Source organism: Dermacentor albipictus, chromosome 7, assembly GCF_038994185.2.
Source record: "Dermacentor albipictus isolate Rhodes 1998 colony chromosome 7, USDA_Dalb.pri_finalv2, whole genome shotgun sequence".
NCBI classification, from domain to species: domain Eukaryota; kingdom Metazoa; phylum Arthropoda; class Arachnida; order Ixodida; family Ixodidae; genus Dermacentor; species Dermacentor albipictus.
In genome coordinates this window covers 107,642,236-107,714,324 of record NC_091827.1, presented here as the reverse complement: position 1 = coordinate 107,714,324, position 72,089 = coordinate 107,642,236, and the positions used below count along the sequence as shown (strand labels likewise).

Here is a 72,089-nt window from a genome sequence, read left to right as displayed (position 1 = left end):
GAAACAAGTTCTCACCCTGGACATCCCAGTTGAAAAACACAACAGGAAATTTTAACAGTCTGTCGTATTTTGGGACGTTGTTTCTGTAGTTCTGTTGTCTGTAGTTCTGTTGTCTGTAGTTCTGTTGTCTGTAGTTCTGTTGCCTGTAGTTCTGTTGCCTGTAGTTCTGTTGTCTGTAGTGTGACGTCCTGTAGTAGAAAGTTCTGTAGTTCTTGATCAATATTTAATTAAAAATTGACAGAGACGTCCGTAAGGTTATGTAAATTTGTTAGTACAAAAAAGAAACACATAAAAGTAAAAAAAAACGTCTTTGCCTAGGATTCGAACATGCGACCTCACGATTCCGAATCCGGCATCTTACCACTGCACCACCACTGACATGCTTTTCGAGGGTACGTTTTAGCCATGTGAACAGTACGACGTGCTGATGCGCTGCTGTTTACATTTGCATTTTGAGAGCCAAGATCCGCTATCACTCCACCGCGTCAAGTGCCGCATCTCTAGAAGAGCAAGAGTGTTCGTACCATCGACAGGTACATCGTGCAGTGCTAGAACATCGATTTCGATGTACGATATCCATATTAAATAAGAAATTCAGAAATAGACAACGCGTTGACTTTTAGGGTTATTACTGCTAGTTTCGACAGTCGTCTCTCATTCTTTACACTTTTGAGCGCGCATATAATTCGTGTGTTCAATGCAAAATAGCTACATAAACATTCGTGGATGAGAGTTCTTTCTGACAGCATACTGGCTTCTCACGGCAGCGCTGTACCAGATTAATGAGATCCGAGCGAGACAGCTTTTCACGCAACTTTGTGGAACAACCGAAATCTTCTTTTCCGCTTCGCACAAGCTTGTGAAATATTCCTGGGAAATTAACTAATGTGTCAGTGTAACAGCACATGTAAGTCCACAGGCCTGTGTGCCACATCTTACAAAAAAAAATGGATACGCAGCCATTCCCGCAGATGGTATGATTTTGATCAGCGGCCGATTTTGAGGAGGCCGGTAGGGCGTTGCTCGTGCCGCGTCGTCACGGCACAATTATAACTATTCGCCACGTCGACTTTATTACCGGTGTCGGTGCCATCAGCATTGCCGGCTTCAGAGAAGCGCGATTGAATACCGCGCAAGAGAAAAGTACAGTGTACACCACCGATGCGAAAACATACAATTTTAAAGGACCGCGACGGAAAGCGCTTCTGTTGCAACTTCGGAACTCTTGGCCGTCGCGACCGAATGTTTCTGCTGCGACGTCAGAATTGGTGTCGTAACGTCGGAGTCGCTGTCAGGATATAAAGCTGTTGTTCCGACTTCAGAACTCTTGTTGTCGCGACAGAATGCTTCTGTTGCGAAATCAGAATTTCTGTCCTAATGTCAGAAATGTCTCCCAATTAAGAAATGTCAACGACTTCTGTCGTACAACATAATTTCTGTAGTTGCGACAGGAATTCCTTTTGTCTTTTTCAACCGGGCACTACAGAAGCTTGTCGCATCACACAATTTCAGTGCACTTCTGTTGTCATCATTGGGTACATGTTGCGGCGATAGGTTTCCGTTGTGGAACAGTTCTCTGTAGTACAACAGAAGTTTGTCCATTACTTCAGGAACACTTCTGTTATGACAACTGGGGGCCTGTTGCAATGATAGGCTTCTGTCGTACAACAACATTTTTCTGTAGTACAACAGAAGTTGGTCGAATGACTTCAGGAACACTTCTGTTGTGACAATTGGGGGCCTGTTGCCACAACAGGTTTCTGTAGTATTTCAACAGCTCTCTGTAGCACTACAGAAGTTTTTCGGGTTACTTCAGGAACATTTCTGTTGGGACAACAGGGTGCCTGTAGTGATGACAATTTTTTCTGTAGTACTACAAAAATCTGTTGTAGAGCTTCAGCTTTCTGTTGTAACAACAGACATACGACAGACTGTACTTCTGTAGTAGCAACAACAAATGTCTGTTGTACATCAGAAAAGTCTGTCGCTCCATCAGGAATCTGTAGTTACTACAGAAAAATCCTGTTGTACAACAGAAATTTCTGTAGTACTACAAAAATCTGTTGTAGAGCTTCAGCTTTCTGTTGTAACAACAGACATACGACAGACTGTACTTCTGTAGTAGCAACAACAAATGTCTGTTGTACATCAGAAAAGTCTGTCGCTCCATCAGGAATCTGTAGTTACTACAGAAAAATCCTGTTGTACAACAGAAATTTCTGTAGTACTGAACACAACCTCTGTTGTCATTTTCAACTGGGATCCATCAAAAATGTGACGGAGATAAAGGTTAGGCAAAATTATATTTAGAATATATATACAAAGATGGTACAGCCAAGATAGCAGAATAACCGCAAAACGCCACCGCGATCTTTCAACTGCCTTCTTCGTCATCTTACTGAGCCCCTTCACAATGCAAGAATGACGCGTAACAGCATCATGAGCATAGAAAACATAAATATTCCTTATGTTCCACTTTAGCTGCGCCAGCCTAAGGGCTTTTATTGTTCATGAGCATTATGGTTTAGAGCGCAGCTCTCGGAGCTTCCAAGAAGTCGTCACTTCCACTTCATTTAGGGCGTAGTAATATTCATGGCGTATTCTGTAAAAAGCGCTTATGACAAGTTTTAATTTAACAAACCCTGATATTTAAGCAATAATATTTTTTTTTGTGAATAGGCGATTCCATACTTGAAAAATTGCGTCTGTGAAGATACAGTTTCCCAGATCATTAATTAAGGAGACATCCGTATAGCATACACCCTTATCGGATGAAACTATGATTTATGTCTGGAAGGATGCCCGCTATAACAGTTCGCGATAATATTCATGTGGCAACCTCAGTTTTCACTAACACTAAGGAAAGTGGCAGAAAGAATTCCAAATGTCTGACCTTTCTGTAGCAATATATTTAGATAAAGAACCAGCCGAAGTCATAGGGTGAAACTGTTTTTTTGTCCGGTAGGATGTCCTGTATGCTAGACGATAATATTCTGATGGCAACCTCATTTTTCACGAGCACCCAGGAGAATGGCAGGAAGAATCGCGAATGTCTGACTTTTCCCAAGCAATATTCTTTCGATAAAGAACAAGCTGAAGAGTTGCACGAGTGTGCTTTGTTCCATACTGGTTCGACCATACTTTTTACGCAAGTGCAAGAAATAGCAAGTCAGTGCATTCGAAAATGCTCAGCTTTATGCGATATATTTGTTAAGTATGCTTCCACTGAAATTATACTGCTGTCCTACTTTACCACAGATGATTCGTGACATCTTTCACAATGAGAATTTTGAAAACTGGCATACCTCTGCTGTCTACTCACAAGTATGAAACGTACGTTGCTTGATGTTTTCTGGTCTGGTAGGAGTCAGTCTAATGCACGGAGCTCTACGTGTACGTTTGCGTGAGGTACTGCAATAAAGGTTACAGAAATAGCGCGCTCACATTGTTTCTAAATGTATAGAGTGCTTCTTTTTAGGTCCACTAAATTTTTGGAAAATTGATTGTGGCAAAAGGCACAGTTCTAACCCTTGATTTAAATTACTCGATGACACGGCCGTAACTTCCACGAGAAACGAAATTGCTTCATTTAGCGGTTGCCGTAATCGCACTAACTACCTTTCCAGTAATTTACTTTACAGCGTATACTTCAATCTAATAATTATGGATAGTGTGTTTTCAAGGCTTGTGGACTGAAAAAATAATGAGGAAGGCACTCGTTTAAACGGCATCAAATGAGCCGTCAAATTTGCGGAAAGAACACGATGTTGTTATAGTTAGCTTTTTTAGGAACGAGATCTTTCATGCACTCAAGCACAAAAGTAACCGTAACATTTCGTTTACTGGCGCAGTCTTGAGAATTCTTTCCAAGTGGGCAGACCTTGGGAACACAGTGGTTACAATGCGTATATTTAAATCTGTGCCTCAAATAAATTAATAAATAGGGTATTAGCTTGATTATGTTATACGGTCAATTAATTATTTTGAATTGTCTTCGCATTGATCGCCACCTCTTGAGTAATTTAAATGAAGAATTAGAATTGTACTGACACAGGTAATGTTTCAAAAAATGTGCAGCTAAACCAAATAGTCTTGATATTACAACTGTGATGTGCAATGTGGCCCCGTAGGGCAGAATTCAGGCGTCATAATTTCACTCCAATAGGCTTCACCTCATTCCTTATTCACAGGTCGTGGCTGGCACAAACTACCGAATCAAGTTCAAGGTAGCTGAGTCGACTTGCAGAGTGACAGAATCTTACAGCCGGGAGGCCTGCCTTCCAAAGTCTCGAGAGGTAAGTGCATTACAAATATGCATCTAGGTTTGAAAAAGTTAAAACACGAAAGAAGCCCCCTGAATTACTATTGAAACATTTTCAAAGCAAATTTGAAAAGTCAGGAGCTGGTAAATGACAGGCCAGTTACTAACTTGAAACTGTTACTAATTCAACTAAATTCGCGTGTATGTCTCCTGCAAGAGCGTTAAGCAAAACTGCTTGAATAAGTTTAGCCTTCTTTTTTGCGTCTGAGTAACAAGCAGCGCAACCGTCTATATGGTAAGCTATGTTAGTGCAGACAACTATGTGGTACTTCTTTATGCAGATTTGCAAACTTCATATTTGTAGATTTCATGTGCAGACTTCATTGAATTTTGCTACTTGTACATTCGATGTTTCGGCATAATATCGCTTCGTCGATCTGTGCTTTTTCCTAAGATATTCTTTAGAATTCTAAATGCACATTAGTGTCATGACGCCCAATTCAAAGGTGGCAGGTGAGGTGACACCTCTATAGGGCCCTAGAATCACTGTCACCTGATTTCTAGCACATATTCTCGTGCAATACTTCGTGTGTCGCGCAAATATGCTTTGGTGGCTACCTTTTCTTATGCCATTCTATACGTCAGGCATTTCTACAGAGAAGTAAAGGTACTTACGTTTTGTTTAGTGGGACTAAAGGTACAAGGCTCTAGAGCCAGGGAGTGTTTTCTTCCTTTTATACTGGTTTTAATTTACTTTTCCCGCCCCAGAATAAGAACATATCAGTAGAATTATGAAACTTAAAGTCGTGTTTTTCTGTCCAATGTTCTGGACCTAAAATGAATCATAAGTTGAATTGTGCAACCAGTATTTACCCTTTTATTCTTGTTTTGCAGTCGGTGAAGAACGTATGCACCGCGGTCATCTACGACGTGCCATGGCTCAAAGAGCGCTCGGTCACCTCATTCACGTGCGAAGGAACAAACACTTCCAAGTAGAGAATAAAAGGCGTCGGGGATTTTCGACGTTCAACTATACTCAAATATTGTGATTTACATTAAATTGTTTACGTTAAAGCCAGAAATAAAGCTAGTTACCATTCGAAATGATTATACCGCTGTATCTTTTCATGTTACTCTCTATCTGTTTCCAGCGAGTTAGCAGAAAATTTCCCTATTACACTTATTGTATGATGGAACAACTGAAACAAGACTCTGGATGATGCTATTCAAGTCCTTTTTTTCGTAGGTGTTTAGTACAGACACATTAAGGCGATTCGTTTACTTTTCCCCGCACAATTAGTCACCCTAATTATTTTTTTAAACCAGTGCTTCAACTCGCTATGTTCAGGTTGCAGTGGTAATTTGTTTCACTTTGTTCTTTAGGAACAAAAAATATATGTGTAGTCATATCATAAGAAGCCAACAAAAAAGAGACAAAGGACAGCATACGGTAAATAAACTGCACCTAATAATTGAATAAAACAATAAATATTGAAAATGAAATTTCATTATATCTTGTTCATTACATAGCGAGCCTTCGAATCCGTCAGCACTGACGCCTTCAGGTAGCATGCGTGCGTTTATTAACCAGTTGCCGTTACCCTAAAAGACTACGCGCACGTGACTTCTGCGACAAAAAATGATGTTGCACATCCATCATGAAGGCCGTGAGGTGTGGCGCTGGTTAACATTGCCAGGTTTAGTTCTAACACGTAAACATAAATATCGCAGAAAGTGGATGCGAAAACGGCGCTGTGGTAGCTCAAGTTATAAGAGCATCGCACGCGTATGGCGAAGACGTGGGTTCCCGTCACCACTACAGCCACTTGATTTTTCATCCACTTTTATTTTCATTAATTGAGAATTTCTTTACTTAAGTCAATAAATACATGCAATTTAGCCTATACTGTCCATGGTGCATTTGTTGGCTTCTGATGATACGACATGGATTCCCTAGTTCTATGCTATATATATATATATATATATATATATATATATATAACGGGGGCTAACTGATGGGCACACTTTTTATTAGTCATATCATAAGAAGTCAACAAACACTGACACCAAGAACAACATAGGGGAAATTGTGCTTAATAGATGCAATGAAGAAACGATAAATTTAATGGAAATTAAAGTGGATGAAAAAACAACTTGCCGCAGGTGGGAACCGAATGGGTTCCTGGCACAGGTAAACTGCTAAGGCGCAAACGTTTTCCGGATCTGGTTGAACACCGGATGCGTCAACCAGATGTCCCAACACGGTAATCTGAGAGCGCCCGAATCGACGCTTCGTGGAGTTCAGTCGGACGCCGGTGTTTCGGAAGATCACAGGAATGGTAGCGAGTTGGGTAATGTGGCTGCCGAACGTGGGAGAAAAAACAGTAAGGTCGTCAATGTAACGAAGACAAGTGGTCCATTTGTAGCCTTGCAGAAGAGAGCCCATCTTACTTTCAAATCTGGCAGTAGCTTTGCGCAGGCCAAAGGGCATGACTTGAACTGATATAAGCCATCCGGCGTGATGAAGCCGTCTTCTCGCGGTCCATTTCATCAAATGAAATTTGACAGTAGCCGGATTGAAGACCGATGGGCAACCATTATTTAGCTCCATGCAAGCAGTCTAATGCGTCATCGATGTGTGGTAGTGAGTAGACGTCTTTTCGCGTGATCTTGTTTAAGTGGCGATAGTCGACGCAAGAACGCCAGGTACCATCATGGTTTTTCACAAGGAAGACAGGTGAAGCCCAAGGGCTGGCTGATGGCTCGATGACCCTTTTGCGAAGCATTTTGTCCACTTCTGATTGGATGATTAGGCAGTCAGCATGCGATACACGGTAAGGACGCTGACGTATAGGAGTCGTGTCTCGAGTGTTATAGGGTGGTGAACAACAGATGTTTGGCCTAAAGGCCTGCCGCCGAAATCAAGGATGTCACTGTACGATTCAAGCAGGAGAGATGTATCCGTGGCCTGTGCAGAGGTGAAGTCAGGTGCAATCATTTTCGCGAGGTCATCCGTTAAGTAACCAGAGCTGTGAGCTGCAATTCACGCTAAGAAACCACTCTCGGCATTCGTACTCTCTATGTCAAATTCCTAACGACTAGAAACGCTAGCCAAGAAAGTGACGGCGGGAATTACTTGAGGGCACATGCTCAAATTCAGAAACGGTAGAACAACATCGTTATTAGTAACCGTGACCAGCTTTTGCGTAACAGCAACATTCTGGTTCAAAAGCACGTCGACGATGGGGCGAAGCACATATTCACCGGCAGGAACCTGTGGTAGAGCGGTCAAAGTGACCTAAGTAACTGCCTCGGGTGTCAGACGCACATCGCGAAGCGAGCACAAGTGGGGTGGGGTGGTTATCGGAGCATCGGCGTGTTGAGGCAGTTTTAGAGCAGAAGGAGTGGATAAAAAGCCCAATCGAAGGATAACATCATGAGGGCGGTTCTCGATCACAGCAAACAGAACAGATGTAGGGCGGCCGGCTATACTTAAGCGCGTAGTACACATTCCAAGAACAACCAGCACGCCGCCATCGGCCACAAGAAGCACTCGGGCATCTGCTGGTGTGAGGACCTTCTTTAAACATCTACGTAGGCTAGCACTCATCACAGAAACGTGGGTTCTTGTGTCGACGAATGCTTGGACAGCTACGCCGTCTATTTTAACGTCGATTACGCTCTCCCTTGTGGGCACAGAGAGAGGATTTGCTTTCGTAGTAGGCAATGCTGCACCACATCTGAGTGCTTAATTTCTTAGTTTTCCAAAAAGTTGTGGCCAAAACCCACAGGGGACTAAAGGCGACGTGGCTGCGGCGAAAGGGAAGATGGGCGACGTGTTTCTGGTGACTTCGACTGGTGTCCGCGCGGCGATGGTAAGCGACTGTACGACGTGTTCCTAGCAGAGTTGTCGGCGCTGTTGCGCTCGGCATTGAGCGAAACATTGCGGGCATTTCCATTAAAACCTCTCAGGTTGGTCGGCTTGCGAAGTGTTGAGGGCCACGAGTTGCGACAGTATCGGCCGACATGACCAATGCGGCGACAAGTGAAACAAATCGGCTGGTCGTCCGCAGTTCTCCACTCAGTCAGGTGGCGATAACGAGGAGAGAAGCGTCGGGATGGAGGGAAAATAGTAGAAAGGCGTTCGTTAGCTTTGGGATTGGTGACAGTACAGACAGAATGTAATCCAGTGTTTTCAAGTTCCTGGTGAACGATGGCTTGTACGAGTGGAACCGAAAAAGTTCATCAGGGCTACGGGAACAGGAAGCTGAGGGCGCCATCGCATCCCGTTCACGTGGACCGATTTTCACCACGTCGTCTTATGGCGACGCATGCTGCTGTGTGGGCTGTTCTTCACACGTCGACGTTGCGGCAGTATTGGGAAGCCTGGCGAATGGTTGCAAGATGCGCCGGCTTTTTGCGTGCTTGAATTGCTGGCACACTTTAATGATGGCATCAACTGTAGAACAGGTTTTGCACATGAGCAGATTAAAGGCGTTGTCAGCAATGCTTTAAGCTCGTGCCCGACCTTTCAGTTTCGGTCATGTCGCGATCGGCTTTACGACAAATTGCCAGCACATGCTGGATGTACGAGACATAGGACCCCGTGGGTGATTGGGCACCGGAGGCCAGTTCTGTTTTGCGGCAATTTTGCGGCCGGCTGGTTTGCCAAATAACTCTGTCAACTTCTCTTTGCATTGGTCCCAGCTGGCGAGCTCCTCTTCACGGTTTTCGTACCACACATTTGCCGTGCCTCGTAGGTAGAACAACTAACTGGTTGCCTAGGATAAGCGTAGTGTCCCATCTATTGATTCCACTCACGCGTCCATACATAGCCACCCACTCTTGAACGTCGGCACCATCGGTCCCGTAGAAAGTTCCGGGATCCTTGGGTTGCACAACCACAACCGAAGGCGACAGCGATGTAGGTTGCGATGGAGACGTTGGAAGCGGCAACGACGTTGATCCCGCGTGCTCACCGCCATTCATGGTGTGGACGGGGATGCGACGTCCACTGCGGAGCTGGGTTTCCAGCCGTGGTACCCCGTACCATCCACCAATATGTTCCGGGGATGTTAGGCGTATGCAAAGACTGCATTTACAAACTATATACAGGATGAGTCAGCGTAGACAAGATGGCTGACCACCAACAACACGCAGTAGCCAGCGTCTCGCGACCTTCTTCTTGCGTCTTCCTTCATCCTTCCATAATAATATTTCTAGCATACCTGAAGAAATGTCCATTATTTGTGTTCTGCGTACATTTATTAGGTTTGAATGAATAATTGAGTCCAACTAACTCTTTATAACATACAAGGAAGATACGTTATCCCTACTCCTCAAATTACATTGAAAATATCGCTACTATATTTCAGCACGCGGTATCTCTTCGTGGCATTTCTTCCGCAATTAAAAAAGCCCCCGACATTATATCTGCCTATATAAAAAGGGCAAGATACTTCTCAACCGATATTCAATTTTCAGCGAAGCTGTTTTTTTTCATAGTCAATGAGAATTTCATTTTTTCTCTAATTGAATCATATATCTCAAAATGCTGCCTATATATGACTGCTCAATTTTAAACATTTTCGGCGTATAGCTTTTTGGGGCACTTCATAAGGTAATAAATAATGGTGGTCATCAATTCACTTATATTCAACTACTTGAGAACGTAAGACATTATCTTCACTGCATTGTTTTCTTAATTTGATATTGGTAGCGATTAGGGTTCCCCTAGAGCCGAAGGTGAAAAGATGAATCATTTATAAAACGCACCTTTTGTTGCGCATAGCTTGCATACGCAAGTTTTCGCTACATCCGTGATTTGTCGACGCACTTTGAATTTCGCCTACAAGTTAAAGATTAGCCATAACCTGCCCTATTATTTATGAAATGTAAACAAGGTGTCCTGCTTAGTTCACCAACGACAGCGGGTATACGAACATCTGCTGCGAACCTTGCATAACGCAATGAAACATATTGATAAAGGGCCCAGTAATAATTTGCTATGACTTTGTTCAGGTCGGGCACAGTTCAGTTTGGTCAGGCACTGCACTTAAGATGGCCCCCATTTGCACCAATGCTAAACATGGCCATCTTGGCACAGGGGGCAGCATAGCAGATAATGGCGATATGACACTTCCACGTACGTGCTGCATTTTTTTTTTGCAGATCCCGTGATACTTCTAGACAGATTAAACTTCGTTAATCCCCCACCTGTTTTCATTAAATTTGACCTTGGTGCTACTTGTAGTCATGTTAGTGAAATGAGCTAAATTATGCGTACTCGTCAAGCACTCATAACGCTGTGGAGCGCTTGCATACATAATTTATTTCAAGGCCCAGAGTGAAACCACCCAATCTAACTTTGTCTACGTGGTATCTGTGACCTGGCCCTTCCTTTGGCCAAACATTAACAAGGTGCTTTGTGTTTTGCGCCGAGGTGACTCCGTGAACTTCGTACAAGGCACAGATCAACGTTACTAGACTAGGTTCAGCTGTTGAACTCTCCGTAGGCGCCGTACATCGCCGGTGGCCCCGTGTCTTGATTTTGCGCTAGATGGCGGGAGCACCGCAGGTGCTCCTACCCTCTACACGGGCACAGCTCTGCGTTGGTGAAGCGGCTCGGGTCCTCCGATTTCGCAACTTACGTACCCAGCAAGTGTTTTCACCGACGCGTTTTTACATGTTCGTATAGTCTCGCGTTTAGGAGATTGAGTGAAAAACATTACGTAGCTGGGATATTGCTGCAGCGCTGCCCCAGAGTGCGCTGTGGAGTCCTTAGTCCAGGGCCGCAGCAGCCGCGGCCGTCCACTGCGCTCTATTAATCGCTGTTGCTGATAAGTAGCTGTAAGTAGCTGATTAGTAGTTGTAATTAGCTGTTGCGGCTTAGTACTAATTATTTAAGAATGCGAATGCATGGTATGACTCATGAAGCGATGTTAGCACGACCACATGATGGTCCAAAATATGTCACGGCAGCCCAAGCGAACCAATCGAGGCAGTTGACGACGCCACTTAAGGCAGCGTGTATTAAGGCGGAGTGCACAAGGCGAACTTAATTAAGGCACAGTTAATGAAATTAGAGTTAAGGCACTCGAACCTACGACCACTGGGGGAACCTTCCGAACCCGCGACCGTTGGTGTCAGTTAGGGCGACGTTAATTAAGGCCAGTTTCTAAGATATAGTTAAGGCACTCGAACCTACGACCTTTAGTGGGAGTCCAACACATGACTTTGATGTTCATTAAGGCCAAGGTAATCAAGGTAGGGATAATTCAGGCACCCATTTAGTTATGATAGAGTACATTACGCCACTCCAACCCACGAGCTTTGGTAGGAGTCGAACCCACTTACTTTCGTGGTAATTAAGGCGAAGGTAATTAATGTATAGGTAATGAAGGCACTCGAATCCACCGTCGTTAGTGAGAGTTGAAGCCTCGACCTTTGGTAGTGGAAAGGAATTACCTAACTAGGTAAAGTAATTATTTATTTATTAGGTAATTTTTCAAGTGGCTATCTAAAGAACATTTATTAGTCAATTACATTAATATATAAATAAATTATCTAAAAATTAGTTCATTCATTACTTGCGCATTACCTCCCTAGGCGGATTAAACATAATTTGAATATCTCCTCGCGACGGCAAGCAACATTACCTGTGTCCAGCTACGCTGTGTCCAACAGCTGTGTCCAGGTACGTGGCATTCGCATATCTTAAAGCTCTGGCTGAAATTAGCTGGGACACATGGTATATGCACACTCGAAGCACTTCATTTCGGGATGAAAAAAAAAATTCAGCTAGCACTATTTCTTTCATCAGAGCACTACATTCACAAGTGCAATGTTGAAACCTACGTGAGCTTCTCCCGCTTGCGAGCAGTCTTGCCCATTGAAAGTAGGTTCTTGCTGCAGGAACGGAGCATAAATATGCATTCGCGTCACCAAATAAAACTGGATGATACGACCCGTAAACTCTTCAAAACGCACACGGCATTTAAAACGCACAAGAGTATCGCAAAAATGCACCGAGACTGCAGCAAAACATGCACGTATACAACACGCCAAAACAGATAAACAACGGGCAGTGCTTCGTCGCCCCGTCCGCGCCGTGCTGACCGAGCAAAGTGCTACAGCAACGCTACGAGATGCGAGGAACGGTGGTGGGTCGATGCAGTCACGGGAGTTTGAAAACTGAACCTAGTCTAGTAACCTTGGCACAGATATCGTGCAAACAAGTAATCGTTTAATCAACTTTCGCAACGCTTGTAAGTAAGCAAGAAAGGTTAAAATTGCCACAGAAATATGTCTCTCGAATTGTTCTCTGATTTCTAATAAATATAAAATTTAGCTATCGCAATGTTGCCTCGGCACATTGGGAAACATATCAGGTAACGTCGCGCCACACTTTGGAGCACTTGCTTGAGTAATTGTTTCTTATTGGTTGGAAAATTGGAATAAACCAACGCGACCTGCAGCCGCACTTGAAGAACCCAAACGTTTAGCCACAGAATGCAACGCAATAAATAGTTTCGGCTGTGTAGGGTATCAGCGCACTTAGTGCTAAGAAAAAATGAACACAAGCAAAACTGACGCATGCTTTCTTGCTGCGCGAACAGGTCACTTCGCGTAATACCATAACTTATCAAAGAAACCATAAGGTAAATTCAGTATAAGACGCTTTTGACACTAGGTAAGAATTTTTATAGAATGTTTACATTTCAACAACATGCATTTGACTCCGCGCATAGATTTGCTATATTGTTTACTCTCCCTTTCCAATATTTCATGAAGGTGGCATTTGTAATGTGAGGGAGACCGGCTAAATTTTACGCTGTTTGTAAATACACTCATAACGCTCTGGTGCCCTCGTATACACGTAATCGTTTGGAAAAGCTGGTTTCACTCACGCACTTTTGGTTTTCCCTGCACGTAACCCAAACGTGTCCCTTATTTTCGCGACATATAAACGTTTTGTAACGCACAGTTCCCTCGGGTCATCGGGAAACATAGAGTAAGATGGCCACATAGCGCTTTCAAACAGTGGCTAGAGAAAGGTAATACGAGGGCCGTACTTGCCCTACGCGCTTTTAACGTCACACACAATTTTCGCATTGTGTGCTCCCATATTTGATAAATGTGATCTTGTTGGCACGTTCAGTTATTTCAGAGTAGCGCGCAAAATGTTGCACCTCTCATAGAACACTTATAAGGCTCCGGAACAATTCAATACGTAATTTATTCTAGAATACCAAATCTAACGTGCGCACTTGAAACTTTGCCTGTAATATGCTTAATTCTCGCTTTAATTTCTCGTATTCCTTAGTCCACCAAGGACACAAAAGAAACCAACAACGCACATTGCCTGACGCATTTAAAGTAAAAAAAAAATGTGGGTTCAGTGACTATTTGCAGCGCTTGTAATGAGGCAACCGGCATGGAACTTTCACCATGCGTTACGCTGATCGTTTTACTTATTTCCACTAAATGGTAAAAGGTTGTCTAGCACAATTGCTTTAGGAATATAGAAAAAATTTCGTCAATCCGCAGCATGACACACAAGGACGTTTCCATAAATAAGTTTCTACAAAGCTATTATTAACCTTCTCGTATTAAACATTTACATTCGTCATTTGCAACAAGCTTCATATTTAAACAGAGCGTAAACACGGTGTCTAGCATAGTCCACTGAGGAGACCGCAAAGGAACCAACTGCACATCTCGTATACAAGGCATAAAACGTGAGAACAGAAGAATATTCATAATTATGGTCAAAACACATAATTACTAGGCACACTTCGAATGTCCTGTACTGGTGAACCATCAAGTGGTCTCCGTGTTCCCCAAACATGACATCTCTGTCATTTATCCTCCTCTCAGGAATGCGGGGAAACTTTCTAAACAGGCGCAAAACAAGGGCTTAGCAACTTTTTCTGACCATTTGTGGACGCAAGCACTTACATAATTTACCTAATGTTCTCGTAATGTTTCCCACATTTCCTCAAAAATAAACTTTCTCAGTTCACTAGTTGCTTAAGAAAATCCAGAAAACAAGCATATAACGCTCTTGAGCGCTTCTAATCGCATTACGAGTCAGACTGTAATATCCACACCGCCCTACGCTTTAACCCGCTTCTACGGCACATCCGAGCTGTTTTCCATTAGGACGCAAAGGACATATCCCGTGCTCAACCCTAAGTGTAGGATGCAGCGCTCTCACAGGACGTTTATATTAGTGTATTCGTGAAAGTCCCCACAGCAGCAAGCCTCCCATGAGAGCACTCTAGCGGTCGTGAATGCGGTAGGCGCACTTCCACAGCTAAGTTACGAAAAAGGCAACGTAAGCCATAAGGTAGCCATGTAAGAAAAAAGTAAAAAAAAGCATTACACTAGCAGGCAGTTCAGGTAATTTCATACATAATATTTGTGGGTGACAGTGTACATTGCACGGCTGCAATTCGTTCGTGGCGTGTTTGTGAGCTTGGCTGCTGTGGCGTGCAAGAGAAAATTCACATCGGCTTCCTGTTTATGTTTTGCTGGCTTTCTTTTTAATGACATCAAGGAACAACGAAAACTTGCAGTGTCATAAGAAATGGAAATTGATGATTTCGAATGTCTTCTAAAACGTGTTGGTCACATACCTGCTCAAGTGTAATAAATAATAGAAGCGCTATTACAAAATGCTAATTAGCAATATTAGATGAAGATAAAAAAATGCTTCGTCAGTATCTTGGTAGCACCGAACAGTTGCTTTAATTTGGTTAAGAAGTTCGCTTTAAATTGGGTGCGTGATAGGTGGGACACCGCAAATATGAAAAAGCTAGTTCACATGATAGAAGTGCGGTTATCTGGGCCTATCTCAGATTGCGACTTTTAGATAATTTAGGTGTACGTAGACACGGAGCTTTGGAACACGAAATAAGGCGAACATCCATTTCATGATGATGCTTCATAGAAAGCAATGTCGGACTTATGATAGTGATGAGCTGAACATAATGCTTTTATTCATGTGCACACCACGGATGTTTATTGTATTGCGAAACATCAAAACAAACAATTCAAAGTCCTGCTTGCTGTTTCTTTTGATGATTGCCATGTTATAAACATACGTATTCAGGAAATTATTCCAGGATAAGGCTTCGATTTAAAACGCCACAAATAATTATTCAAGAACCATTCAGCATTTCACTGATGAGCATCGATCTGAGAAAATTTTCCCCGCCGTTGCAAACCAAGGAGTAATTTTCTGCATTTACGTGCGTCAGTCTGTGTATTGCATGTAAACAATGAAAATTTTGAAATAATACGAACAGGCACTGACTAACGGGGAAACCAAAATCACACCCTCCGCTGAGAGAGAGAGAGAGGGCTCTTTATTAGAAAAACAGAGAATTTTGCCGGCACGTATATAACCGCTGGCATGCTACTCTGTATAGGGATGGGGAATGGGATTAAAAGATTCCAGAAAAGAGTGGGAGAAAAAAAAAGGATAAAAATAAATATGGAATGTCCGAGTGGACCTGATACTAATTTTTACACGTGACATGGCGGGTCAATTTCGGCTTTTGTATAGGAAGGATGCAATTTTTAAAGTTTGCCTATTTGACCAATTTCTGTCAGGTATTTGAACAATAAATCCAAAACCCGTCGCTGTTTTGAAGGGCCGGGCATTGGACCTAAGATGCTCGGTAACGTTAACGGTTCGTGGCGAATCATGTCCATTTGGGGCTCTAAAAATTGTCTCTCGTCGCGGTACGCGGGGCATTCTAGTAATATGTGCTCAATTGTCTCTAAGTTGCGACAGTTATCACAGTATGGGTTAGTGGTAAGGCCTATGCGGTACAGATAATTGTTCGTATATGTCACGTTCAGTCGAAGACGATGGTACAATGTCTCTAAGTGTCGAGGAAGTGGTTGTGGAATTTTCGGTCTCATTTCTTGGTCAATGTAACGTAGGAAGTTATCTTGGTGAAGCGGCAGATTCAAGATGCGGTCTTTTTCTTGATAGTCATATTTTTTTTTTTGCCATGGTTGAAGCGTCGGCTTTTGTAAAATATGTTCTTCTGTTGCGGTATTGGAGTCCATTTCTGGCAGCTTCGTCCGCTCTTTCATTTCCCAAAATGCCGGCATGGCCAGGCATCCACTGGAACTTTATGCAATGCCCAGCAATCTTAGCCCTGTGGTGAAGATAAGCAATGTCAAATGCTGCTGGTTGATTATTGCAACGCTTGTGCCTGTTCCACATACTTTTTAGGGCTGCTTTTCAGTCTGTGAATATCACCCATGTCTTTGGCGGCTGCTGTCGAAGTATATACACAAGGGCCTCCTTAATGCCATATAGCTCCGCTGAAGTAGATGATGTCGCTCGCTCAAGACGAAACGAGAATCGTTGTCCTGTAGAGGGAACAAAAAGTCCGCATGATGAACGATGTGGAGTTGTAGAGCCATCTGTGAAAATGTGCGTTGCGGCTGCGTATTCTTTGTGCATATATTATAAAGCTGTTTGATAAGTCGCTGCTTGAGGCATTTTCTTTTTCGCACTGATTCCAGGTATGTATGGCACGGTTTCCAGTGGGGACAGCGTCCATGGTGAAATGTTTCGCGGCATAATTTGTGACGCCTGAGCAGGAATCGAAATAGATATGCTTCCGACGGCCTGCCCAAAGCTAGATGTAGCACGGGTTCTGGAAATATCCTTTAAAAAGTGGGTCTTCGTATGAATGACGTGGCGGAGGTGTATCCGAAGTGTCTCCTGCGAACATAGCACTTCCAGAGGCAGGCATCCAGCTTCTGCTACAGTCCCTGAGCGGGGCGACCCCTTCGGAAGGCCACGACATACGCGAAGGCAGTTGTTTCGTGCTGCCTCGAGTTTTCTCTTGCTTGTGGGAGATATTTTGTGCAGGATCGGCAGGTAATATCGTAGTGTTCCATGGACGTAGGCCTTATGGAGGAGCACCATTGATCGACAGGTGCTGCCCCACTGTGATCCGGCTAGAAATCGGAATACGTGCTACGCCGAGGAAATCTTCTCACTCAGTTTTTTTCACTTGGGGCGACCATGTGAGGTTCCTGTCGATCGTCACTCCAAGAAACCTTTGCGTCTTGACGTATGGAAGGGCGCGACCACCCAACACTAGTGGGTATTTTTCCATACACCTCCGCGTGAAAGCCATGGCAGCGCTTTTGTCGGGGGACTATTTCAGACCCCTTGGATTTAGGTAGGCCGATATATTTGCTAGTGCTCTCTGCAGGCGTTGTTCGGTGGTACTGCGGGAACGCGCCGCACTCCAAATGCAGATGTCGTCCGCATACAGTGTGATTTTGACGCCAGGGGGCAGGTTTGTTTTCAGATAGATGAAGATTAAATTAAATTATACCGGGCTTAACACAGCTCCTTGTGGCACTCCCTTCTCGACGGCATAAAGCGCCGTGGGGCCATCCGGGGTACACATGAAAAGTTGGCGTCCTTGAAGATAGTCTGCAATCCATGCGTAGAGCCGTCCTCCAAGAACAAGGGTTTCCAAAGCGTCAAGTATTGCTGTATGATAGACCGAATCGTATGCTGCCTTAATGTCTAAAAATACTGCAGTAGGTATGTTGCCAGAGACCAATTCCTCTTCAATTGATGAAACCAAGGCAATGACATTATCAATTGCGGATCTATTTTGCCGGAAGCCATTCATTTCCTCCGGGTAAACTTTTGCAGTTTCCAGGAACCAATTTAGTCGTTTGTAGATCATTTTTTCGAATAGCTTCCTTACGCAGCTCAGCAGAGATATGTGTCTGAAGGAGGCGTAATTTGTTGGCTGCTTCGATGGTTTCAATATAGGAATGATTTCGCAAGCTTCCATTCCGTAGGAACCTCCCCAGTTATCCATGAGGCGTTGTAGTACTCCATAAGGCGTAGGCGAGATGTGTGACATAGATTTGCGAGCGCTTCATAACTCACGCCGTCATGGCCAGGTGATGATCGCTTGTTTACGTCGTTGATTGCTGCCGTGAGCTCTTCGATGGTGAATGGTAATTCTAAGTCAGGAAGGGTAGCTCGAGGTGGACTAGGCGGACGACTTGCAATTTGCCGCAAAGGTTGTGCCCCAATGGAAAGGAGCCTGCAGTACTGCTCTGCCACCTCTTTCAGGGATGCGCGCTCATGTAATGAGAGGGCGATAAAAGGATAAAGCTGTTGCGGCTCTTTGCGAATGCCTCTGACGACTCGCCAGATTTTGCTCAGCGGTTTTCGTATGTCCAGTGTCCCACAAAAGTCCCTCCACTTTTTTCGGTCCAGTTTGGTGAGGTAACATCGTATATGTCTTTGTGCCCGTCGACAAGTTGTGAGGTCTTAGATATTCTTAGTACGTAGAGCCTTCCTTTCGGCACGCCTTCGAATTGCAAATAACCTTTCAAATTCCTCGTCGTTTGTTGGTACATTACAATGCTTAGTGGCAGAGCGGGTACTTTGTTTGAGGCAATGAGCTATTGTCGGTATTATTTCTGTATTCGTAGTCGAGGCTGTGATTCCTTTGTCTACGGCTGCTGTGTAAGCTTCCCAGTCTACCGACTTCAGTTTCACTTTTCTGGGCGACGTCCGAAAATGAAGGGCAGAGATTAGGATCGGGTAGTGATCACTACGTCGAGTCTCGGAATCTGTACACGATCCGAACATAGGGGCCACTTGACTTGATACGAATGTGACGTCAATGCAGCTAACAGTCGTCGGATTTTTCAGGTATGTTATGCTGCCATCGTTCAAGGGCTCTATATTGTATTTTGCAAAAACCTTCGCCAGCTTGGCACCCCGAGTACATGTATGTGAACTGCCCCAGATCTCGTTATGTGCGTTGAAATCGCCACAAATAATATGTGGAGACTGAGTGTTTGTCAACAAGTTTTCCAATCTGGTCACGTCGAAAGGTGATCCTGGTTCCAAGTAGACGCCGATCAGGGTAAACACTTTGGATGCAATCACTGTGGTTGCGCAAATATATTCGTTCTTGTCATGTGGTGTTACGTCAATCGCAGAGGCAGGTATGTCGTTGCGAAATCCTACGAGCAGTCGGCTAATTCCATTTTGTCGCCTTGAATGATGAAAATAATACCCCGTTATCCTAAAGTGCTCGTCGACGCGAGACTCGGAAATGACTAAAAAAGGGAATCGGCACACTCGTGTAAGATGCTTAAAGTCTGCTAACTTCGAGCGTAATCCGCGAGCGTTCCACTGGAATATAGTACATGTGCGGAAGTGTCTGTTGGTGGACACCGCTTGTGAGACGATTGTTGGCGAAGCCATCGTTGCTACTGCGAAGAATCACGGCTTTGCGCCGTGAAAGAAGACGACACAAGCGGTTCCAAAGCCAGGACGGCCTCTACTTCAGGGATGCTCTTAAACGATGGGCTGGTTGCGGCGAACATCATCGGAATCAGCATACTTTATATCTCATTTGCAGTGCTACCATCTAACAACCTTTCGTGGTTCTTCCTGTGCTTCTGCTGCGACCTTGAGGACCCTTGTTGCTGTCGTAGGGTTGAGGTTATATCACTTGAGGGCTTTGATGGATTCGTTGCAGTTGGAGGCCTTTGCTTGTTTTCTTGCACGACTGAGGCGTAGGACTTTTTCAAAGCCGTGTCGCTGCGCTGCACCGTGTCGTGTTGATTTTGGTTTGTAGATGTATACAGCACATCCGGATTCGGTGGTGGGTCTCGTCGTTTCCGTACTTTTCCTTGGATTTGCTCCATCGTCCGTGCAAGAGTGGCTGATTTCTTTTTAAGACAACCTCCGTATGACGCAGCATGCTCAGCTCCACAGTTTGCACACCTAGGCTGGGAACGTGACGTACACTCCTTATGCGTATGTGGACCAGCGCATATCTTGCAGCGGATGGGGCCTTTACAGTATTTCGCTATATGTCCGTGTCTTTGACATCTGTAACATTGAGTAGCAGACCCCATGTATTCCGTCACGGGATAACTGCAGAATCCAAGCGACACTCGGGTTGGTAAAGGGGCGTCCTTAGAGAATTCCAGGATGACCGAGCGTCTTCGGATTTCCGTTACTACGCCATCTTCGTTAGGGACGTAGAAAACTTGCCTTTTAGCAGAAATGACTCCTTGTTCGCTCAAATACTCCTTGAGGTCGTCATCTGAGTACTCGACAGGAACGTCCTGTATCCTCCCGTACGTGGCAGAGTAGGAGTATGGAACTCGAGCTTCTACAGGAATACCCGATAGATCTGTCACTGTGAGGAGACGATTGGCTGCGGGAAGTGTAGACACTGTCACCAAGAGGCTTCCATCCTTGTTGAGACGATGGCTAAGTATCTTTTCTTGGGCTGTTGTCACGACCGCAGAAGCCAGAAGATTTGGGTTTACTTTCCATAAGCTGCTGTCAGGCTGAGTTGGCTTGAATATAGCAGGAACACCTGCGGCTCTTTTCTTTTTGTAAGAGACAACAGTGAAGGCTGTCTGATCCATCTCTTCGTTGTCTCCTGCAGATTCTCTTGTTTCGATGTCATCTTAACGTAGCCTTTTCCTTGCTTGCTCATCTTTTCCATGGTCTACAGAAGCAACGTGCTGACCTGATTGCTGATTGCTTGTGACGGATGCCATCAGAACATCACGAAGGGCGGCCCACGGCGGAGGCTGGCCTCGCTGCTTCCGTCCGGGGCGCTTCGGGAGCCGCTTGCTGTGCTTCTCTAGCAGGCCGGTGACCCCCAGACCGGCGTTCGGTGACAGAGAGGCACAAAGAGTAAAAATGAGCTCTACACTTGCTAAAAAAGACTTAAAATTACAGACGGGCGTTTGGAAGCGAGCCTATCGCTCGTCGTCCTCGTCTTCGCCTCAGCTGAAAGTGCATGGCGCTCAGTCTACCTGATTCGCTAGGGATTTATCACTTCACTTTCTTATGGCACATTGTGTTGTTCATTTGAGAGTGCTCTGGCCGTGCTGCGAAGGCGGTGAAAAACAACCTAAATCTGCGTTACGAGAACAACAAAGTATGGAAGTGATGAAGCTGGTTACTCTTCCTCGAGTACTACTCCACTTATGTCAGCAGTAACCTGTTGCTCTTTTACGTAAGCTACGCTGCACTGCCCGAGCGCAAGAAAGCTACTGCTCTAAAATTTCATTAAAAAGTACGTCCAGGGAAAACTAATGTGATGGTCAGACTTGGCCTCCAATGGCCGTGGCTGCCTTTCTGCAACGCACGATAAGCCGCGGTGACATTGTGTGCGTGGTTTTTAGAGCAGGCGCAACTTGCTAGCACATGTATCTTCAGAGATATATCACAGAAATAGTGAGAGTGATGCTTCCTAAAATTGTTACTTTGTCAACAAATTTAAATGCGCATGTTTTAGAATGCTGTCGAAAACCTAGTTTTAGGGAATATTTAAGAACTAATAGGTTTCTTTGGCTCTTTCACGCGTTTCACTCGTACTCAGTCTTTCACCACCGACACAAATGCGCCGATGCAAATGACTCCTAATCTTGCGCAACCGAGCTGCGAGGTTCACTCGCCGCTATCATAGGTATTTGAGACACATCTGCAGGAGCGCGAGAGTTTCGAGGCGTCTGACGGTTTCTATGCTATTACGGTGCCATTGTGTATTAAGGTGCCACGATATCCGCCGTATCAAGTGAAGGTTCCGACACCAAGTTGGAAGTAACTGTGGGATCTATGCGTCGGGCCGACCATCTGCTGCTATAGACGAGAAAACCATGGCCAGGCGGCGCTACTGCGCCTCTTCTGACAGCGCCCCAATGTGGAAACGCCAAGCAGCGCGGTCGCGTCGTGGCGCAGTCTCCGCTTTGTTTACATTGTGCCGTCCGCGCTTTTCTTCGCTGCTCGTTCTCATGGCGCTCCGTTTTCGACGGCGGCAGATCGCCAGCTTGCGCAACAGCGATGCAAAGATTGCCATGCGGTTTCAAGAACGTTGCCGTCGCCGACAGCTTTTTTTCGTGGCGGCAACCTCACGATTGGGGAGCGTCTGCTTCCGAACGTGTACGGCGTTGAACAAATTGTGGACGATGATGTGAGAGCGAATGCCAAGTGCGTGTCACAGGTGTCCGACAAGATCGTAGACGACGTCGAGTTAGAGGTACGCACCATGTTCAGAAAGTTAGCCACTTTTATTTCAATTACAACATAAGTCACACTGGCAGCAGGAACTTCTGTTGTCATACTACTCGTTCACTGCAGATCCATTGGGCTGCTTCTTGACGGTTCCGTCATTTCACAAAGGCATGTTCTGGAGTCTGTTTCACACGTGTCTTGCTGCTGCTCAAGAGCTGCGTCGCTGCAGTACGAAAGCACATGTCCCGGTGGTGCTGACTGCTGAGAAGACTGTTGTGATTGCCATTGGTCTGTTTGGCGCCACTTCCATCTGCATCGCATATAAATGTAACAGTATGTGTGCCTATTTGTTGTGGGGATTAAATTACTCCCAATAATATGTTTGCAAAGGTAACGTTCCTGTGATTGTGTGCATATATTATTCTACAAGAGTGGTACCACTACAAGTTATGATACTTGCACACTTAGATACTTAGAAAGCATGGGCAAACAACAAACATAACGCGCACGTCTCGAGCGGCTGCTTTCCGATCTGCCGCTTCCCGACGCACGCGACGACCGCGGCTTGCATTAAATACGGTCTGCTACCACACAAGTAGCGCGCGGCCCCTGTCGTTACCTGCAAAACTAGTAATTTAAGTTGCAGCGTTTGGAAAAGGGAAACAATTCACTTGAGCTCGTCCATGCCGATCGCGAGGGAAGGCACAGTGCAATCAAATAAATTCGGGGGTTCTAAGTGCCAAAACCATGCCAAAACCACGAAATCATTAATTATGAGGCCCGCTGTAATGGGGAGTCTCAGGAATAATTTTAATCTATGGGGGTTCTTTAACGTGCACAAAAATCAAAGCACACGGTAACAAGAGTGTTCTTGCATTTTGCCCCTTTCGAAATGCGGCCGCCGTGGCTGGGAATCGAGCACGCGTCGTAGAGCTTAGCGGCGCAACACGCATGCATTTACCGCTAACAAACGGCAGATACCACCACAATTCAACAACGCGACACGACTAAACAAACGGCCATGCACTAAAAACAGGCATATGACTATTCCGCTTTCAAGATATTACACGCGAATGCGAAAGTATGAGACTTACTTGACTCGGCCGCGCACTGCTCGTACCACTTCCCAGGAAATCTGTAGAACTTCACGGGCGGCGTAGGACCTTTCGTGTTTTCGAGGCTGCTGTGCCAATCGACAACACATCAGTATTGCGTGCCACCTTGCCTGGCTGATGAGGTCGCACTCGGCATTGCAAAAACCACGCGCACGAGCGCTCCCGCCGTACAGAACACGGGCGCGCGCCAGCGCAGCGACGACCCTCGAGACTTCCATCGGTCCGCTAGGGGAGCATTCGGCGCTGGTGCCGCGCGGGCAAACTTTAGGTTGCCTCGTCTATTGGCACGGCAAGAATTCGCCCCTAGGCTTCGGTCACAGGATGAATTTGCGTGCCCGTGAAGTGTAAGGTCATTTTGTGCCGGCGTTTGTTGGGACCACCAATGGCAATATGTGCTGTCTTTTCGGCGAAGAGACTCACCCCTGTGTTTTCTAGTTTTGCTGTAGTCATGTCTGCAGCTGTTTTCTGTGCCGGCGCTTGAGCGGTGATTTCTTCACAAGTGAAGCACAACATAATGCCGTCCACGTATATTGTGACATGTAGTTCATCCATTTCTTTGAGCTGCCAGGCCAGGCGAGGCATTGGGCCATTGCTCTCCTCCTAGTGATCACGCCTTACTTCAGGTTTCCTTCAACAGATTTTGCACCTGGTGTAAGGACTGGCGCCTGGTAAGGAGCAGCCATTTTCCTTCACAGCATGTTTACGCGTTCAATAACACGGTGGTTCCCCGGGCACAGATATACAAATACCTTGGAGTTATCTTCACGCACAACACGCTGTGGTCCGAGCATATTGATCACATTACATCTATAACAGTGACAAAATTAGGTTACTTGAGACGAACACTATCTAAATCACGAAAAGACACTTAATTATTAATGTATAAAACACTCATTCGTCCAGTATTAGAGCACGCTTCATGCTTCTCGAACCAGTATAAAGTGTGAAACAATATTAAGTTGAATCGGTACGAAGGAAGGCTGTTCGCTTCGTTTGTCATCGCTACGATCGTGATTTTTCGCCCTCATCCAAAATGTATTCCTTGACTTTATTTCTTCTATGCACAAGGCGGCATATAGGTTCCATGAAGCTATTACAGTCAATTATTCGCCCATGTTGCCGACTATCCGCTCATGATTACATCTCGTATGCCAGTGCTCTTACAACTACACGTTGTCACAACCTCAACCTAAAGCCTTTCTTTGCACGCACTAACACGTTCAAACACAGTTATTTCCTGACAGTTGTCGACTGTTGGGACGTGTTACCAGTTTCTGTTGGTGAATTCGCACTGTCAGACATTTTAGAAGTACTATTGTGATAAGATCGCCGTTCGTTTTTGTTATCTATTATGTACAACTGCTTTTTTTCTGTTTCCTGTGTATTGTCGCACTCCACTTCTGCGATAGACCTAAATGGGGCAGCAGTATTTGGATATAAATAAATAAATAGATAACAATGATGAAGAGATCCGGGGAAAGGATGGCTCCTTGCGACAAGCCTCCTTCATTACTCTAATATCGTGTCGCCGTACCCTGTACATTGACTGTCGCACTACGCACGCCTGGACGATCTGCGACGCTATGGGCTATTGCCATAACTACAACACATTATCGAACATCGCCGAAAGGCAGAATAGCTGCAACGCCACTATACCCAGTAGGTCAACACTCTCTTATGCGCTCTTGGTGAAACCGCGGAGTCGTAGTTTGATCCCGCACCACACAAACCACCGTGGAAGACACATCTGCAACTGATCGACTCGCGATCTCTGCCTGTGCGCATGGCCCGACTGCCACGCGACTGGCCACCAACACACTTTGCATGCATTCCTGGGCTTCTTTCACGCTCCGAACAACACTTCTATCTAGCACATATCGAGCAACAGAAAACTGTATCGGCAGTTTTTCATTTTGTTCTACAATTTTTGAATTGACGCTTTTCATCTAATTAATTCATTCAGGGTGGCTATCTAAATAGGCGGAATGAAACATATTAATAATTCGTGTATCTCCAAGCGAGTGCAGACAACATTACCTTGGTTGTGTCTACCTACGCGGCATTTGCATATTTTGAATGTTTGGCTCGAACTGCGTTGGACAGGCTGTATATATATATATATATATGTATATATATATATATATATATATATATCATAAGAAGCCAACAAACACGACACCAAGGACAACATAGGGGAAATTACTTGTGCCTAATGAATTAAATAAAGAAACGATAAATTAATGGGCATTAAGAGGATGAAAAAACAACTTGCCGCAAGTGGGAAGCAAATGCGAAGGTTGTGGGTTCGGTTCTCACCTGCGGCAAGTTGTTTTTTCATCCACTTTAATGTCCATTTATTTATCGTTTCTTTATTTCATCGATTAAATACAATTTCCCCTACGTTGTCCTTGGTGTCAGGGTTTGTTGGCTTCTTACGATATATATATATATATATATATATATATATAATATCCTATGCAATACGTAGTTACGAAGAGATTGGGCCCCTGTATGTTTTGTTTGCTTAGGGAGGCACGAGCCATTGCTGACGGTGGTAGTTTGTGTTGACGCCGAACAAAAATTCACTAAGCTTAGCCACCCACAGCTTTGTCGTAAAAAAATTATTCCAGTGTCGCAGATACTCGCACAATCTACGTGTTTCAGCCATTAGTGCAGCTTAGCCATGATTTAAATTAGCTTTCTTTATTTGTCACAGGTAGCTGTTGCTTTCTCAACTGCACATATAGACATCTTGTTTGGGTGGTCGAAAAAGGGCACTGCGACTACATTCCGGTGGCTCTTTCAGATTGCTTAAATCTGATTTGGAACTTCCCGAGAAACGCCCGCTTTCGGCGTCTCACAATTGGGAAGATCCGGGTGATTTATCGTCACGTGAGTGCTATGCTGCTTCGGGCATTGCGTATTGTTGGCATCCGCTAACCCGCGTTGTGTTGCGTAAGTGCGCTTTAACGACACGTAATCGTGCTTTGTGTGCCACAAAAACACTAACAACAGCCAATGTTTGCATTGGTTAGCGGCATCTTCATTTCTTTCGCGTCGACAACAAGCAATGGCAGCCCCTTCATCAGCGTGCTGAAAACTTACTTTGCTGTCGTAGGACCGTCTTGCAAGCGACAGCCGCTGCAGTAGTCGCTCTCACAACAATGTATTTTTTTTTTTACTCGATCGCGCACCATGATGCAACGTGATGCGGTGGCGTTCAGTGAAGTGTCACCGAAAGCAGACATTTGCTCTAACTCATTTTCTATCAGTGCTCGAAGATGGGACTAGCCGTTCGGGTGGCGCATGCTTTTTCTGACTCAAATCTAGAATATCTGGCCACTCCGACACGGCAAGCCACATCGACCACATTAGTTTAGCATTAAAATTCGCATCTCACAATGTCTCATTATTATCGGTCGTGCGGCAGTCCATGCTGCTAAAGGGAACATCTCAAAACCTGTCCTGACTCGCTTTCACACTAGAATGGACAAACCATCTCACTACGCTGCTTTAATTTTAAACCTTTTATAATGGGCCTGCAGTAAATGCTATAGCTTCACTGGAACATTTTGGCTAACAATGTAACAAAAAACTGCAACTTCTCAGGCATGGCGAGAGACACAGATACAAAAATGCAGGTTATGACGCCTCGGCAAAAAAGTGTTAAATGTACAGTAATATTCTCTAAAGGCAATTTCAATAATTGCACTCAGCCATCGTCATCAGCTTATTTTATGTCCTCTGCGGGACGAAGGCCTCTCCCGGCGATCTCCATTTACCCTTGTCATCGCACCAACTGATTACAAATTGCGCTTGCGAATTTCCTAATTTCATCTCCCTACCTAGTTTCTTATTCTGCTCACCGACACTTTATTACCCAGCCGACTGCTTTGGGCATAGCAATGCACCGATTCCGCGTGTACCAATGATTGCTTATTTTATTACGGCTGAGCTGAATATCGTTCGCTCGTTATCCTTCACATGGAGTGTGATGATTAAATAGCTAGCACTTACACCCCGCGACCATTTGTTATGCACAGGTTTTCATTGAGGTCCGACAGCTTACATGCTCTACACTCTAAGAAAAAAAAGACTAAAAGGGGTAGAGAGGTTAGTCCTTTTGGGGACTAACTGATTTGCCACAACCATTAGTCCTTTTGGGGACTAACGGACATGGGATGAACTGTTAGTCCCCTTGCATTTAGTCTTCATGGGACTAACAGTTTATCCTTCCAGTTACTCCCGAAGAGACCAACAGTTTATCCTTTCAGTTAGTCCCAAAGGGACTAAAGGATGCACCCGAAGGGACCAACAGTTCATCCTTTCAGTTGGTCCCAAAGGGACTAAAGGATGCACCCGAAGGGACCAACAGTTCATCCTTTCAGTTAGTCCCAAAGGGACTAAAGGATGCACCCGAAGGGACCAACAGTTCATCCTTTCAGTTACTCCGAAAGGGACGAAAGGATGCACTCGAAGGGACCAACAGTTCATCCTAGCAGTTACTCCCAGAGAGACTAACGGATGCACTTAAAGAGACTACCAGTTCATCCTTTATGTTACTCCCAAGGGAACCAAAAGGACTAACATTTAATCTTTTCAGATACTCCCGAAGGGACCAACGAATGGACCTAAAGGGACTAATAGTTTATCCTTCATGCTACTTCCAAAAGGACTAACAGATGCTCCCAAAAGGACTAACTATTAATCTTTTCAGGTACTCCTGAAGAGACTAACGGATTCTACATCCAATGCTGCCACAAAGGCTAACTTTTGAACCCCACAAGTTCTCCACTTGCCACAAATGTTCATCCAACAGTGTTTCATCCAGGAGATTAACCGTTGCTCCACTTGTCCCTTTAGGCTCACTTTTGACAAGCTTTCAACAGACTTGGGACAACTCGGCTATGGCAGTGCATCTGTTAGCGCCTTTATGGGGTTGTACAAAACAACAAGCGTTTCACTGGAAGTATTTATTGCATCAAAAGACTGTGCGATACACGGACGAGTGGTGTCGCAGGGACACCACTATCCACCTGAATTAGGCGGCACAGTAAATCTAGTGTCTTCTGGCCTTTTTTCACAAACACAATATTGAAAGCCCAGTATAGAGCCAGCAGCGTGGCTACTGCAGCCAGCAAACTTCCTTCTTCAATTTTGAGCCCTTCGAGGCACACAGAAAATGATGTTGTTTCCAACAAATCACCTTCATATGTAATAGTGGGCACATAGTGCACAACTGTGGGGTCCTGCAAGAAATTAAATGCAAATTATAACTTACAGAAAGGACATTACGGTACGGTTTTAAAGAGACCTACATTGTTTTCAAACAGTATTCTATTGCTATTACTCTGCAACATACTCTGTAAGGAAATATACCTGAAACATATAATAAGCACATACCTACTGGTTCCAAGAGCACATAACCATGGGAACGACACAGATTTTTAAAATCCTCAAGTGCCTAGGGCAGAGCGTGTGCAATGTGCATCTTTATAGCATTCTGGAAGCAACCCACACACATTGGAACTGCGCTCGAGGGAGCCCTCACACTATCACTTGGTTAGCAGTTTTTCTTACGTAAATCATTTATGACCTATATACAAATGAACTTATTTAATCCAAATAATAAAAGTCATCTTCATGCATGTATCCCTTATTTAAAATTCCTTCAGCACTTAAATATCAGTACGTAGTTTTGCTAGAGCATCACCACTTCCATCTGGGTGCTTCACGAAAATGCGCAGACACATGGAAAGAAAACTGGTATGACAATACCAAGAATGCTACTTGCAATAAAAGAATATTCAGGAAACAGGAACTCAGGAAACAAATATGTAAGAATTCTATCTATAATTTCATATCACCAAGCTACCCCATCATCAGCCAATTTTAAGTCTACAGCAGGGTGCCACAAAGCGACACACTAGCACAAAAATTTTAGTTGCGACGGTGACTGCAGTGTTTCCAAAATGATAAGCCATGAATTTATGAAACTAGCCGAAAGAGATGAGAACAGAGACAAAGTTGGAAATAGGACAGATGCTGGACTTTCATTTTTCGGTTTATTAAAAAGATACCACAAGCTAACATTTTATGCATGCACCAGACCAGTGCAACTATATCAGCCCTTATGCTGAAGCTTTCTATTAGCATTCAGACCTGCTCCTGATAACTGCAATTTTCATCAATGAGCATTTCAGGACAGCACTGACACATCATCCAGAACCGTAAATGGCCAATTACCCACTCATGTTGTAAATGTGTAATTATGTGTGAATGGTGAGAAAACATGTGATGCAACTTCACAGAAGCATATCTTACTTTAAAAAGAAATAACGGCTCCATGCAGGAATATGGTGCCAGTGAACTGTGTCATTCTCGGTGATCAAAAGCAATGACCGAACGTTGACGCATATTTACAGTGATGTGGTGCTTTCATACGTTAGTTGCCTCAGAGAAAAGTAACAATTGTGAGCCCGGCATTTGTTCTATCACCTTTTGCCTTGGTCCTCGTCAGTTTGCAGGTTTCATATCAACAACTTGCCGATCGCTACATTTTAAGCCACTCTCTCATGGCCAAAAGTAGCTGCCTAGATTTTAATACAGTAAAACCTCATTAAACCGTACCCGCTTAAACAGTAGTTTCGTTTTAAAAGTAGTAAAGTCAAATCCCTGACTCAGCTGCCATTGAACATAATGTGTTTTGTATCCACTCAAACCGTACCAGCTTATTGCGTACGTATCGGTTAACACAGTATTTCCACTTTTCGTTGTGCAAACACGGCGGTGCGTCGTCTCCATTGGGTGGCCCAGTAGAACAAGCCTCTGAGGTTGGAATGGCCTCCAAGCGCCCTGTGCGTTCGTGCGTGAAGCCACATCATTTCGGCGGTGTGCCAGAGAGCGTTGTGGCGTCGGGCAAGTGAGGACTCGCGTTATGCCAAAGCTCGGATAAAGAAGATGCTGGATGCTCAGCATAGAAGAAAAATTAGGCATCCTTCGTGCTATTGAACATGACACGAGACAGCGCTGGCATGAGACAGGTATCTGCTGTTGAGTACGGTGCATGGCATTTGGAATGCAAAGAAGTTGCTCGGCAGTGCTGCTACGACCGTGAAGAGATATCGGCTACGCGTTTCGACTTTTCACCATTGTTGCCTCTGTTGTTACCAAAGTGTCGGCTAGCAACAGTCATGAGGACAACAAGGAAAGCGGCGGCACTGGCGATTCAGGCCCGACAGTGGCAGCAGCCGGGCCAGCCTCATAAATGCAATCGTCGAGGGGAGAACAGTAGCCCGCAATGAAAAAGGCGCCCGCAACTTCTGTAGTGCTACCGTGCGCGTGCATGGAGAATATGTAATGCCAACGAGGAATCTGACATGCGAGTGTTTGCCGAGAAGAGGGGGGCTGGCTGAAAAGCTCAGCTTCAGCAAGTTTGAGGCCAATGTAGTTGCTGCTAAGCCACCATGGCATCAAACAAAAATACACACAGTGAATAAATACTGCATGTTTTTTCCCTTTTCATCGCACTCTCTCGGAGTTCAGTTTTTTACATGTAAGTGGTCGATCTCATGCTATTTCGGTTAAACAGTACTACCGTTTAGTACGTACTTTTTCCGAGCTCCAGCCAACTGCGTTTTAACGAGGTTTCACTGTAGTTCACAGATGTCTGGAATGGTACAAACTAACAGAAAACTAGGGCACACTAGAATGCATTCTTTTGCTTCTACATTTGTCTCTCCATGTGATCTCAGCATCATTTAGGCTTGTACACTTGCCTCGGGACCCGCACAATTTTTGCAGCAGCATACACAGCGATTTTGACAGTTGTTGCCTACAGGTCAGGCGTTTTTTACTTAATGCTTCCGTTTGTTTCATTTGCCCACAATAGTATGTACAATACTTTCTAAGCATTTATAGCTAAAATACATAAACTCAACATTGCAGCCAGATGCATAGCAGTCTGCAATTTCCAAAAATTTCTGAAAAGGGAATTACTTACAGAAGAGCAAATGAACGTTTCCATTCGCTCCTTCACCATGCTGGGAAGAAGGCAAATTGCTGCTGTAAGTGTCATCTCTGAAAAAGTTATGCAGGAGCATTAGACGCACTGCTTCACCACACATCAAGTTTGCTCACATTCGTTTGCATGCGTCATATTGAAACGCCTCGGTTGGAAATCACAGATAATGGGCCTATGTGGGGCAGCAAAAGTAGCTCTATACTTGCGCAGGAATGGTTTACTGGATCATCATAAATTCAGACTTGACACTTAGCCATCATATGCTGCTGTAAATGCTACATGAAACTCAGTAGTAGACTGCACCTAAGGAATTTTCTAATGTGCAAACCACTCCGTGTTCGTCATGGAGCCCTTGAACTGAGTCACTATAAGAGAAATCGTGTCCCACATACTCTTGAATGTGCTAGTGCTAACATAGCCAAGGGACCCTGCAACATACCAGCTCCATACAAAAGCAAAGCGAGTAAAATAGTTTTCACAAGAGAGTAAAGACCATTGACTAAATTCCTCACAACTGCCAGCAAACAGTGGTCTTCTAGTTGAGGGCAGGGTCTAAGCTGCACTGAAGCATACTGAGTAAAGAGCACCTTAAAATTACCCTAGTAAATACTATCTCGCATGTCCAATTACAGGCAAATGGGATGTCAGGAGAACCCTACTGCCAAACCAAACTCCCCACAATAGGTGGCGGGGCAAATACCACCCACTGCTCTGGTTGACTGCCCATTTATAATTATTGTTACTACTTATGCTAAAGAACTTATTGCAGTGTACCCTTTCCAATCACAAGATGTTCACTCCCATATAGTTTATGGAGAAACTTTCACATGATAAAATATTAGTTGTGCCTTGCTGATATCGTGATAAGTACCATAGTGTGAGGCCTCTGAGATGCCGCTCATGGTTTCCTCGTATCTTTGGAGGAAGCTCTGAAGGTGTCGCTTCTTCTTAGATGCCATGATGATTTTTTGTGCAGCTTTTGCTAGAACTTCTTCTAATTTCTCCGTAACTGCCACTGTTGTCATTCGATGGAACTCCAGCTGAGCCTAAAGAAAATGAATAACAAGGCAGATCACATCACAGGTTTGGGCCAGATTGAAGTTGTTAAGCAACAGTATCGGCTTACAGCAGCTCCGAGTTATGCTTTGTCATATTGATGGAGGCATTAAATTAGCTGCACATATGTTAATGGGATAGTTGGTTGGCACAGATGAAAAATAAAGGACAAAAGAACGCAAAACCATGCTCATGGCATCAGCTTTCATTCTTGCATTCCTTCCATCTCCTGAACTGCAAAAGTGGAACCAAGGTCCCAAAAAAATGTTTTCGCTGGTACTTGTTAAAACAAGGAAAGTGCAGATTAAAAAGCTTTTCACAGCATTTTAGGCATTGCAACACGCAATGTCTAGTACATTTTATAGAAACGTTTCTCGGAATACAAGGCACTAATTTTGATTAGGTTTGTTGCATTTAAAGTAACAGATTATATGTACCAACTGTAGAAAACACCGTTTTTAGGGGGCCCCTTCACCAGGTCTGGCCATCTTGAGCTGACAAGTGCAGTGCATACAATGCAGCTAGTGACCATGTCTGCCAAGTATTACATGCCTACACACCGAAAAAAAAAAAACAAGTTAAATGTCAAACAAGCCGCTGTTTGCCCTTCTCCTTGCGGGGGCCGCACTCCCAGCCGGAGGGTCAACATACATTGCATAAGTGCACTACATGCATGCTAGGGCTGCAATGTCATTCAAAGTGGCATGTGAATTTGAGAATTATTCAAGGCAACAAGCTATTTGACCTTTTGCTGCAATAGACAAATTAAAGTTTAGAGAAATAATAAAACCTTTCATTTTATCTGCTGGTACCCAGGTCATACACTCGCATGTGCAGTGACACTGTCATTGTCTACCATGTACTGCACGATCATGCGCTGTGATCCGCTTGCGCTTGCCTCAGCATTTGTGTTGCACTGACTTATACCACTCGTTAAGTGTTCTCATGCACAGCATGCAAATTGTTTGCGGTGCAAACGAAGACAAATGCAAGTGCTCGCACGCAGAACTGTCATCGGAAGAGCGCTGTGCAGTAATGAAGTGAGCAAAAAAAAAATAAATAAATAAAGGCAGGGCCCGTGACACATGTATTATGCGATCTTCAGCTGGAGTAGGGGAGAACACAGGGATGGAATTTCGCTTGGGGAGGCTAGGCAGAGCAAGTGGAGAGAGTGTCTATGTTGGCTGTGATGCTCATCTCCTGAAATGATCGGTTTGGAGCACTCACAAATATTTCTATCTATTGAGGAACCAACTTGAACATTCTGGCGGTAGAACGGTGCTCCCTAAGAACATGTAACAACTTCCAGCATATAATTAAAATTCGCCACATGGCCTGGTGAAGGGCCCTTTAAAGGGAAGCTGAAGAGTTTTCCAGAAAAAATTAGTGAATGAAGAGCTCTACGTAATGGCTTTCAACCCCCCGAATCCGAATATCGCATTGAAATTGAGCGCAAGAAAGCGCAAACAGATTTTATTTTGACGCAAAGTGCAGCAGTAGACTTGAGCAGCTTGCGCACCTTGTTTCCGCCTGTGATTGGTCGGGCGCCTCGTGACGTCAACATTGGTGATCGTCCAGACCGGCCGCTGCCACCACACATGAAGCACGGTGCAAGGTGGTTTGGCGAGACGGTAATGGTAAATTTCGAGCGCTTGCGTTTCTCTGAGGAGTTCGGCGTTGCTCCCTACATGTATACGTAGCCGGCCTCTCCAAGAAGCAAAAGATGCTGGTAGCAAGCAGTACTTTCGACGCGAACGAAAGCAATGTGTTAGCATCTCCTCGTGTTAGAAATATTCTTTGGCGAGTACGTTTTTTGCAAAGCTGTATTCAGTGATCCAATGAGTTCATTTCCGGGCAAACAACTGTACTGTTATGTTCCTGCATGCCTCCTCATGCAATGTAAGGAGGGATGCAATCGTCGGCATTTGTACGCTGCCCCAAAGCTGTCGGCAATCTACACAGACGGTTTACATGGGGGAAAACTTTTCCGGCTCTTGTAGCACTTGTAGTAGCCTTCATCAGCGCGCCATCAGCACGCTAATCGTAGCCGGAGCCGTAAAGGCGGCGAATTACATCAGCTACATGAGACATCCGTTTTCTGTCTGTGCGCGAGGGGGAGCGCCACGTCCTGGCATACGCCGGCTTTTAGACACATGAACACTGTACACTTGCACTGCATTATGGTAGCTGCATGTTGGCTGTTTGACAACACACCTGCGAATAGAAAATTAACGACGGTTTGCGACCAAAGCTGCGTTAAGGGTGGGAGATGAACATGTACCTTCCGTTTAGCGTGCTAACACGGAGCTAGCAATAAATCAAAATCCAGGTTTGGACGAGTTCGCGTATTTATAAGGTCTTCTAAGACCAGTAACCAACCGTCTGCCCGCACCCATCCCGCCTTTCTGCGTTCGGTGCCCCGACCTTTTCACGCTGCATTTAGAAAGCCTGCTAGCAGGAAGTCGTACTTTCACTCATTCACGCCTTATTGATAAACTCTGGTAGTAATCGTCGTCACGGAAGTGGTTAGAGCACAGCACTGTTGTTCTTGAGCGCTTGAAATTCTTTCGATTCACATCAGCCCCCCACTTAGCTGCAAGCTTCTTGTCTTGCGAGGGGTAGTGGAACATCGTCGTGGCCGCTGGTGTTCGTGCAACCGTAGGCTGCACAGAACGCCGGCATGATCGGCCCACCACTTCAATTGATGCTGCGCACGTCAACTACCACTCTACATACACACAAACAAAGGGATGCAGACTCGAATAAGGCTGATTATGATGGCACGCACGCAGAAACAAACGCGGTCAGGCATGCTCGCGGGGACTGAAGGAGCGGAACACCAGTGCTGTCACTACGCCGCGGTTTCCGGTCTCCGCTCGCATCGTCAGCACCAGTGCGCGGCACTTGATGGGGGGGCAGATCGACAGCGCAATTTTAACCGGCGATTACGTCGTTCTTAAGTGAAAAATCCCGCCCAAAATTTTACTTGCATGGTTTATAAAGATCCGACATCCGTATATGAGCATCTTATTGAATTCGACAGACTCTTCAGCTTCCCTTTAAGGAGGTTGAAGTTTTAAGAAAATTCATGAAATCAGAACATTATAAAAACTGAAGACTATTAACTGTGCAATAAAGAAAAACAGAAAAAGACAGCAATTCTGTAAATCGAACCTACTGAAACACCTAAAGCAGAGAACATTGATATGTTACACACAAATGTGTTGAACGTGAAATTACCAAGGCAATGTCCCCCCAAAACTACAAAAAGCTAGTTTGCAGAAACCTTAATGGACCAAGCTTCCTCCTATTTATTCTTTGTCTGAAGACTTAGGTAATACAACACTTGGCACAGGAGCTTTTCATTTTCTCTCTCTTTTTTTTCATTTTAATGTCAAGCTCTATTTTACATGTTTTACCCAAAAATAGATAGTGGGTGTTCTTTGCCTAATTGCTTGTAGAATGCTTTTTAGTTATGAGATGTCTCTTGAACGATTCCGTTTACGTCTTGGTAAAGGCATTTTTCATTTGTGTAAATACTTGTCGCCGAGACCTTTAGGTTCATTTTCAAGAAGCATCAAAATTCCTACTCCTTTCTGTGCTTTTTCTTTCTCAATCTGTGGCTCAATGAGATGTTACCACTGTGGCTTGAGTGCACAGTACAGGGTGTTTCAGCAAACACTCAAACATTTTTAAACAGGAACACCAATGCATTTCTTTGCCATTAATATCTAGAAACTGGTGTCATCCTGAGAATGTGTTCCAAATGGGTGTGCATTGTGAACTCCACGGCTAGAATTTGTAAATTTCAATGTGGGCCATATGGTAATTTGACAACTTAATTAGTGAATTTTTGTTAATTAGTTATTTATGCATCTCATTTTTCCAAGTAATGTGCGCCTCTTCGAGTAGACCGGCTCCTGAACTATACTCTTAGACAAAGGTACACCCTTTGGAATGTATATCTGCTACACAACAATCGTCATCTGCCTTGCTCGCGTTTCCTTTCTCGAAAGCACCGCACCTGCTACTTTCCTGTCAGGAATGCTATGTTATGCTGATAACGAGCATGCTGTTCGTTACTGGGAAGTACCGGGCTTGCAGCGTTAAAGAAAGGGAATGTGGACAAGACAGATTACTATTATTGCGTGGCAAAAGGGTGTAATTTGCTCAAGAGTGTAGAATTGTGCAATCTGCCACAGGCAACCTTTGAAAATTTTTGGAAGTGTTTGCTGAAACACCTGGTATATTGAGGACAATGACCTAGTCAGGTGCAGATAAACACCTTTAATCCCTGGTTTTCCTTGCTTTCTTTTTCCTTTGTAACATTTTCGTTTGTTCCAAATGAGTGTTAAATGAATACTTGTGACAAAAAGGGAAAGTGAAACTGAAATAAGCAAACTAATTTGTAAATAGGAATTTCGCAAAAGCCTCACAAGTATTTTAACAATTACATGTAAGCTAAAGACATAGGTGCATATTTGTCTACTTCAGATTCCCTAATAGAGGCTTTTTACAAAACAAGAACTGTATTTGGTAGAAAGTTGCAGATTAGTTAACCTTCGTGCTCCCCCATTTACCAATTTTCAGCAGATTTGCTAATGAATTCGAGGTCTTAATACAAAAGCGCTGCTTAAAGATGGTAGAGTTCCAGTTTCTCTCTTATGGTGCAATAATTTTCATACAAGTCGTTTCAGTAGTAGTCTAATGAGAGCATTTCTGTGTTTCACATGTGTTTATGTGGAGATGAGAGTTGGCCCCAAGGTAAAGCTTTCTTGAACCATTAGTGGCATCGGCCACGTGAATTTTTTTATGCATCAGTACAGCGCATTTAGAATGCATGAATGTGTGCACAACACATGCACTCACTCAAGTGCACACAGGTAATCAGTTTTCAGGGTAAAACCTGATAATTTCCAAGTCTAGCATCCCAAATAAAATTGAGAAAAATTGGCTTGAGCCCAATTGGTCCCTTTGAATGACAATTGCAAGCAAAGGACTGCAATAAGTGAAAACAAGAAAATACATAAGGTCTTTTTCTGGCATATTGCGACAAAAAGTTTGCCTATGCATTTTCCTGGGTTCAGTGATAGCCAAATAGTTGTCCTTCAAAAACTTACCATTGTGCTCATGGAAAGAGCGGGATACATCTTCACAATGTCTCCCACTGATGGGTTTTCCCCAATCCATTTCCTTCTACTAGCGAATGTTCTTGCCATGCAGTCGGAAATGTAAGCGAAATCAGGCCGGGCCTTTGTAACTTCTTTAGCCATGGCTACAACATGAGCATCAATTGTTTCATTGTCCTCTCCATCTTCCATGGCAGCAACCTGAAAAGAAACCATGTTAATCATTTAACACTATAGTAGGCTGGCAACTTGTAAATTTACACTAAAATGATTATACATACTGAAAATGGTCTTGTGATCCTTTTGGTGGCAAGACTGTCATTGTTGACCACTACTGATCTTTTAGGTGGTGGGCCATCATCTGTGTCTTCTTGCAGTCTGAGCTTTCTTCGCTCATATTTAGCTTTAAATCTTAAAGCTTCTCGCCACGAGTCCTAGGTAAAAAGCATCACAAACTATTACTAGGTGAAGCAAACCCATACACAATGGCAAGCAAAAGTAAAATTTGTCGCATGCCCGATAACAATAAACAGCAACTGCAATGTTGCACAGGCCATATAAATCTATACAACGCTAGTAGCGCTGGTCTATATTCACTAGTACAGCTGTCTTAGAGCCAAATACTCAGTTCAGCAAAACTATATCATGAATAGCCTGTGGGAGATTCTATTCCTAAGACGAAAGCCTTGAGTGGCTCGTTGCAATGGCTCATACCAAAAAACAAGCGGTGTCACATCCAGTGATGCAAAAAATATCATCAGGAATGGCTCATACCCCCACAAGCAAGCAAAGATGCAATGGCTGAATATGAATGAAGAAACTAAAGAAAGAATGAAAGAACCGTTAGGTAATTCATTAGGAGCTGGCACGTGTCGTTGCGGAGGTCGACCTACAGCACCATACGTTTACATCACACTTCAGCTCGTTATGTCATGCAAGTCCGATGCCTCTGATTGTACAAATTAATGCATTACTATGTGTACAGCAAGCTTTCGCCTTCATGTGTTACAGGAGTGTAACATGCTGAACTTTTTATTACAATGCAATACTCTCACTGATCCCCAAGTTTTCTTCATACATCCATCCAGATAGCTTCAAATGCAGCCTCCATTATTTTTTAAACTGTGTCTGATGGTGGGTTTATGAAACTATGTACCCTGGCACAGAAGCCTGATGATAGCAACCTTATCAGTTCTTCATACATGCAAACTTCAGCTTTTACAAAACTGATGCATTCGCTATGTCATACATCAATACAGTTCTCTGAGCGTCGTTCGCTTCATTGTCTGCTTTGGTTGGCATTCGATCCATGGTAACTACCACTGACTTTTTGGAGCGCCTTCAACTAGTTGTGATCAGTGCTTATTGTGAGAGGAAGATGCCGCTCTGCCAGCGAACGCAATAACTATCTTACTCAAGAAGGACACAGCTGAGTGGCAGGAGTTTTCGGCACACTGCCCAATGCTTCTGCTAAGTGCTCACCAATCTCAATGTTATGTTCTTATGTATATACATGAACTGGCTATAACTAGGCGGCAATTTTAATGCATCTATTTTTTCAGCATTAACAGTCAAAAGTACCACGCATTGCAGTTAACCAAGGATAAAAGCTGAACAAAACCTGGGTGTCAACCGGTAGCCAATGCTGCAAATGAGGTTAATGAGGGTAAATTAGGCCATCATCAGTTTGCATTACATTACCTTCTCTTGGTGTACAAAGCTTATGTGTACACAAGCAACTGTAAGCCAGGGTTTTAGAGAGATGCCACAGGATACAACTAAAGCCATGTCTGGCCGCTTTAAAGACCAAGACAATGCTTTCAATGTTCCAGTATAACTAGCAAAGGTTGGTGATTATTCAACTTCACAAGCCTTATTCTGCAATTGGAAAACACTTCATAGGTAATTTTGAATGAGAAAGTTGTAGAATGTGCTAGAAAGCTTAAATATCACCACTTTCTGATGTGGGAATATTGTATCTTGCATTATGAAGAACGCCCTTTGAAATTAGGGGGGGGAGAAGGCTCCGTGACTGCAGTGCTCTCACTTGTGCCACGCACGAATGCAGTGCTTTAAATCTACACTCCAATGCGGTGAGGGTTCGAGAAACTTCTCTTGCTGCTCTCATTTGCTACCAAAAGATAGCACACCACATATTAAAGAGAGGTATACGCATGCATCATGCAATTACATGTAAATTTGTCTCATACTTTTACATCATAAATGCTGCAAACATTACCAGGAGGGTACTGATTTGAACCAGTGGAGCAGCACATTTCTGGCAACCAGCAACTGCAACCAACCCTATGTGCTCTCGATGAAACTAAGTGATTTCGCTTAAAAGGGTATAGGTCTTTAGGGTGTGTGTGTGTGCATAATACACATACACACACTAAAACATAGATTGTCCTATTTTTTCAAATCTGCGTACATTCCACACGTGCTGGCAAAAAACGAGCTCAAAACAACATGTAGCTGAGAAAGAAAAAACACTGTATTAGTACTACAAAATGTTCAGTATGCCCATAAAAGCACTGAAAATGACCCTTCTTGTGTCTTTGCCATTGCAAAGCCGCTTAATAGCCATCTTGATCTTGTTAGAATGAGCACCTTTTCAGCTTGCTATCCTGCCAGAACGAGTCTTGCATGAAATGCACATTTCGCACCCTTAGTTTTTTTTGTCTGTTTTCCTTACACACTTCTTGCAAGTCAAAAACTTTGGAAGTGATACTGTCCCTCTGCTACTCAATCCTTTTTTGCCTATATGCTAGAGATACATACAGTGCAGAACCACTGTGACAGTGTTTTAGGACATGGAAGCATTTTGAAATATAGAAATCAGTTCACATTGGCAATGTTGCAAATTTAGAATTTCACAACTTTGCCTGAACTATAGATGCAAACATTACAATACGAACTTTCACTCCTTGGCCATTTAACAACATACTGGGTTAATTTTAGTTCTCTTGCCAAAGTACATTTTTTGAAGCTTAAGACCCAATTTAAACATGGAAAAGTTATTTCTTTACTTAGCAAAAAAAAGAGAGAACAAATTGCATATGGGCAATCGGCAACAAGATTGAATATTTGACGTAGTAGTTCTGCGGAAACCAGCAAGGTAGAGAGAAGCAATTAATAAAGGGAAAATCGGACATCCACCCGTTTCGTAGCAATTGCTACAAAGGAAACCCATACGGGTTCCTCGTATGGGTTTCCTTTATAGCAATTGCTGCGAAACGGGTGGATACCTGATTTTCCCTTTATTAAGATTGAATATTTGTTGAAAATTTCAACTTTCTATAGTCAACGACAAATATTTTGTTGTCAAACCCATATCCCTCCTTTAACTCACAACCACAAGCTATAGATGTACAATAAGAAGTGGTTGTTCTGTAAAAATCGCACATCCCTAACAACTGCACTGCATGACCTTATTCAGGCAGAGCTCATCTGCCTTTTAGTCCTTTTAACCCAGGCAATGTATGTCTGAATAAACGAACTGAACTGAACTGAAAATGGAAAGAGAGACATCTATAAGTGCATAATTTTAGTTGATTTCATAGTGTTGCCTGCTAGGCGTAAAATGGAGCAGAGCATGCTGTCGCTAAGATACAGTGACACAGCCTTGATGCAGTACGATTCAAAATTAATGCAGCAATTGGTTTTACTTGCACAGCCAAAACGAACAAGTATGGGAGTTGATTACAGCAGTAAACAGATGGAACATGATATTGTGGCTACTGTCACTCTACAAGCATCAACACTAGGTTTCTTTAAAAACGCTATTCATTATTGCATAGCACCTTTAAGAGCACTGCAAACACAGAAAATTGTTGTGCGATAGATCCCGCGCTATAACTGTGCAGTTAATGCAATCCTCTAAAACTTGCATAGAGGATTATTTTGTCTAATTATAAAATTGAAGGAATAGAAGAATAAGTGCAACATGCTCCACTGAGCAATTAACATCAAGTTGCACCCTCATAACGCATCAGCATATGTTTAAAATCTTGGCTAAATTTAACTGGGGCACCCTACAGCCAGTGCTTACATAGCTTGAACTAAAGTCTCAAAATAGAGTGGTACACTTAAGACGGATGACACAAATAGCTCAAAATCGTCGGATTTTCATAAGGTTTGGCGAGTTACGTAATAAGTAACATCTATATGTGTAAAATACTTTGTTTTTGAGCATAAGCCGTATTCGAAAAGTTTTAGAGCATGCTCAGAACCACCAAATGAAGTTTTTTAAATGGCAGTATCCCTTATGTGGTTATCTTTTCTGGGCTCTACGATATACAAAACCAAAGTTGTCACAGCTCTCTAGCACGCTTTGAAAGGAGAAAGCCTGCATGCTTATTGCCAAAAAAAAAATGAATCGACCACAACATCCAGAGTACATCAGCACCTTTGATATGGAGATTGAAATCTGCCAGTCCTAAGAGATAGGAGGGATAATTTTTCAATATTTCCTGGGTTTTTTCACTGCTTGCAAAAGGAAAGAACCACACAAATTTTACAGAAACAACTTCATTTGGGGTTTGAGCATGCTCTACAACTCTTCACGTACAACTTAAGTCCTAAAAAAATTATTTTAGGTTCTGCATACTTGAGCACAAATATGCTGGTGGTGTTATGACGGACATATGACATGTTGTAAAGCACGTTCAATTTCCTTCGCAATGCTTTTCTTCCTGGATCTCGGCTTGTTAGGAAAACTTTCTGCTATTCTGTAAAAATTACATAAAGTTTTTCCCTTTGACAAATGCAGAACTGGTGGCAACTGCTGCAAAGCACCCTTCTTTCCAGAACTGCAGGTGACCGCTTGTTTACAAAGTTCAGCAATTATGTTTTCTACAGCATGCAGACATTGCAGTTTACTCCCTGCACACACCTGCAGTGCAAGATGAGCATAATACAGCACCGCTACCATTCATGTTACTGCGGCCAAAGAGCACATTGCTGCCTTTATTTTCATGCAACTACTCCGCATCCCATCAGCTGCCTCAGTTTAGAGCAGTAGCAGACAATCCCCATTCTCAGATGAATGGGCCAGTGGTTTAAAGAAAAGTCTACATTTGTGTAGAGAAATTGCTATGCATATGTATGTTACTAAAGCTAAGCTTAATGCAGCAGCATGTTTCCAGAATTCCCGAAGATGCAACATGGGTAGCTAATCAGATAGCTTGACCGACTGACATCGAGTGCACTAAAGCCCCTAAATCCATGCGCCAGCACCGCTTGGGCTAAGTAGCGCCAACCTTTGATGTGTGCCACTGTTCTCCGATTCGTCGCTCATACCAGTTCTGCTTCCGCAATTTCATTTTCTAGTCATTCTGCTTCCGGGATTTCTGGTTCCTGAATTTTTGCTTGTTGCACACTCGCACCTCATTACAGCAGTGACATCGCTTCTGCCTAAAACCAGATGCTGGACAAGTTCCGCTTGCTGCCGGAAGCTGAGTGGGAGAAGCGCGGAGGAGGGTAGATTGGCGGTACTTAACCTGGTCGGCGAAAACTTATATGGAGGGGCTTTAGCACGCACTTGCTATGTAGCAGGTGAAAGGGCGGCTGAAAACTCGGGGGAGCAGCAACACTGCAGTCAGTAGCGATGCACATATTCATAGCTCTATAATAAACTACACACTTTACGTGGAGCTCTTAAAGAAAGTATATGGGGGCAGAGGACCCTCTGAAGCTATCCTTAAATGGCTTTTCCATTCACCTCCCATCACATTTATTGTGATAAACCAATAAAGAATCAATCAAATGTGTCAATGATCATAGAGCCTACCCTAATGACTCAGTTTATGCACATTTGTCAAAATAGTTTAAGGTTTCCTTTAAGATGACCACCTCTCACTGTCTCATTCACTTACATGCACTACTTAATTTTAAGGTTTGGTTCACGTTACATGAAAAATCCAGTACCTAAGATAAATATATAGAATCATCAGCTAACAGTTACCTCTTACACCTCTCCACGTGGCTTAAAAGCAACCGACTGAGTTTAAACACAAGCAAAACCAAATATATAATTTTTAAGCCAGCAAATAAAAGAGACCCCTACTGTGTCCATCTGCACTTTGAGGACACGTTACTAGAACAAGTTACAGAGAAAAAGTTGTTGGGCGTATGGTTTACAGAGGACCTTACTTGGAATACTCACATTGACAAATTAAAAAGTGAGCTATCTCGAGTTACTGGCTGCATGTATAAAATACAAAATATACTACCCACCTGGTTGAAACAAACATTATATTACTCACTTTTGTATTCAAAACTCAGTTACGGCATTTTAGTCGGGGGAACTACGACAGCTTCAAACTAAACAAACTAATCATTGTACAAAAGAAAATATTGAGAATGTGTGAAAACTATGTGGGTGACAAACGAGGACTCCAAACAAAACCGCTCTTCATTACATATAGCATGCTTAAAGCAGATCAAGTTTATTATTTCAATCTATTCCAGTGGATATATAAAAATAGGCTGCACACAATACCTGTCGACAGTTGCACCTCATACCCAATACGTAAACTACACTATGTAAAGCCCGCCACAAGAACAAATTACAGAAAGCAAACATTGAATTATCAAACAATTAATATATTAAACAGTGATCACTTTAATGCACAATACACACAATCCTTCCACAACTTCAAAAATAACTGTAAAAACCTATTAGTGGGCAGGGACATCGCATTTTCATTTTGAGTAACTTGTGCTCATCTCTGATAACACATGTAACCTCAGTTATGTTAGATTTTTCCGAGCGCTTTGTGCTATTGTTTCGGCATTTACATTGTGTATCAGTCTAAACCTTCGTTTTCTCTCTGAAATGTTTCTATGTACTGATCTATTTACTATATATGCTATTTATTTTCGAGCAAGTGATTCTATGGTTTTCTTTTTTTTGTTGACTTCTGATGTAAGCCAATGTTATTGTTATGCAATACTTATTGCATATGTATCCTCTGCTTTTTCGAAATTTATCCCGTGAAGCAAAAGTAATGCTTTGGAGACGTGTTCTGAATAATTGAATTTTTCGTTGCTGTGTGCTGTGTGTTAAAGATATGTTCGGCAAATATGTATGTGAATGATATGTCATGCTGCCTTGTACTGTAGGAGCGCAGAGGCTGTCAGGCATTTTGCCTTTACCTCTGCCCCCACACGGAGAGAATCCGTTGAAACAGACAATAAAGAAAGAAAGTACCCTTAAAAAAAAAAACATCAGCCTGGTTACGCCCACTGCAGGGCAAAGGCCTTTCCCATACTTCAACCACGCTGGTCATGCACAAGTTAATCTCATCCGCCCACCTAACTTTCTGACCCCTGCTACGCTTCACTTCCCTTGGAATCCAGTCCGTAACCCTTAATGACCATTGGTTATCTTCTCTCTTCATAACCTGTCCTGACCATGGCCATTTCTTTTTCTTGATTTCAACTAAGATGTCATTAACTCGCATTTGTTCCCTTGCCCAACTTGCTCTTTTCCTATCCTTTAATGTTACACCCATCATTCTTTCCATAGCTCGTTGCATCCTCCTCAATTTAAGTAGAACCCTTTTCGTAAGCTATAGAATTCCTGTTTGTTGCCAGCTATATCCTTATTAATCAGGAATCCGACTCCTAGTTCTCATCTCTCTGCTAAGCCCTGGTAGCACAGGACGTGCCCGTTTTTTTAGCACTGTATCTGCTTCATTTGTCCTCTTAACCTCACTGAGCCCTATTATATCCCATTTAATGCCCGCTAATACCTCCAATAGCACTGCTAGACTCGCCTCAGTAGATAACTTTCTAGCGTTAGACGTCAGATTCAGATTCTAATGGCGGCCTGTTCAGACCCAGGTATTCCAAGCACCCTCTGCTGCGTCACAGGTCTGACAGCCGCCGTGGTCAGTTGCTTCGCAGCCCCTGGGGACTGAGGGCCGGGGTTTGATTGTTGTATTCATATAGGAGGTTGTGGCCAAGTACTGCACTAGGGTGGCCAATCCTGCTCTGGTGAGGGAGTGCGTTACCGGTTCTGGTCACCGGGATCAGGCCGCACTCCAGGCCTGTTTATGTAATTTTATCAAGACGCAGTTTTTTTTTTAATCCGATAGAAAATTACACGGCACAGGGATTTGAACCACGGTCCTCTTGCACGCAAGGCAGATACTCTACCTCTATGTCACCGCTGCATCGTCAAACATGTCATAGCAAACATGGCAGGGTTTATATATAAATGCCTGCGGAAAGGCTTATGCACACAAATTCAAGGTAAACTAAAACTACCCTTAACATATTTCAACCTGGCACTCTTTTTCCACCCTTTGGAATCCTTGGTCTTCCTAGTAAGGCAATGAAGCCTGCAAAGGCTACAGCTACACCAACCTGGACTACCATTCTGCCATTTCACCTTAAAGATGACGAGCCACCTTATCAGAAGGTTGACAACCAACTGAAGCCACACCACGGTACAGTTTGCAAACAAAATAATGAAAAACTTACATAGCCAGTCCCTGTACTGTCAGCCAAGTTTGGAAACTTGGCTATGAGGGCTTGAGCTGCCTCTGCATACAGCTTCCCAGGGTACCTAGCAGATTTAGAGAGGCAAAGAACTTAGGTGGCATGATGAAAAATTGATCTTCAAGCAGTAATACTAAGGAAATTAAGGTAGGCAGTAATTTTCCAACAGTACAGAAGTGCTACACTTTAAAACATTTTTGGCTAATCCAAACAGCAACCTGGGTAATTAGGGCGAGGTGAAAAAGCAGTGCCTGTTGATTTATCAGGCTAACAGCTGCTTACAAATCTGAACTACCATTGCAATGAAGCAATAGGTACAAAATAAACTAAATGCGGCAGTTTTATTTGGACCATATTGGAGAAATGTTAAAGTACAGATGGAACGTAAAAACTAGAGGCGGTGCTCACACATCGCTTGCCACCTGCGACACTTCTTTGCAGTTGTTATAGCAGTACTACTGTTTAACGTCGACAGCCGCAGCTTATTACACGCAATCAGAGCGCCCAGGAAGCAGTTAAACGAGTGAATACAATCAGCAGCCGGGCGGAGGAAGGTGGTGGGGAGGGGTTTTGGCCTCCCCGCCTATATAGTTCTCATATCAGGCTCTGCCATCCCCCTTTTTTTATTTTTTCATGCAACCCGGTTATAACAATTATTGGTTGTAACAATGGAATTTTCGTGGCACTTGAATATTGTTATAAGTGGGTTCGACCGTATGCGATTCTATTGTAAGAATTACTATTTGCACACCCCTAATAAAAGCAACAACGAGGAAACTAGAAGCCAACAGAAGTCAGATTACATAACTAAGTTTAAATATGGCAATGCTATAAGAATTCTACCAGACATTTAATGCTGTAAAGCAGGTTTGTGCTGAAGGAATACAATTCTTTACATACCTGATACTTCAGATAATGAAATCACTGTAGTTACATATTAAATCAGTCATATTAAATATTAAATTGCCAGTCAATAAAATACAATAATCATTATGTTTTGCTTCTAGCACCTGAAATCTTCCATAACAAGCTGATTTAGTCAACATAGCTTTAATGGCAGGCTCCTTTCAACATAGCTCAGCAAGACAGCCACAAGCCAAGATGTGTCGAAGTTGGTTTCTAAAAGTTTGTGTTAATGACTTACATTGTTTGCAGACACAAATCGTGGTATAACCATTGTAGCACCCGCCGCCTGTTTTTGAAATACTGCCCAGCCCTGTGTCTTTCAATGCTCATGGATATATCTTGTGGCACAGTTGGCAGCATGTATACATGGCCGGGGCGTGCCTGTTGTGGTGGTCCTTTTTCGAGGACATCTGCTATCCTGCAGTACAATTGATGGGAGAAAAAAGGAAGGACATTGTGCAGTGCTTTTGGATAACTTTCGAAATTTTAGATGTGACAACCTAAGAAAATAAAAAGCTTCTTTGACACAATCTAAAATGAAGACTTAAATACCAAACATCTGAATTGATGCAACACTCACCTTACTTGGTTCGTCTCCTTGACTTTAATTCTAGCCTTATTGTGGATAGCGGAGTCCTCTGTTATTTCAACAAAGGTCTCAAAGTCCTCGTCAAAGATCTGCGAAAATGTCATCAGGTTAAAATGACTGCTTTAGGGTCGATGAGGAAGTTTGGCCTCAGTGCTGCGCTAAGTTTCTGAGCACATTTCAACTAAACCAAACAGACTGGTATTCCTTGGTCATACTTTAGGCACAATTGGTAGTGTGTCTGGCTTTTGGAAAACCGATGCTTAAATTATTGCTCAGTCAGCAGTTTTACAAGGAACACTGCTACCTCCAATGTGCCTCATGACAACAAAGGAGATGTTCACACCTCGGCATGGTGGGTATTAGATCCCAGGGTCCAAGAGTAAAAAAAGCTGTACTTCTGTGGCATATTGTAAACAGGCGCCGAAGATCAACTTAATCTGCCAGAATATACGCTACATGAATCGAAAACTATTCAGCCGGTTAGCGAACCTTCCAATTAGGACTTAGGCCTAATAAAAACAAGGGGGGGGATCAGGAATGAACACACAAACAGTTAATTATATTACCTTTTACTGATCCCCCCCTATACAAAATTTATACAATGCACAAATGCAGGACAGCACACTGTCTTGTTTTTCCGTATTTTCACCTTGCTTTTCCGTCATGAGGCACAAATCAGCATTGCGCAGCCCTCGGCACAGTAAACAATCTGCACAAGTTACCGCGTTCACTATCAATTATTTTAATGTTGGCTATTCACTTGTCCACCGCTTTCTGAATGCAAAACGCCCGATATTCACTTACACATCTGCCTGTAAAGCCGTCACAAAGCACGTACACGATTTTCAGTGCACGTGTGCAGTGAAAGCACGACTGCAGAAGTCTGGTTCATAGTGCCGAATGCAAAAGTTATCGTACGAATACCTAGGTTCGTGCATTAAAACGCAAGGCTGGAGTAAGAGAAGACAAACGCCAAGCTACGTTGAAATTAGCTTCTCTAAACGCTAACCGTGCCTGCACCGCTACTGCAACACACGCATGATTAACACACGCATTACCAACACAAAGGAGAAAAAAAAAAGCCGGTTTAGAGTGCAACAATTATGAGGCTAATTCAAGAACACCCACCGTTAAGCCAAGGGCGCAGACGTCGACATCCTTGAATGTTTCATTCTTTGCAAGTTGGCCTAAGAGGTCCTGCCGGCTGCAGGGTTCGTCGAAAGTCACGACGACATTACTTGCGCCGTACATAACTAGGCACTTCGACGCCATGGCTCGCAAAAGGATGCGCCGACCGCAATCACGGAACCCTCGACTAGACCAGCAGCAAATTTTGCACAATACGGGATAGATAGCAAAAGTCAGCGATGGCAATTTGACAGGCGCATGCGATGGCGCCGCTCCTATGGCCGCTCTTCGATTGCTGTCGCTGACAATGCGGCTTCGGCTCCGACTGGATGGATGTCAGGCTACAGTCTATATATATGCTATGCAGAACTCGTCACATGCGTTCATTGAACTAGCATGGTTGATAGCGGCGGGCAGCGTTCACTTTCATATCATCTACGCGAGAAGTACGGTCACCAAAATGTATCACTCCGCGCGTTTCGTCTATGCTTCGCTACGCGCAAACGGTATAGTCCGTATAGTGGTACGAACTAGAAGGCAGTACATGCTAGTATACTGTAGCAGCGACGTTTGCGCGCGCGAACTGGTTGAGTGAAATTTGCGTCGTTTTGGTGCGTGTGCGATCTGTCGTGCGTGTCATTGGCAAGTCCGCGATACTCCTGAAATGTGAACATTTCGTTTCCGGAACGGTTAGGAAATGCACTAGCGTACTTCTGACACTTTGGTGACTTGTGACAGGAACAATGAATGTGAAGTACTGTCCAAGGTGCCCGTTCAACTCATACCAATTTACACGAGTCGTCACGCACATAGGCCTAGTGCACAGTGCGGAGCCCAATTTCAGTGTATACTGTGGCATCGAAGGCTGTGCGAGCACGTATACAAATTTCTCTTCATATAGATCGCACCTGTATCGTCGGCATCGTAACTTACTTGAAGAAAACAGCAGCACTTTGCAACAGCGACACACTGAACAGCCTGCTGGTGGAGGAAATTCAGATGACCAGGACGGCGAACAGTTTCCACAAGCAATGGACTGTACTGACGCCAGCGCGAACGTTTCCAGTGAACGACCTTCCACAGATGATTTGTCGTCAGAGGCTACAACGGCTCCACTTGATCGCTTCGAGTGCTTTCTCAAGCAGGCAAAGTCAACTATATGGAATTTCTTTTTCTGTGTCACAGAGAAACATTGTCTGCCACATACAGCAGCTGTCAATGTGTTTGCTGAATTGCATGTGATGTTTGAATTAGTGCTAAAGGTTTACAGTAATGAGATTGCAGATGCCATGAAAGCATCAGCAACAACTCCTGATGTACAACGTCTGCTCGACTGCTCATTTGTGCCTGAGCTTTTCCGTGGTCTTGACAGCAAACATCAGCGAGATGAATATGCTGTGAAAACGTTTCCTTTCGTAGCACGCGAGGAACAGTATTTGGGCCAGGCTGCAAAGTACCACTACATTCCATTGCCGAAGCTTCTCACTGCAGTTTGTGAAATTCCTGACATTGCCGCTCATCTAACGACGCCTGACATTGTGAATCATGCACCCAGTATGTACAGAGACTACACTGATGGTCTTGTGTACAGGGAACACCTTCAAGCTCTAATCTCTGAGGGTAGCACACACACCATCATCACTTTGTTCTATACTGATGAGATTGAAGTGGTAAATCCATTGGGTGCCAAACGAGGGAAGCACAAGCTCCTTGCTGTGTACTGTGCCTTGTTAAACCTTCACGCCAAGCACAGGTCACAGCTTGACAACATCTATTTAGTCATGCTCGTGCGCTATGCCGATGTGAAGACTCATGGTTTAGACAAAGTATTGCGACCAATGCTAGACGACTTAGAGCACATGTACAAGGACGGCCTCACAATTAGAATCAGGGGAGAGAAGATATGTGCCACTGTTGTTGTGCTTGCCTTTTGCGGTGATAATCTTTCCCTAAACCGCTTAGGTGGATTTTCTTGTTGTTTCAGTAAAGGTCGAGTTTGCAGGTACTGCATGGTATCAGTAAAGCATTTGGCCGTAAAAACTAGTGAAACGATGTGCAAGGCCCGTACGTTAAAGAGGCACCAGTTGCATCTTCAAGCAGTTACAGTGAACGCAGTTAACAAGTCCTTGTATGGCGTGAATGAGGTATCGCCTCTTCTGCAGTTGCAGTATTTTGATGTGACCCGGCAGTTGCCTCCAGATCTAATGCACGACATCTTGGAAGGGGGAGGAGAATGTGTTCTGCGGCATGTTCTAAAATCTCTAATATCTAGTCACTTGATCTCAAAAAAAAGACCTTGAAGCAGTGTCATCATATGACTATGGTCCGAATGATGCAAAGAACAAGCCCCCACCGTTAAACATGGCATTTTTAGACAGCCACTCTGTCTTGGCAGGCACTGCATCAAACAAATGGTGTTTCTTTAGGTTTTTGCCATTGATACTAGGATCTAAAATTCCAGAAGGAAATGAAGATTGGGAGATCTTTTTGAAGTTCCGTGAAATTTTAGACATCACATTTGCATCTGAAATCTCATCTGCACGCTTTTCTTATTTGGATGTAATTGTGCAGACCTTCTTAATTGAATTTGCAGGCAGATATGGCCCTCTTGCAGTCATCCCCAAGCTGCACTACATGGTGCATTATGCAAGGTTTGTACGTGAAGTTGGCCCTCTGAGACATTTTTGGTCAATGAGATTTGAAGCAAAGCACCAAAACTTCAAGAAACTGGCAAGAACAGTCAAGAATTTCAGAAATTTGACATATACACTAGCAAATCGACACCAGCTGAAACAGTGTTACCAACTGCATACATTTCAACTTTACCAGGGGCTTCAAACTGCTAGAAGTAAGCCTGTCGATTGGAACACACTTCCAGGCTGTGCCAAGGAAGTCTTGCCACTGAGAGTGTATGAAGTAAACAGTGCAACGCTTGATCAACGCTCATACAGGTGTGGGAGTGTTCTTGTTGCGACTTCGGAGGAAGGCCCCGAGTTTCACATGATTGAGTCGTTACTTGTAGCAAGTGGAAGGCTCTACCTCCTCACAAGAACTTTACTAGTGGAATGCTTTGATCGTCACAAGTATTCCTATTGTGTCAAGAGATCAAGTGATCAGAAGATATGCCAGCCAGATGACAAGTTCGAACATTACCTGCTGGACTTGTATCGAGGTTCTAGACTAGTTCCTCGATGGGAAACTTGGTGAAATGCATATGCAACAATGCATATTTGTATTACCTATGAGTGTTGTGCAGAGGAAGTGTTCCTGTTTTGCATTGTTTTAATATTTTAAATGCTTTGTATTTTTAATGCTTACAACTTAAGACAGTGCCGCCAATATGTCTAATAAATTTGCTTGTCCTGCCTTATTTGCTTCTCCCACACACAAAAAAGAATGTTTGTGTGACTATATCACATTATTCATAGCTATGGCATGCTCTTCCACAACATAACCCAATATAGAAATGTTCAAAGTCTTAATGCCAAAAAGAAGGCAATGTAATTTTGATAACTGTCGGTCCTAAACATCAGTGGTGTTGAAATAATGTGATTTCAATGGAAACTATGGGGAATGCTAGTTTGTGCGAACATGTGCACAAATAAAATATCGACAGGACAAGTGCTCAATGTTGCATAACAAAGCATGTGCTTACGGTGGATTGTCCTGCATAATACTTGCCGTGATGCAAGTTGACCAGGGGGGTGATGGGAGGGTTAGTGAAGGCTCAAAATTTCATTGTATAACAATAGCGCTACTCGAGCAAGGACTGATGAAAGTGAGGGCAGGACATGTGCTCCACTCGCAACCAATTTTTTCTGGTAAGGAATGTTAACAAATATACAAATAAAAATGGGTGAGTTGAAACTGAAGGAATCACAACTGTGCAGCAAACATAAAGATTACACTCTTGCTACTGTGCCAAGTACCATAGAGATTCTGAAATTCTTTATCATTGGTGGTAGAGTACTTTGACTGGCATAGCTATTGCTTCTGTGTCTGCAAGTCAGACTGCTAGCAAAATCTGTTCTAACATTATGTGCTGGACTTGCATTGAAGTGGCTGAAGAAGTCACAAAGTGGGAAACGTGCTAGGCATGCACATGGCAACCCAGGCGAAATTGAAAAAAGAAAAATGCCTCATAGCTGAGAAGTACTGAATCATGGGCGTGATGCACAAACGCAATGCCCTGCTGGTGTACAAAATATCTGCTCATCTGAGCTATGCCTTGACGGGAACTGTGCATAATTTTGTGCATGCGAGGCTTTGTACATAGCATGCCTTCCTTCGCCAAGGAAGCAAAGTGCTGTGCCATATGCATACACTGCATGCCAGAAGTTGTAGACAGTTTTACTGCACTGCTGCTTTCGTCTATATGTACTGAAGTTGCACAATGTTGAGCTGCTACGGTAGGGTGTTGCACTGTGTGTCTACTCGCTTAACAGGCATCCACTCTGAAGCATGGCCTCAGAACAACAATGTAATCAACTAATCAAACAAATAAAAGAGTTAATGATCTGATGGCATTAGCATTATGGCTGAGCTTCAGCAGTTCTGGTACGTGTTTACAGTGACAGTGCCCACCAAGAATATTATTATGCAGCAAAAGTGCATTTCCCGACATGACTACCGGTAAATAGCGTGACTGAGTGCCTGGAGCCTTTGCATTGATGCACAGTAGTTTTGCTTTTATAGAAGTAACGATTTGCCAGCAGTAATTTCATTTGTAGGGAATAATTTGTTTACAGCAATGCAAAATGTGAAAATGTATGTTTAAACACCATTTCTTATCTACAGTTCCCTAGCTTCATGCTATAAGTGGCTGTCTCTACATCAGTTGACTGATTTTTTTTTTGCCTCTCCTCTCTGCAATGTGTTCTGCATTAGTTTCTACCACTCTAGGAACTTTCGCTAACTTATGTGGGCCATTTTGCCATCAGATGTCCCCTTAAATCTTGTAAATTTCTGTGCATGGCAGCTTTTAAATTAAGACAACACCTGCAGTTTTAGAGGCTTGACTACATTTTTGCACCAGCTTTTTGCATGGGTAAGCCAAGAATGGGGTGGACTCTTCACAAGATGAGACAAAGGCAACTCTGAGGGAATGCAGGTGCCTTTTCTGGTAGCTCAACTTCCGAATAAACCAAGAAATGCAGCCTGAACACGCAAACAAAGCAAGCGAGAGCGGCTGTACAGTCCGGTGATAGCGCAACCCAATGCAGAGAACTGTGACTTCTACTACCAAGCCTATCTTGTTGCTCATCACCATGTTGCAGCATGGCATGTTCAAAACTCCAGCGTGTCAGGTCCATTGTACATACAGCAAACAACTCCTAAAATCATTTGTAGGAGATCTTGATAGCCTCACTGCTGTCCATGGAAGACAATGCACAGTCGCTGTTCCTATATGAAATAAATGTTTTGACACACCTAACAGGAAGTTATGTCATTAATGCATCTGTAACATTCCTTCAAACATGAAATGTTTGTATGGCTTGTATGAAAGTATTTTTTAGACATCTAGGGTGATTCCTCTCACATATGCATTGACATAACTCCAAGTGGAAAATGAAAAAACAGCTCTTAGCAAAGAAACACAAGCTAGCATTTCATCTGGGGAAAGCAGGTAAGCATAAGCAAGAGCATTTCCCTGCACGATTTAACACGAAATCTCCTGACTACAGGATACCAGGCTATCGCATAAGGCCTAGCTTGCTTGGGTGGAGGCTTGGATGAGTTGGTGGTCCCTAATTTTCATGTACAGTGCACACAAGGATGAGACAGACAAAAAATGTGGCACGTGCACAGCCATATTCTTTTTTCATCTCATCTTTGTGGTTGCTGTATGTCGAAGGTCATGTAAGAACGTAACACACAATGTTCCATATGGCACAGCATGTGGCTAAGTGCAATGCTATTTGAGCAGAAACCAACTGTTAACGAAGGTAAGGCAGAAGAATAAAATAAATAAAGCGATTGTTGCAAGTTTGCATTTCACATGTTTGATCAGGGTTTTTCTACACCAACTGGCCTCAATATCGCATGCTATTAGCATGCAGCACATACTTAAATATGATCACTTCTCTGATTATGAGAGCTAAGCATCGACTGACAAAATGCAATGAAGCTATAAATATGCTGTAATGCTTTAGGGCAAGCAGGTAATCTATAAATAGCAAGATGCTGTGCGTCTTCTTGACCTTGTCCCCACTGCCAACGAAGAAGGGAGTTGAGAAGTCACTGGCATGCAAACTGTCTTACGCACCTCTGGTGCATTGCTTACTCTAATAGCTGTTTGACTAATAAATGGTGTTTGCTTATTGATGCTGCATAATATAACTTCAAATATGTTAAGCTTACTACAGCTTTAAACTATTGCATCATGTTTAAGCCCATGGTCTCAGATTAGGTGATGGGATGAAGAAACATGCACAATTCCTCTTGTTGAAATTCAAGTCCAGTATTACAGAAATAAAAGTCAACCTACATTCAGATAGCAATCTTACTATCAGAGCCATATTCTTATCCAATCAGCTTTAATATGCTGCTGAATTGCGCTTAGACAAAAATTTTAAAGCAGGTGTACCTGATGACTTTGAGAGCCAGTTTTAAAACTGTCATGACATGATGTCACATAATTAAAACAAGTTTGTTTTGCTTTTGCACATAAGCTTAACCAGCAGCAAAGGTCTCAAATAGGAACCCATTTTTGCAATTCTGTTGGTCTAGCAGCAACATCACAGTATGTCTACATAGTCTTCTACTTTTAGTACCAAGTGCAGCCAAAGTAGATAATCGGTGCACATGTAGCGCATTACTTTGTTTTTATGTAGGTGAAATTTCTAAGCATATTGTAGCATATATTACATAATTAGAAACAGTTTTGTTGCACAACAGCAATTAGGACTCAAGCACTGTATTCTTTGTACATCTAATATGATGTTGTGTATTGCCTCCTTCCTCTGTAATGCTGTGTAACACTGAGGGCACACACACACATAGCAAGAGGGAGAGAGAAAGAGCTTGTTGTATCCAACTCTGCGGGCAATCCAAAATTTATTTACACAATGCCAGCCTTGGCCTGCAGACTTTACAGAGGATAACTAAACACTGAAGGTAGGGAAATTTTTCACTGTGTCTAAACAATGGATAGAACAAAGTGCTGATGAATACCAATGCACATGGACATGTATGTTTGAAAATGCAAGATTGTACCTAGATATGACAGCTGAAGGGGCTGATAAATGCTGATCAGAAAATGCTGTGAAAGCCCCTTTCTGTTATCCTGCAATAATTTAATTATGCAGCATTTTACTTTCTTGTCTCTCCATATTGTTATTCTAAGTGATAAATTTCAGCTGGCAGTTGGTTAGCACTCTGTCATGTCCTTTCATACCCTTTCTCTCATTTGCGTGCTGCAAAAAAGCTTTCTTCTGTCCAATTAGTAATCAACCCCATTTCAACATATGCTGGTGAAAGTCTCTGTAAATCATTATGCTATCCCCAAAATTACTTATGGCATTTTAGTTGCCTTAACTTCTGAGAACAGAGAATAAGGTGTGCGTAAATGATATCAGTCACTGACCCTGTTGCTCTTTCAATCATAAGGATTGACTGAATGAGAACAATCATCTTCGGTAACTTACAAACGTCGAAAAATGTACAATGCAGTGAAAGTTACAATGTCTGCATGGTGAATAATGGAGCTCAGTGCAAGGCTAACTTTATTTTCTTCTTCATGAAGCTGTACACAGACTCACTTTGGTAAGGGCATGTGTGCAGGCTGATACAATGAGTTTTTTTTTCCTTCCTAGGCCACTATATAATATAACTAAAAAGCTTGATATTTAGGTTAGATTATCGCCAGGAATGTAGGCAGGGGGGTGCACACTAGACACCAGGCAGATGGGGGACCATACCAGTGTTCAGTGACATATACTGAGCAGCAGTTATCAACACAAGGATCTGAGCATGATGGATAATGAAGGCATGACAGACTCGGGGGCGATGGAGACAAAGCTGTAGTGCAAATATGGCCTGTCAAGTCAATCATGGCATTATTTGTGGTGCCCTGAAAGGTGCCTCACAGGGCAATACATAAAATGAGGTGTTAAGTATATGAGATATATATGAGAGGAGTTCTGATCCTCAGCACCTGTAGTGATGTGCATATACATGTACACATCAGGATTTGTGTCATTGTGTGCATGAACATGCACACCCACATTAACACATTTAAGCAGTGATTCCTGTATGGTTCTGGAGAAAAGAATACAGTGACACGACACGGATAAAAGTTGTGATTGTGGGATGAGCTGGAGAATGGTATAAAGTTTTGGATGAAAGCCCAAAAATGTCTCGTAATGTTCTTAGACTAGATTAAATATAGATGACGAATTAAGTGGAGAGATTGCTGCTTCATTCTGAGATTACAACTACTCTATTCCATTCATCTATTTATTTTTTATTTTCAAATACTGCAGCCCTTTTCAGGGCTATTGCAGGAGTGCAGGTACAACAAACACAAGAAACAGAAAAAAAGGCAGTTGAACATAATAGATAAATAAAAGAAAGGACAGCAGTCTTATCACACTAGTGCTTCTAGAAAATCAGACAGTTCCAATTCACACACAGAACCGGGTAACTCGTTCCAGCAATCAGCAACTTTCAGGAAATAACTGTGTTTGAACATGTTAGTGCATGCAAAGAAAGGCTTTAGGTTCAGGGTGTGACAACGTCTAGTTGGAAGAGCACTGGCATACACTATGTAATCAGCAGCGGATAGTCAACAACATGAGTGAGTAATTGAATGTGATAGCTTCATGGAATCTATCTGCCACCTCGTGCATAGAAGAGATAAAATCAAGGAAATCATTGTGGATAAGGGCGACAAATCACAATCATAGCGATGGCAAATGAAATAAACAGCCTTCCTTTGTACAGATTCAACTTTGTTTATGTCGCACACTTTATACAGGTTCCAGACGCATGAAGCGTACCCTAATACAGGACGAATGAGTGTATCATACATTAGTAATTTAGTGTGCTTTGGCAATTTACATAGTTTTCGTCTCAAGTAACCTAATTTTCTTCGTGCTATAGATGTAATGTGATCAATATGCTGGGACCACTTCATGTTGTGCATCAAGATAACTTCAAGGTATTTGTACACCTGTGCCTGGGGAACTATTGTGTTATTGAAAGCGTTCGCATGCTGTGAAGGATAATGGCTGTTTGTAAATGACACTACTACGGTTTTTTGAAAGTTAATGGGCATCTGCCAGTCCATACACTAGGTGCAAAACAGGTTGAAGGAACCGTGAAGTAAGGTGTGATCACTAGGAGAAGAAATTACCTGGTTTAGGAGGCAGTCGTTGGCATAAAGACAGACTTTTGACTTAATATTGTTTTGGCGAAGGTGCTATAAAGAAAAAAAAGGGACCAAAATTACTTTAAAAAGAAATGCTGATTGACATGTAAAAATTGGTAAAAGAATAAATAATAAATAGTGGGGAACATTATATTATACTTAAGCACAAGGTTGAAAATAGAATAGCTTTAAGAAATGCACGCTGTCAGTAATTTTAGGCTAGGTTCCACAAAACGAAAAACTGCGTAGCACATAATGTCCTTCTCACAATAACTGGAGAAGGCCACGGTTTGAGAGGAATCGCTAAAGAGAATGTCTGTTCCCTTGTTCCTCTAAGCTTGATACACAGTTCTCACCTCTGCTCGGCACAAAACAGGCAACTTACAAAGAATCAGCATCATGACGATCCAATCAAGAGACAAGGAAAGTAGTGACAAATATCACTTTCACTGTAATTCGCTGCCAATTCGTTATAAAATACCATCTTGCCTGGCCTTACCTTATTTTAATGGACAAGTTAGCAGCACATGTGAGGTATCTGGTTTACCACGAGGCACATTATGATTATTCAGCACAGCCTATTTCATGTGGAAGGCAGTTGGTAAAGGCCACACCTAGCAAAGTTGCAACAGTTTCCAGAAAGTGAACTTCAGAGTTTACTGCATACAGAACAGATCTTTTCACTGTATTGTCGAACCATGTTGTCAAAGGCTATTCTATGGAAGCGCTGTTCACAATGCGTCTTCTATGCCAAAGCTGAAGAGCGCAACAATACATGTGTCACCATATTCACGGGCCCATTTTGCCTGTCTGGTCATTCCTGGATTAATCCAGTGTGACTGGGCACTCACTTAAATGTAGCACCATGCATGTCCACAACATGCTGGGCTATGTGTATGTTCCATAGCTGAAACAGTAATCTCATTGTATGATGATTTCGCATGGATGTTATACATATATAGGAGCTCCAATGCCAGCTTTGAGTACAAGAAGACCATCCAGTTTTCAGGTGCATCACTTCTGGCAATGAACTTTGCTGCTTCTAGTGTGGCACATAGATCTGCTGTATTGGATGTCAAGCGAGAATAGTCTAAGTAGATGCCGTTCATCCAAGGCTGGAATTACATGGGGGCACACTGAGAAATACCACATATAGGCTCCATGTGTGAATATATTTTTTCTGCCTGAAATCTTCTAGTGATGTTGAAGCAGAACAGGCTAGACCAAGGAAAGAATGTTGCATTTTTTCTTCATGCCTTCTATCTCTACCCGCAATTTTGGCTGCAGGTAGATTAACGGTGGTTGCAGACCCTTACAATGTATTATGCAGGAATGTTTGCTTAACATCCAAGCCATCGAGACTGTAGATGAGACCATGCAAGAGAAAGTTCGATAACGATCCTATAGAGGCATAAGAATTTGTGCGAGAGTGCTGCACGCATTGACATAGGCAGCACCGTACGGTGGGTACGAGCAAATGTCATGGAACCGACACAACTAAAAACAAGAAACAAGAACAAGGTGGCGATGTTCACAGTGTGACACACTGCATAAAGATGTGGAAAAGTGCCGATATGTATATTTGTGTTTCCAATACATGAAAGAATGTATTGTGTATCTTAAAATACAAGATATTGGCTATTGCAACATCACTGCGTGACACTACAAACGTTGGCTTAATTCCACTTCTCAAACTGATGCTGCTGCCACTGAGTCACCTGAATAAAACTGAAGAGAGAGAGAGAGAAAGAGAGAGAACATTTATTTGTCATGAGATTGAGCGACTTCCTCGCAGGGTGGAGCCCTTAGCTCAGGGCCCCATTGGCTCGCGCCACTCCGCATGCCTGCCGAATCAGCCGTCGCTGCTCTTGCGGGTCTGAGCTGGTCAGCACAGTCTGCCAGGAGGATGGTGAAGGTAAAGGAATAGGGGAGTAGCCCGGAGGGTGTGGGCACTCCCAGGTGCAATGATATACTGTGGGCTTTGCTCCACAATAGATATAGCATGAGGGATATTGTGTGGGGTGGAAGAGGTGAAGATAAAAGAGGCAGGAAAATGAATTAGTTTGAAGCTGTCGCCATGCGACAGCATCTTCTCGATTAAGGGAATTATGTGGGGGAGGGAAGTGTCTCCTGGTATCTCTGTAATATTGTAGAGTTTCAGTGTAGTTCAGTGGTTGCGTCGGTGCGTCGGTCTGGGTTGGACAGCTCTTCCAATGGCGCTCGGTTAGCGAGCTCTCGGGCTACCGCATTAGCGCGTTCATTACCATGGAGAGAGGCGTGTCCAGGTGTCCAGACGATATGCACCCTGTGCAACGCTGTGGGGTGTAATGATGTAAGGATGCGGTGTGTGTAGGGTGTCACCCTCCCTTGTGCCAAAGTCCTGCAGGCGGTCTGAGAATCAGTGACCACTGTGATAGGTCCATCCGGTGCCGGCATGGTTGAAGCGTGTACGATAGCTAGGGTGATAGCAGCCTCTTCCGCCGTGCCACTGTCCACAGTGTTGAGCGTGGCTGAAGCCCTCAGAATGTCTGCACTATCTAGTACAACTAGACATAGGGCACGTTTCTGTGGGTAGCGGGTCACATCGGTGTATAGGACTGGTGTGTTTGATGTGTCATCGCCAAAGAGTCGAGCCCGGGCTTGTGCTCTTGCCTTTCTTTGACCTTTATGACAGTCAGGGTGCATATTCCAGGGAATTGGGGCCACGTGAATTTTGTTGCGAATACTAAGTGGAAGAAGTGTGCGGTTTTCCTGTTGTGGTTTTCTTGGTGCTTGGTATCCTAGTCGGGATAGAATGTGACACCCTTGCATTGTTCGTTGCAGACGTTACAATTGGCTGTTAAGATTACCTTTAACTAGTTCGTGGATGGTGTTGTGCACCCCCAGTCGTAGTAGGAGCTGCGTAGACACATGTTGGGGTAGTCCCAGCACTGCCTTTAGTGCCGTACGGAGGAGGGTGTCCATCTGGTGCCTCTCAGTCTGAGTCAGATTATGATAGGGGAGGTGGTAGGTTAATCGGCAAATTATGAGGGCTGGTACAATTCGGAGTACGTCTTTTTCTTTCAGTCCTTGTTGGTGGTTTTTAATGCGCTTTATCATGTGCATTATTTGGGTAAATCAGTCAGTCAGTTTGGGTAAGGCAGTGACATTCTTTTATCTTTCCGCCAGGGCTCTCCAGTAAAGGCCGGCAATGAGGTCTGCATGTCCCTATTCGTGGAGCAGACATGTGGCGGCGCTTGTGCCGTCTGAACAAAAACAAGCGAACAGCCTACTTTTTGTTTTCTTGGTTTCTGCTTTTTAGTTGGGTCGGTGCTATGACATTTGCTTGTAGCCACCGTACGGTGCTGCCTACGCCAATGCATGCGGAATCTCTCACACAAATTGTTATGCCTCTATAGTGTCGTTATCAAAGTTTCTCTTGCATGATGTTTTGTTATGAAGTCTGAAGAATGCAAGAATGGTGTTGCCTTGCATCTAGCGCTGTTGCTGCTGTACACCTGTCCGATGATCCGGTATTGCGTAAAACGGTAACAGTAATATGTTTACGGACAAGGTAAAACTCCACAGCGGCATTTGTGCCATCGTGCAGACCCAGTTAAAAAAAACAATTGGATAGGTTTCTTATCGACATTCTTTTATTTACATGGTGACCTGCAAGCTGGTCGGCAAGCATCACAAAAGCAACAACCAAAACCTGAGAGCGCAGCGTATAAGAGCTTTCATGTTAAGCAGCTAAAGCAACCCCAACAAACTGTTTCGGAATGAAGATATTATACTTTGAGCAAGAAAGACAAAAATTTTGAGATACTAACAGACATTTCTTTCAAATGAAACAAGGTTTGTCGAAGTTAAGAAATTTCCAAGCAAACATTGATGAGCATACATGTTTGCTGCTAAATTATATAGATGTATAATAAGAAATTTGCGAATGTATTGAAGTATCGTAAGATACAATAATTGCAGTAGTATTTTGTATCTATATTTAAATACTTGTGGCCCAAGTATCTTGTATCGTATTATGATGCAAATGCAAAGTATCTTCACCCAGCCCTGGTTGTGAAGCTATTAAATTGTTGTGTGGTGATTGATACATGTCCATTTATTGTTTTCCTCTTTGCTCTATTTAATAATTTAGATGTACAGGTTAACATAGATGTGCTATATGACAGTCGTTTCAGGCACACAAACAAATATTGTCCGCTCATCGCGCTTCCCTCGCTATACCAAAATGTGGAGCTCCACCAGCTCACGCCACCACAGGTCTCCACTGCTCAGGAGCAGTGACAACGGCGTGTAACCATGCAGAGTCAGTGGCATCGCAAGGAATATCTTTTTAAAGAAAAAAGTGGGGTGCGGGGGGGAAGGGGTATGCCTTCAACGGCAGAGTAGACCGCGGAGGCGGGTGTTGCGGCAGGCCGTTTTATGCCAGGTGTGCTGGTATACCAAAATTTCGGAAAGGGGGGAGGAGACATGGGTCGGGTGTGCGTATACTCTCTGCCCACCGCGCCTCCCCGCAGTACGTTTTGGCTACGCCACACGAGACGAGATGGAGTCCGTTTATTTTCAGTGCCATTTTTTTTATTTCTCAATTTCTGTATGTTGCTTTGCGTTGGAATTTACGTGCTTGCAATCAGCATACGTACTTAACGTATGTCCCTGCACAGCAAAGGCGCTGGCTTACATCTGGTGCATGTAGATCGGCGCCATAAAGGGAGCGTCATAATATGTCTTAAAGAGAAAAAAAGAACAACACAAGCGAAAGCTCCGATAGTTGTCGAGCTCAGCGGCAGTGCACGCGTCTATACCGACGGCGAACAACCGGATCGGCTGTGCTCGCATCGCTGCCGACGGCGCCGCTACAGCGTATTTTGAGGAGCGACAATAACGGCAGCAAAATATTGCGGCCTGTGAGCGTAGAAGCGCCGTCATTGGCTTTGAAGTGAACCGGAGAAGGCTTAGCCACGATATCGGCACCGCCGATCAGCGCCGGCGTTGTCATATAGTGGCTCGAAAACTGATTGGCCACGTTGCTCTACGGCTGCGGCACAAATGGGTCCCAATCCCATCCTCTGTACGGCGACACGCCGTATACCGCATGTGTGTGTGTGTGTGTCAGCGCACGTCACTGACATCCCCAGAATGGAGCACCAGATAGAGCGCAGCATGCGTTGTGCGTACAAATGCAATCGGAGTTTTTTTTCTTTTTTCCTGAGAAGCAATTTACAGCGTGAGTGGGTTTGTGTTTGCAAGCTTTGCTGTACATGATGGTACATGGTGGTACTCCAGCGTTGTCTTAGGCACCACGGACAAAGTATTCTGCCAGTCGAGTAATTACTTGCGCGTTTAATGGATATCGTTCATTTATTTCAACACATGGCTCGTCATATATATTCCGCCTATTAATTTCGCGGAATTTTGTCTCGAATAGGCCTATATATAGTGCTTCCAGTGAATGTAGTTCAACATACCAGGCATATATACTTCAAATTATTTAGGTTTGCGTTTCCGCGTCGCTTCATTCAATGATGTGGAGGGAAACATGGACGTGCAGTGGGAGTAACTGTTGTCGTTCGTCCTCCAGTTGCTCTCTTTCAGACCAGGGACTAAACATTTAGTCTCCGAAATTTGCACACGGCACGCACATTCATGCAGTTAGTCCTTTGAGGGACGAAAGCGCCCTTTTTAGGACTAACGGCCCAGTTACTCCCGTTTTCCCCGAGATTTTTCTTAGAGTGTAGGGTACTTTTTCTTGCGTAGAGAGAGGGAGATATCTTTATTGGTAGAGAGGTGGAAAGGTTGGCCTGAGTGAAGTTCTTCTAGCCTGCTCCTCCAAGCTAGAGAAAAGGATCGGGGCAGCAGCAAGATAGGACGCGAAAATAAAATTGCCGCAGGAGGATTGATGTGACGCCGGAACTGTGACGGATGTGCGGACGAAGGTCCATTGTGGCATGCGTCTTTGCGTGCGTTGGGGTAGGGCAGGGACTTATTCGTCACACGTGGCAGTGCGGATGAGGTCACTCTGGCATGGCCCCTTGTGAGCTTTACTGACTCAGACACTCAGCAGCAGACAAGAAATGAGATAAGGTATACCTGTCTGGCCTCTCGTGCCATCCTCGTCTCGATCGGCTGTTCGGCCTGTCTTTGCGAGGACGATGCTCTCTGGCGTCAAAGATAATATAGAAGTGTGCCCTACTCCTTGTTATTGTTGTTCTTTTTCTTTCCTTTATTTGTTCATAGCTCGTTTTCTATACTTTTGCTCTGGGAGAAAGGGTTCGTTAGTAATAAAAATAAATGATGACTGCAGCTTAGCTCCTGCTTCGCGGCTCTCTCTTTTCTGTTATCGCAATCTGAATCAATAGCTATGGATACGAATAGATTATTCTCCTTGTTCAGAGTTTTATTTTATAGGCCATGGTGGCTTTGCGGCTGTGGTGCTACGCTAAGGACGAGGTCGCGGTGGCTGGATTTTGATGGACGCAAAATTAAAAAACACCAGTGTCCCGTGCATTCGGGCCACGTTAGTAATCCTCTGAGGGTCAAAATTTACCCGGAGTCTCCAACTACAACCTGTCTCATAATACAATCGGGGTAGAACACGATAAACAGTTATTTCATTTAGCCTTATATTTTCCCCCAATAATATTTGAACATTTAATACATCATGTAGAAGTAAACGTGAAGTTCGCTTTGTGCATCAAATTGAATTTTGCGTGAGCAAGCAAAGTAATGCCCAGCACACGCTTAGAACCTATAGAAGCAAGTGCGCGTAGTGCTTTTCCATACATGCACATACACAATATTTTTCTCGTGCGCCGCGATGTGCACTATGCAGTGGCGCAATCTACGACCTGTTTGCTTTTGCTGCCCCGCAAGCTTGGACGAAGGCTCTGTGTTGTAAGCAATAGATATGCTCCGTGGCAGATGCTGGTGGTTGTGCATGGCTCGCACAACATAGAGTCAGTATACTTACCCTAGAGAAAACCTGGTGGAAACAAGTTCCAGCCGCAGTGACGCTGCCCTGTTGCTAACTACTATTTCTGTAACACTTAAAGCATTCATGGTACGATGCCAAAGCCCGCCTTTACACGTATCACTTACATATTGACAATTTTTAAAAGTTATGCCGTATATGTTTCACAAAGATCTCATGGCTGCCTAAAAACTTTGGTGTAAAACTTACGGGGCGTGGCGTGATGCGTTTTCGGCCGTCTGAACTGTATGAGACCACAATACTAAGGGAGGCTCGGGCTAGCGTTGATTGCGCATATTATAGGATGGCATCTCGCCGTATGCGTTCCTGCACAATGTGGCAACATGACGGTGACCCATGGGGTTAACGATTTCAATGCATTGGCGCTAGGGGAAGATTTTCTTCTAGAGTTTGTAATGTCAAGTCGATGTCGCACGGTATAATATTAGGTGGCATCTTCTTCGATAAAAACGGTTCTTTGAGACCTAATGATGTCATATAAGTTAGTTTGGCCGGGGTTTCCACTACCCGTGAGGCAGCCGCGCAGTGAGCGTGAAGTTGCGCGCATGTTTAACCTTGCAACATGACCGAGAGATCATTCAGGTTTTGCCAGAAAAACGTTCTCCAATATGGTCTTATTACAACATTCTCACACAAGATGGAATGTGTATAGCAGCAGACAATAGTTAAGAAACATACGCGACGCTGGTAACAGCACCTTTACCCTCCTGCTGCGGATATCTTCTGTTTACTTTGTCAATCCTTCAAATTATTAGGGAGTTATAGGTCAGTGGGCCAACGAGCCAAGCGTAGATGCCACTGCGCATGTGCACTTCACTCGGGTGCCCAGCATATTTAAGGCGCGCGTCTCTCGCTCACTGCTATCCTCGCCCCAGCGGAGCGCGCGCAGGGGACCAGCGTTTTCGCGAAGCGAATAGTGACCATGAGCACGAACAGCAGTGGCATCTCGACAGCACCGTCTTCAGACGCGGTGCTGCCTTGCCTGATGGAGAAAGAACCATGGAGGTACTTCACTGAAGTACTATAGCGCCAAACAGACGACACAAGAAGAGACACGGACGAGCGAAAAGCGCTCGTCTGTGTCTCTTCTTGTGTCGCCTGTTTGGCGCTATAGTACTTCAGTAATATGCACCAACTAGCCCAACAAAAAGTTCTGCTGGAGGTACTTCATAACTGGAGACGGCCTTTCTATCCTGTGAGAGGCCTCAACAACGAGGTCGTTTGGCGAGGATTCCAAGTGGATGGCTGCGATCGGAAACATTTACCTGAAGTGACAGCTTGGCCGTGAGCTCCAAACAGTAATTGCAAACTTTTTTCGTCGGGTGGAGCAACAAAGCCCTCCGTTCTAATGTCCCTATACATGTTCCCGCAGAGAGCAGAGGTCCACATAGGTCCATAATTATGTTCCAGCTATGCCGTGAAGCTACTCCTCGCGCGCGCAGGAGACAAATGCCGCGCGGTGTTCCATTTGCTTTTTTGTCTGTTCGTCGCGAGCCAGAGGCGGCAATTGTTCGTAAGCGCTGAGCAAGATGACACTTTTTAATGATGGCTACGCTCGAGCCTTTGGCATGCCCGTAAAGGGCAGGGTTCCAACGCCCCAAGATTTTTAGTTTGCATGTACATGTTCTAATTGACATTAAGAGAAAAGAACAGAACTGGGTAGGTCATGTAATGCGTAGGTTAGATAAGCGGTAGACTATTAGGGTTACAGAATGGATGCCAGAGAAGGAAACCGCAGTCAAGGACAGCAGAAGACTAGGTGGATCGATTAGGAAATTAGGAAATTTGCGGGCGCTAGTTTGAATCGATTGGCGCAGGTCAGAGTTAATTGGAGGTCGCAGGGAGAGGCCTCCGTCCTGCAGTGTACATAAAATAGGCTGCGGCTACTGATGATGATAATGATGATGAAGCAAATATATACACGCACATATACTAACACATACACGAACGTCAATGTAGAAGGTAGGACCCCCTCGAACAGTAAAAATTTCGCGTGCAAGCGCGCAGAATCCTGTAACAAAAAGCGGCGCAACTTCCTTCAGCATACATATGAATTTTTCTCGGTTAAGGCGGAAGGGAAGGAATGTTTTAAAGGGTGTTTAAAGAAATTTCACAAACGTACAGCAGGCAGTTATGCCAGCGCATTTTGGCAGCCGAAACGACCTGAATAATGATCGTCGCCAAGTAGACTACCGGGCCTGCAGTTATGTCAGTGACCGTTAACAGAGCGTCATTTTTCACTACTTGTCGTTCACAGCAGCTACAGTTCTTCGATATTTAAACGTACTTCAATATTCACATGCGCCCATTTTGTGCAAACCTCATTTTTACGATTGGATTTATACCGCAGACGGAATGGCTGCATCGTAGCAGAAAATCAAGAACTGGAAAAAGATTCAAAATACACGAGCTTCTAGATCAAATTGACTTCTGTTATGTTTCGCCTACGACGCGTGGTATAGCCGGCGCGGATGCAACGGACGCCGGGGCTTCATTCAAAGCGGCGGACATTTTGACCCGTTCGGCGCTGCCGCGACGTCTGCCCGCGAAGCGCGTCCAGGCATGTTTCGATGCCACGTGTATTCGTGTGTGCGTGTGTGTGTGTGTGCATGTTGGTGCCCACGCTTGTCACAGTTCGGCAGCCGGGGAGAGGAGCTCCTCAAGTGTGAAGCGAGGAGGTCTGATCGGCGCCGGCCCAGCTGATTCGTCACTACACTCGTCTCAACATGTCTCTCAGCTTGTCCGTGCCCCGCCGTCACGTGGCCTCATCCCGTGACCTTCCTCCTTGCCCTCGACTCCGAGAGTATAAAAGCAGCTGCCCCCGGATGCCAAGAGAGAGGCTCCGATTTCTTCTGTTGAGTAACGTGCTCTCCCGTCTCTCCACTTCGGTCGACCTGACCGGCCGCTCTTTTGCGATGCTAGAATAAACAAGTTGTTCTGTTAGCAGTCAGGTCATGCTTTGCTCGGACCTTCGGATGCTTCCAGTTGTGCCCCAGGCCACCTGGCCAACGCTACCCTTGGGGCTTGCGACCTGATTGCAACAACGGGCGTCAGCGTTGAGATTTCAAACACTTCATACAAGGGAATGGATTACTAACGGCTGCTGGCAGGAGCGCTAGAGTGCCCGTTCTTAGAGACTTTTGGGTGTCATAATTCAAAGCAACTGGAAAGGCAACAAGTTATTAAGAGTAACAAAAGTTTTTTTCATTGCACTAATCACATCAAGATGGCAAACTTGCAATGTGATTATTCACACATCCCATACTATAACATGAGAAAACATTTTTTGGTGATCATTTCATGCTACCTTGCTCAATTTACTATAACACAGCGCTTATCAAAGATACAGGCACAATTTTACATTCCTGACTTCGACTAAGGCCACTCAAACAAGCAAGATATTGCGGGCGGTAAATTCTGAAGCTATCACAGCTCTCTCATATGCGGGAGAGCACTAGGTTTTTCGCTTACTACAAAACAATGAATAGTCGCTCGTCGATCAGCATTACGTAAATAATCCGAATGCCGACAAAAATAAAATAGAAAAGTTCGGCAGAGACACCTAATACTGCTTACGTGAGGGAATGCGAAAGTGTTGCGGTGGCTTTGGGGAAATGTTTTCGCCTATGGATTCATTCGTACATCGTCTTGCACGTTAAAGTTGCGCGGCATTTCCTTCTTGTGTTCCCTTCCTTCGTGTTCTGCGGCGGGCTTTCGTGGGTGACCACGTTTGGCAGATTCACCTGAGGCGGACGCTTCAGAGTGCATCCCGTAGACACAGCAAGGATAAAATCTGAAGAGCGAGTGATACGCGTGCGGCAGCGACGTGACTTGTGCAATGATGCGGCGCTAGGCACAACTTTTGTCAACCGTAACCGTGGAGCTACCGTGTCGTCGGGGAAGCGTGCTTGTCTCGTAACCCGGAGGACCGAGCTCGATTGCTACCGAGACCAAAATGCGCAAAACTTTGTTTTCAATTCCATTATTTGACACAGTCGTTTAACTTGATATCAGGCATATGTCCCCGATGTCTGTTGTTAAACTGGCTTTTCATTGCTTCGCGGTACCTGCTGCACTTCTCGGTGGTTTTGATTCGTTCAGTTAGCTGAAGTTTGTCGGAAATTCCAAGCTCCTGGTCGGCGGACAGTTTCGGCACCCCACCATACGCGGCAAAATGGGGGGCTACGTCTAAGGCGTGTGGCATGTGTCCGGTTATGGTGTGCAACGGGTGCTTCTAGGCAGCACTTGCATCCTCCTCGGAAATTAGGATACACGGAAATAAGCTGCTTTATATCACGGATAACTACCTCTCTCTCCCAATCCATTGGCTTGGGGGTGATACGGAGAGCAGCGCCGCAGCACAACCCCGCGACTATCTGCCCACTGCTGAAACTTCTTGCTCATGAATGCGCGTACGTTGTCAGAGACTACGACTTTCAAATTCGAAAACATCGCTCGGTCAAGAAGCGCAATAGCACAATTTGTATCTTCTTTTACAGGGCGTGCAGCTACTATTCTTGAGGTTGATGGGAGGATTACACTGGCGTCGAGCATCTTCTGTATTTCTTCCTTCAACCAATGCTTCCTTTCTCGCAACCTATTGTAAGCCTTGCGTTTCACTAGTCTTGTAGCGAAGTTCAAATTGTACTTAAAACTTTAATGTGGCCTTCGGATAGCCCCTGGCGCATATTAGCTCTGGATAGAGCTTGATAACGTCCGCCGCTGTAGTGGGCTTCCGTTGATGTTCAGCAAGTGAAACCGAAGAAATTTGGCGGTCTTCTCGAGTAGTGATTTCCCCATCCCAGTAGAGATAAAGTCGTAGCTGTTGCATGACTGGGTGAAACAAGAGCAGCTGATATTTTACTCCATTGAGTACGAGAGCCTTACTTAAGATGCTGCACCATCTCAACGTTTAACAGGGGTGTAATCGAGGTAAATGTTGCCTTATTGCAAACAAGGCGAACGCACCTCAGATATCCGCGACCCTTTCGGAGTCGGCCGGTCTCCGCCCTTACGCAGTAGCCACACCAGTCACCGGCGCAGGTCTCTCCGTCCACACGGCACCGCATAAAAATCTCTGTCATCTTCCATGTGGTTTGTGATGTCTGATGTGGTGCACCGTGCCCTACACGAGTACAAGTGTCAATATGATGTGTTTAGTATCACTTAACAAAGGTCTTTGACTTGATATCGCCGAATACCGCACCTAGAACGCGGAGCCAATGAACGCAACGCACTCTCGCTGGTCATCTGATTGCAATGTTGATGGCACTGACGGAAACGCTCAGTGGCCATCGCGTCCGTAAAATTGGCCTCGCAGCGGCGCCGTTGAACATTTGACCTCACTTTGCATCACGTGATATCGCTCGGCGGATAGCGGTGCCAGCAGTGCCGGAACAGCTATGGCAGGTCCCTTCAATACAGAACTTTTCATCTCGTCCTGAAACTTCCACAAAAGTTTCATACAGAAACTGGAGGAGGCACTAGAGGATGCACCGCCTTGCAAGAGGAGCAAGGTGCCATGCCAGATGGCTGGGCTGCGCGATGATGCAAATGTTTCACTAGGAAAGGCACCTACCCATATTTATTTCCGCATGTTTGTAAAGCGGACATGCAATGGAACTTTTGTCAATACATTTAATGTGCGAGGCGTTTCTGTTTAAATCATAAGCGGCAATCATAAACTTCCATTTGCGCCAGCGTCGTGCCGAGCCCACAGCGGGCGCTATACGAAGCTCTGCCATAGAGTAACGCAGAAGTTTCATAACTACATCAAAAAAAGACCTTGGTCCCTTTTATGCTCAGCTCTGCTCCCTGCGGGAGCATGTACATTAAGACTACTGCACTCGGCCAAGTGCGGGATCGCTGAGCTCAAACTCTTCCTTTTGTGCGGCGCTCCGCAGCCGTCTCCGCTCGCTCGCTAAAGGTGGCGGCCCACTAAGCCCACTGTGCTATAACTCTTTATAATCCGTTGAATACCTGGTTGGCTAAACTCAGTGTTCGCTTACCAATAACGTTGTTTTTGTTGGTAAAAATGGCATACCGTACAGTAGGCATCACACTTGTCTGGAGTAGTCAACCATCTGGTTAAGCACTGCGCGAGCGTTCGAAGCTGTTATATAATGGTGGTTGCTGGGTTAATAATTTCTTTGTTCTATAACGTAAGCAGTGAGCATGCGGTATGACCATGCCTGGTCTCACTTCGGCGATAGTCCAAGGATTCTTCTTATCGATGCGAAAGCATCAATTGGCCCATTAAGAGAAAAAAGCCGACCTGTATGGTTTCGAAAAGCAAAAATCGGCACATAAATTCCCACTGGCTGCGACGCCATGTGGCGAACATGCCTCGACAGAGAGCAGCGGATGATGATAGTAACCTAATGAAAGGAAAGACGTTCAAAAGGGCACATCTGCTGCCGCAATAACGTGCCACGTGTTGCGGGAGGGGAGAGGCATCGCTGGGACATCCGCGGCATCGCCTGTGTTATCCGCGCGTTCCTTTTCCGCGCAATCGGTTACCTGCATTCTAACTTTGTCTAGGTAAAGCCAAATCAAAACGTGCCAAGCATAGGTACCACCTTGTGCGCTCTGCTTTGTGACGTCATGCTATTTGGGCCACATTTTGATTGCCCAGCCCGGTGTGGCGAAAGCAGTAACCTCAAAATCACCACGGCTTACCAAGTGGTGTGCCCGTTAGACTCTGTGGCAGTCGGGCGAGGTAGCATGACGCCACGGATTGAAGTGCAGAGAGCGTCTCACCGCGCTCGCCTGTCCGCAAGGAATTCGTAGCTCTAAGAACCGTTCAACGGCGTTCAAACAGGCATTAATGCTTTTCCATTCACAACTAATAAGTAGCACTTAGGTGTCCTCCTTTTTTTTCTTTTTGTGGGTGCTGTTTGCGACAAAATGCGACCAAACCTGCGACTCGCTATTCTAGAAAAGCGCGATT

General features: G+C 44.1%; 2 protein-coding genes across 2 annotated transcripts in view; one reads left to right on the top strand and one right to left on the bottom strand.

Annotated features, from left to right (window-relative positions):
- The window catches only part of LOC135903466 (cystatin-2-like), a 15,878-nt gene extending 10,507 nt beyond the window's left edge, over positions 1-5,371 (top strand). Inside the window, exons 3-4 of the mRNA XM_065433791.1 lie at positions 4,191-4,295; positions 5,156-5,371. Of these exons, the coding sequence (XP_065289863.1) occupies positions 4,191-4,295; positions 5,156-5,257 (207 nt within the window). The 3' untranslated portion in view covers positions 5,258-5,371. The remainder of the gene's footprint in view (positions 1-4,190; positions 4,296-5,155) is intronic.
- Positions 5,372-28,412: 23,041 nt separating this feature from the next.
- LOC135903509 (sterile alpha motif domain-containing protein 3-like) lies at positions 28,413-48,982 on the bottom strand. Its single transcript, XM_065433822.2, has 9 exons — positions 48,780-48,982; positions 47,643-47,740; positions 47,301-47,480; positions 46,139-46,223; positions 37,930-38,082; positions 37,640-37,849; positions 32,335-32,509; positions 31,443-31,519; positions 28,413-28,689 (listed from the first exon to the last, which is right to left on the bottom strand). Exons 1-9 carry the CDS (start codon positions 48,921-48,923, stop codon positions 28,414-28,416), a joined length of 1,398 nt encoding a protein of 465 aa, XP_065289894.2. The 5' UTR covers positions 48,924-48,982; the 3' UTR covers position 28,413.
- Positions 48,983-72,089: the final 23,107 nt, after the last annotated feature.

Bases quoted from the DNA above. Each gene is read 5' to 3' on its own strand.
- LOC135903509 (XM_065433822.2), bottom strand. From the start codon at position 48,923: ATGGCGTCGAAGTGCCTAGTTATGTACGGCGCAAGTAATGTCGTCGTG. The intron at 47,481-47,642 runs GTGAGTGTTGCA...ATTGTACTGCAG, and splicing joins AAGGAGACGAACCAAGTAAG to GATAGCAGATGTCCTCGAAA. The intron at 38,083-46,138 runs GTAAGTTTTTCA...CTTTTTACCTAG, and splicing joins ACAGTACAGGGACTGGCTAT to GACTCGTGGCGAGAAGCTTT.